The following is a 72,089-nucleotide window of genomic DNA, read 5'->3' as shown; positions in this document are numbered from 1 at the left end:
AAAACAGAGTTTCAGAGCATAGCTGGTCAAGAGACCGCAGGTGTCATACTAAGAAGAATCGGCCACTATGTATAATTTGACATTGTCAATGGAGATGTACCTGTTTTCATTTTGACCAGGAAGTCGAGGTAAAATGACTGTTCTTGTACCCTTCATGCCAAGCACAGGGACTGGAGCACGATATAAGGGGCCAAATTCCTTCTTGTTCTCAATCTTTTCTCGCACCAGTTCACCAACTTGGGGTAGCCAGCCAACTACCAGAATCTGCAACGCAGCATCAGATGTGGAGGGCAAATGTTCCTTTGCAAGACTGTCTCTGGTCTTTTGTAGATTCTGTAAAACAGTAGAGTGTTCATCTACGTCAATGGATGCGGCCGACGCCGCCATGTCTAGACCCTCAAGGTCCGGAACAAAAATTTTGATACCAAAGAGCATTTCATATGAGGTCCGCCCACCCAGAGACCTTCTAGGGAGATTATGAAGTGGACATTGAACGCTATTGTGGTGATGTATCCAGTTCCGGCCTGTACCTAAAACTCTAGCTGTCAAGGATTGCTTTAAGTCACGGTTCATCCGCTCCACAACACTATTGCCGTCAGGCCGATATGGAGATGAAAATTTGACTTGGACCCCCAATGAACGCATGACATCCTTTTATGCCTTAGAGGCAAAAGCTGGACCCTGGTCCGAGTGGAAGGTTCCACACGCAAAATTTCCCACAAAGACACGCAAATCCCTTACGACAGTTCGAGAATCAGCACTCCTTTGCGGCCACAACCACACAAAGTGTGTGCGCGAATCAACTGCCACTAAGATGTACTTATATGCAGTATCTGAAGAGAAAGGACCGCAGTGATCTAAATAAACATACGCACGTGGTTTATTAGATATGTACAACTGCGTCTGGTGCGGGCGTGCAGCAGTTGAAGGTTTAATCTGCTGGCAAATGTCACAATGAAGGAAATAATCACATGTCTGTTTGTGCAATCCCCGCCACCTGTAACGCTGCTGCAAGAGAGATACAGTAGATGACGCGTCGGCATGCGCGGACGCCATACCCTCGTGGGCTGCTATAATCAAAGTCTGCCTGCGGCCCGCGTTGGGAATCAACCTGTCACCAACGTCGTTAATTCTCACATAAGGAACTTTATCAGGACTTAAATGATAACAGTATTTAGAAGGGAAACCTTTCGGGTAATTACCTCCCTTCTCTGTTGCGGCAATAGCTGCCAAGATGTCATCATCAATCTTACTTTTGGAGTGTGTAACTGCTGCTACTGAATATGTTGCAACTGCTGTCTTGGCAGCTTCATCCGCAAGACTTTTACCAACAGCATGAACTCTGAAACGCTGGTGACCAAGAGTATGAATTACAAAGACAAGGGGGAGACTCTCTTTAAGCTCAGCCACTCGAACCCAGATCATATTATATTTTATTGTGCGACCTTTAGAATCACAATACTCATTTTGAGTGCAAAAGGTTAATTGTCATTGTATGATTGAACACAGTAGTAAGAGTCACTTACGATAAGAGTCGTCACACTAGGATCTGCGTACTCCAATGCAAGCGTCAGAGAAAGAAGCTCTGCCAATTGGGCGATACAGTCCCCTAATGTCTGTATATGTGCGACATCGGACTTGAACTCACCATTCACCATAGTACCAACCACAATCACGCAGGCTGAAACATAGGCGTGTCTTGAATACGTAGCCGGTTGCGCGGAACCATCAGTGGATATGATACAATGGAAATGCTTCAAGGGCCACATGATCAGTGGAACAGGATGAACAAATTCATACTGCAAAAACTACTGAGTCTGCAGAGAGGAATCAAAAATGAATGAGACATCCGGAGACGTCAAGGACGTAGCCCACTGCATCCACCGCTGCTGCAAAGCCTTCGAATTTGGTACACTGGCCTTCATCACTGCCTCCAAGGCAGGTAACAACCAAAATGCGTTTTCCCTGCGACAGTGCACGCTCCTTAAGAATCGCCATTTCCGCTGCTGTCAAAACTTTTTCCACAGTGGAAAACCGCAACACAGCCGAAGTGTACAGGTGTGACTTCTAAGCGATAGGGACCGTGTCACCCTCATTAAAAGTGAGGTACGTGAAACCCACTGCCCAGGTAAGATTCTTATCACCAGGTTGGTGAGTTATCACAAGTCAACAAGAATTTAGATTCTAGAAGATCAGCCTACAAAGATTGCAAGATGGCCGAATGTTCAGGCAGCCATTATGATTTGGAGAAAGTAGGTTGTACCAAAGCATAGAGAGGCTTGAAACACTGGGCATAATCGGGAATATAAGTACGGCCGAAATTCAATAAGCCCAGTAAAGATTGTAGTTTTTTCAGTGCTGTGGGAGCGCACAGCTGGGCGCATTTATTCAAGAAGTGAGGAGCCAAACCTCGACCTTCATTGTTGAGCTCATAACCCAGGAACAACACTGTGTAGTCTGCAATGTGTGATTTTGCAAAGTTGAATTTATAGCCAAAGTCCGGAAAATTACAAATTATGCATTCAACAAAACACAGATGCGGCCACAATTCGTCATCTGTGAGATAAATGTCATCCACATACGAACATGCATCTGCGTCAAGCCCCTCTAAAAGAGAGACAATGTGGGCGGCAAAGATTTCTGGACTGTTTTTAGAGCCCATAGCCAAACGACAGAATTGGCGTTGTTTGCCACCACTGGCTTTTGCGCAGAAGACTATCCACGAGAGCAGAACTGTGAGTATTCTGCACCATGCACGTACGGCAATGAGAGTTTAAGTGGCGGTATTCCAATACCAAACTGTACAAGCCATCTGGCTTGGTCACAGTAAAAAGAGGGTTATTCATCGGAGACACACATGTTTCAATAACACCTTGATATTCCAGTTGTTCAAGGATTTCAGCCACAGGAGCTTTCGCTTCATGTCGCATGGGGTATTGGGGTTGAGGCTGTGGCATTGACCGTAAGGGAATCTCATGTCTGGGGGAAAGTTTGTCCCAACCACAGTGAGTACCGTACAAACCTGGCGCAAGCGCCTTAGCCCATTCTTCTGCAAATTGCATGGCCTGCTCTTTCGGCACTGAGTGCGCGAAAGCAGGGAGGATTACTTCCTCCCCTTGCAGAGCTGCTAAAACAAATGGTAGGGGCCAGTTGACCTCCGCCAACAAAATGTCATAGGTAGTAGTAAGATTTTCCCAAAATACCCCTTTTATGGTACGTGGTATGTCACCTTCAATTAAAAGGGCAATTTCAAATAGTCTTTCAGGAGAAGCCGTTTTAGCGTCAGCCGTCTCAACTACAACAAATTTGTCAGTCGCTGTCACCTTCAGTAGTGGAGGCAGGGCCTCTCGTACAATGGTAATCTCCGTCGCGCTGTCCAACAGCGTCAGCGCCCATGTCAGATTCCGAAGCTGCGTTCTCACTATCCGTGGCATATCTCGCTGTTACAGCAGCAACTTTCTTCTTCTGAAACTGGGGTCTCGGATGTGAAGAGTCGTCCTGCTTGCCTTTACCGTCAGTCTTGCAGGGAGGGTCTTGCCTCGCACCCCTCCCCCAGCCGCCGTCTCCTCCACCGGTGGGTGAGACCGATGAATCCTGCAAAGAGCGAGGAGAACATTGATCAGGAACCTGAAAACAATCAGGTGACTTAATCGTAGCGCGGTTGCGCAATTCATAAGTACGCTCAGTAGATACAGGTACTAGCGAGGAGGAATGGGACCCCCAAGGCGACATTATAGCCTTGCAAATGATCACGGACCGCCATCCTACTATGTTGTGGGATGTCGGCGGCCATAATGACACAGAAAGAAAAAAGAACAATGCAATGTAATATAGCACAACCGGGTAGTAATTCAATAGAAACCGTTTACAAAATATCAAGCTTGAAAAGACCTATTTAACTATAGGTAGGTTTATCCGTCACCACTGTCAACCCGAAACAATAGTGAGGGGGTCGTGGACTGATACAAGAACTACTCGAGAGTCTCACAATAGGACCATGTCGCAAGGATTCTGCACCTACATAGAACTGTGCACAGAGACCCAGGACCTCAGGGAATTGTGGTGTACCAAAAAACTCACCTTAGTGCCTAGAAACACTAACCAGCTAGAATCAGTGTCACATTAGCACATTCGTCCTATAGCAAAGGAACCAATGATTAGACAACCCAGAACATGCAACTTAGATTATATTCAGGAATGGTGGGAAACAAGAACACTCTTTTGTTATACTCTCAAACCAGTCCACAACAGGAGTACAAAGGAGACACAGTAAGGTTAAAATGTTAATTTTAACGACGTGCCATTAGATGCAGTATCTTTGCTAACATAAGCATACATATGATTAGAAATAATATGATCAGCATTGTTACAATTTCATAAAACACAAAAGGAGAAATCATATTACAATGATGGTGAAAAAAAGCCTGTTTGCGCTCGCAAATGCTGAAATTCGCAGAATTTCAGCATTTGTGATCGCAATTAGGGCAGTTTGCTATGTAGCACACAAAAAACCCACATGCAAAATAAGGAATCGCAAAATTTGCGATTCCTTATTTTGCTATTGCATTTAAGGAATCGCAAATTGCGATTCCTTAAATGCAATGTAGGAAGCACCCAAGTTATGCGAATTTTGGCTTAAGGAATCGCAAAATTGGTGGTATTTTGCGATTTCTTTGAAAAATGCACTTTTTGGTATTTTTCAATGTGCCATGTGGGTCACATACATGCCCTTAGGGCATGTATGTGGGCCACATGTGTACACATGTTAATTTCAGGGGTGCAAAAGGGTGTCCTATGGACACCCTTACAACCCTGAAATTGCATTCTCAATTTGCGATTCTCTAATTGTCTTCCTATTCAAAGTCCATAGGAATGAATGAGAAGGTATTCCTTATTTGCGAATCTCAATTTGCGATTCACAAATAAGGAATAAGTGGGATTCTCAAAAACAATTGCTAATCCTACCTACATTTCGTTTTGCGATTCTCTAATTACGATTCCCTAAAAATAGCAATTTGGGAATCGCAAAATGAAAATTACCTACATATGCCCCTATGTTTTATAAACTGAAGAAGGTCTCTTAGGCTTGTGTAGGGGACCCCATACCTCTAAGATCAGCAGGGATGAATCACATCAGGATCGGCAAAAGCTCTTTCTCTCTGGAAATGGAAAATCTTCCAAGTGCCTGAAATCATGCCTACAGTATGATATTAAAGGCGCCAGGATCGCGCTGGCTTGCAGCTGCATATATGTTATGGATAGAACGTTAGCCGATCAGCCTGGATAAACAGCTACCTTGTTATGATAACCTTGATGGCTTTAGCACTCAGTGTGCAGACTAGAGTCACGATGTCAGTCTAGGAATGCTGAAAACAAGCCAGTCTCATGTGAAGCATTTCTCGCAGCCTAACTTACAACAACAGTTATATGCAGTGTTGTGTGCAAAAGCAGCAAAAAGGAAACATGGTGTTTAAACTTCTAATAAGCTTATGCTAACTTAACAGTGTGAATAAAAAGGCCCAGCCCACACTACATGATATTGCTCCTTCTCTTTTGCATGTGCAACTCACTCCCAAACATTCAAAACCTCTCTTGCACGGGTCTTAATGGGAGTTTCATCTCATACAGCACTTGCCTGGGGAAGTCGTTGGAAAATTTAAAGATCCTTGATTCACAGGGATCTTATTCCAGTGTTTAATCCAGATACCAACCTTGGGTGTTATGTAATGCATGGGCATGCCTCGAGAGGGGCCTCCTTATCTCACAGACAGGTATTCTCACTTCATGATTAAAGAGAGTTCCCAATTTTTTATGTGTGGCGCTTCAGAAATTCAGTAAACTTCAGTTGAAATGAGCAACAGTCCTCAGTAAATTACAATACAATATGCAAGAACATCAGTGCCCAATCTCAGTGCGACACCACTTTGCGGACTACTCACATTTACACTAAGGTGCAGAGGTTGTGGCTGTATGATGAATCTTTTGAACAAATCACCTGCAGCAGCTCAGTTCACTTGAGGTACATAAATCTATCCTAAAGTGGAAATGGAACAAATTCGGTATTCGCTCATGCTGGCAAGCCATTATTGCTTCCCTCAGGGGATGTAGCCTAACGGCTAGAGCAGCCTACCTCAAAGCTGGGGAACCAGGTTTGAGTCTCGGCAGAAACAGCCAACATCCTGTGATTCTGGGCAAATCAATGAGGGCTAAATGTAGGTAGCCTAATACCGGTTGATAATGGCTGAAATTACTGAATTTCGTCCGTTACCGACCGGTATTAGGCTTTTCAGATGTAGGAGGCCAAATTGACGGATGAGGTAATTTACCGAATCGGTAATTTAAGGATTCGGTAAATTACCGAATTCTTAAAATACCGATTCCCTCTTAGACACTTCCTTGCACATTACAGTGGACTTTTTCACAATGGACTTTTTTCTTCTTTGACCAACTGTGGTTTAAATATTGGACTTGGGCACGAATTCCTGGACATTCTCTAATGGCCCATTGCTCGCAATCTCAATTTATGAAAAGTTTTTGCTATCATTTCGTTATTGCACTTTGCACCTGCTCGAAAATTCTTCTTTTGAACATGATGTCTGTTTTAAACTGCTTGCAGCTAATAATAATTTCCTTGCTGCTAGGTGCCTGCAAAAACTTCTCTGTGGCTTGCTGTTGCCGACAAAAGTGGAAATATTTTGCACCATGCACTTTGCACTTTGTTTGAAGCAAAAAGCCCACTTATCTTTTTATGTAGAAGTCTATTTAGATATATCTGTAACTTGTAATAATGTCCCTGCTCCTAGGTTTGCGTGATAGTCCTTCTGTGTCTTTAGCTTTAGCTGTCGACAAGTGAGGTAATCTTTCATTTTGTTGCAAAATGCACTTTGTACAGATAGCCAAAGGCCTGCAGTTCAGCCTATTGTTATATGTCAGTGAAATTCAAACATTTTAACTGAACTTATCGTCATGCTGTAAATCGTGTGTCCTTTTTGACCTGATTTGTAATTTATATTATGCCTGTGTTTTTGTTACAATTGTAATGTTTTTTAATTAACCACACTATAAATGAATAATTAACCACTGTTACTACTCACAGCCAAGCACTCTCTGACGTTATGATCAATCCCAGCAATACACTCACAACAACCAACGTATATCAGTGCAGCACACTATGATGCAACTATCAGCACTTCACAGCAGCTCTCATTCAACAGTGATCAGCTTTGCATGAGCAAAATATTACAAACCAGAAACAAAAACAGAACTCTTGCCCATTTCCAATTTTTTATGTATTATGATTTAGAATTCTGCAGAATTCCACATAAAAATACATCTTAAAAACACATTTCAATCCACAAAAACTTCCAATGTAAATTCAAGTTGTCATTTTCATCTAAAAGCACGAATGAGCATAGCAGTAGCAGTCGGTCTTGGAGTTTTCAAATTCAAGAAGGGGTGAACCTTAAATAATCAAATTGTCATACATGAATTCTTACAAATGTATACGAATTTCGAATTTAACACTATCCTAAAACATTCAGTGATAAAATGTATTATAAAATACAACCATTTTAAATTCGCTATACAGTACTAGATCATGGAAATAATAAAACGATAATTTATCTATTTACTAAACTGTACAACCAGCAGCATATTAACAGTGCAGGGTAGTTCAATACCATAAACTCACCTTTTTTAATATAAAGTACACAGTGGTTTAGCAGCAAAACAAAGATTTAATAAGGTGCTTCAGATCCGAAAGGGAAGTAACTAGAAGAGAAAGAAGAATTTATAATAGTGCCCATACTTAATTCTAACCTAATAAATTGGGCAAAAATCGTCTAATACATGATAATTTAGCAGCAGAAAAAAGTTTGTAAAGTGCTTGGAATCCTAAAGATGAGTAACTAGCAGCAGAAAACATTTGAAAAAGTGACATGCTTAATTGTAAACATAATAAATTGGTCATGAGGACTGGAAGGTCAAGATAAAGTGCAAGTGCTTTAAACATACATATTTAAGAAGATCTTTCCGACCTTATTATATTTTTAAAAATTGTTTAAAAAAGTTGAAAATTTTAAAACACATCAGTTCAGATGGGGGGACAGCAGACGATTCCGGGCCTGTTCTGCTGTAGTGATATTATACTTTAAAAAACAATTCCTTAAATATCTACGAAGTATTGATTGTAATGCAGGAAAAACAAATAAAACATGATTCAAATCTTGTATACAGGAATTACATAACTGACAATACCTTTCATGTCTTGGAACACCCTCCCAAGATCCTGTTACAATTCTTAGAGGGAGTAAATTCAATTTCAGTAGCAAAATCACCCTGCACACTCCATGTTTAAGATTCCATAAGACATGAGGTTGGGGATTTTTGACAATACTGCTCCCCACAATACAATCAATGTTTCTGTTCTCTGATCACATTTTAATATCTCTTTCACGAGAAACCCTGTATATTGTTTTCTTAATTATACTTTTCAAGGTCCTTTTGCAAAGAACCACTGCCCCATCCATATCTAAGGGAGGTAAAAATGAGAGGTACCCCTTAACGAGAATCAAGGGAAGTAGGGTTAACCAACCAATGAAAAGGAAGAGATTCCCTTGAGCAAGACTAAATTAACTGAGCCAGAAGGTCAAAAACAATAACAAGATTCGCGAATGTAAAAAGAATTTTGCAATTTATTGGTAATACAAATATTTAAAAAGTGGGCAATAAGGGGGCCACTTGACACAAATAGTTATAAGAAGGGGGAGGAGGTACAATAAAAATAATTGACATTCAATATTGGCCAGCAAAATTGAGACATGGAGACAGAAAACGGTAAGACATTAAACTCGTACAGTACTAGGTGTATATTCAAACTCTATTTCTGACACCTAAGTTATGCACACCACAATACAGTATATCAACTGAGATGTCCGAGTCGTGAATTATACTAAATGGTGCGTCAACGCGTTTCGGTGGTTTTCCACAATTTTGTCCACCTTTATCAAGACTATATTTGATATCTGTCGTAGTACAGGGGTCAATATAATCTCCCTTAGTATCTGCTTTTCGAGGTAGTCAGATTTCCATTATTTTTCATACCGGAGTACGATGTGAGAAGTGATGCTGACTTTATATGTCCATTTAAAATCTCTAGTCTTAGTCGAGCTTCAGGTAAGAAACTCCTGGTGCTTGAGCATTTAAACGTGGGGTGTAGTCAATCAGAGATGGTTGAGCCTCATAAAACCTTTTTTCTTTGCTTGTTTAAAAAACCAGGGGCGCCTATGTCATGTCCTTGCGGTGTGAACTCGTGTTTCACAATTCGAACGCAAAGGACTGCTTGCTTCTCTGGTTGCGTGAAGCCTTTTTATAAAAAAAACAGGGGCGCTTCCGTCATGTCCTTGCGATGTGAAGACGTATTTTTCAGATAAAACGCGAAGGACTGCCTGCTTCTCTGGTTGCATGGAGTGCATATCTAAACCAAACATTGATAATGCTTTTAAATTATTCCTAAAAATAGCACTTTTTCCTTCATATTTACAAATATTTCACTGTACAGTGCTACGCTTGGCAAATTCTCAGAGCTATTTATCAGTGCATTATACCATCTTAAGCACATGACCATTGATAGCACATATGTAGAAAGAAGACCAAATTCGAGCCTAAGCGCTGCAATCGGTGCCGCGTGATTCAAATTACTAATTTGCCGCCAGATTTTTCCTTCCACTTTCTCAAATTTGGCCCAATCTTGTGCATCTATTGTTTCGCTGGCGTAGCTCAGGGTTGGTGGGATCTTTATTTTATAGACCAAAATAATATGTTAATATGTTAGAAATGTCTTTTCCCACAGTGTGTGTCCTGCCGATTAATTGCAAAGGGTTGTAAAATCGCTTTACCTTTGCAATAGTCCATATGTCTATTAGCTGAGCACCTATTTGTAAATATTTTTCTTAAGTATGGATAAAATTTTACTACTTCCAACTTTTCTTTTCCCAGGGATCAGTTCAACTTTTTTCTGACCTTACAACCTTGATAACTAAAAATCTTAACTTTGCTTTTTAAAATAACTCTTGCCTGTTTCACTAAAACACTAAAACATATTAAAAGTCACTGATTACTCTAAGGGAAGAATAGGGAATAACACCCTCCTGCCACTATAACACATACAAAGTGAATTCTCGACCAGCCAGAAATCACCCTGGCTCCCAACGAATCTCAGTTAGTACACCTTCACAAAAGAAGTTTGATGGGTTGTTATCTTATGAGCGGCCGATGGTACCTCACGGTTTGACACTGCAATCCTGAAGATACCAGCCACATCTTATAATATGACTCAGTATCTATGCCAGGGTCTTTGTGGAGAAGAAGCAGCCCTTACCTCCTCGGGGCCGCGTCCGAGCCTGGGGTCCCTGACCTCCGCGACCAGTCATGCAGCGCCCCCATCAAACAGGACTCCTCCTCTCTCTTTTCCCCTACAGTAACCGGCAACTACATCCGAGCCCGAAGGACCGGAAGCGATCTTCCTTGACCCCGGAAGTGAGGCGCCATTTGAGGAAGCGGAAACGACCGCCTCTGACCCCGGAAGTGCTTTACCTAGAACCTGCCCGGAACACAGAAAAGCCGTCGGGAAGGAAGGAGAGGCGTTCCAAGCAGCGGACTCGTGGCAGGAGGCAGCGACAAGCGAAGAACCACTGACAGTGAGCGGAGTGAAGCAGAAGAACCGAGACGAGGACGAGGAGGAGGAAGTCTGGACCAAAGACTGGTGGCGTCCTCAGGAGGTCGCTGGAGAGCGGCCGCAACTCACAGGAGAGCTGCAGCGGGGCACGTGAGTACACTCTATCCTTTCTCCGTGTTCCCCCTGTATTTAGATGTAAATACTGTAAATAGAACCTCACGAGCACGAAAGCACTGTACATTAAATATTATCACTGGCACTGTAGAGAAGACCCGAGCACCGTTGTCCCGCCACACGCAACACCCCCTTCCCGTACCCTCTCTTACTTGCCTTTTCCATCCCACCCTGCCGTCCCTTCCTCACATTCGGTTTCCGATTCTCTCACTCCCCGGTGTAGGTGGCAGTACTCAGAAGTCCTTTCTGCCCAGGACTAACAGCCCTGCACTCTTCTCTCCCTTGTATACCTCTGAGGAGTACCAGTGCCCTACCGTGGAAGAGACAACATCGGCCCAGCAGAAGACCCCATCCAGACGACCCCGCCGCGCCAGACCCTCATCCCAGCTACCCCAGTCCTGCACATCCACCCAAGACTCATCCATCAACACTTCGACCCACAAAGACTTTTGTCCTGAACTTTCAATAAAAGCCGCTGACCATAGCACACTATATCCGGCCTCCCCGCCTGTTATTCCGGTCCGCCCACACCCATACTCCGCAGTTTGTGTCAGAAGTGGGATACCCCGGAAGCATGGAGGCCGCAGTCAAACAGCTGGCGGAAAGCCAGGAGCAGCTAGAGAAAATGATGGAACGGTTCCTCAAGACGGCCGAAGACGATCGCGGACAGTTGCATGATGTCCTGAAGGGCCAGGGCACCGCGCAGGATCAAGCCCTTGAGAAACTTACCAACGTCATGGGGCAACAAAGACCGGTTACCTCCCTACCATCCGTAGTCTTGCAGAAATATGTGTCGGGGGAAGATCCCGATTACTTCTTCACGAATTTCGAGCGCCTAGCCCAGGCCGCTGCCTGGTCTCCCGACAGATGGGGCCACTACCTTGGTCCTCTTTTGACGGGTGAGCTGCAGGCAGCCTACCAGCAGGCCAACATCCAAGGACAAACCCCTTACAATGACATAAAAGCCTGCATCCTGGAGCGCCTGGGGATTGACGACGAGACGTACAGGGTTCGTCTGCGTCAGGCACGGGAAGGACCCCAGGAAACGCCTCGGGCTTTGTCGTTCCGTATACAGGACTTGGCCAATCGGTGGTTGAAGCCCGCCACGGCCACCAATCCTATCAAAAGTTTACCTGGAGCAGTACCTAGCATCCTTACATCCGGCCACCCAGAAATGGGTGCGCCAACACGCTCGCCTGACGCTCGACAGTGCAGTGGAAATTGCTAGTGCCTACAGCAGAGCCCAGGAATCCCAGCGAACCTAAAATGAACTTCCTCCTCATATACCACATGGCAGTCATCCCCGGGCCCAAAGGCCTCCTCCCGTGGCCAGAAAACCAGAACCTGTTCCCTTGTTACCCTACTCTGTCATGCCTCGGCCAACCCCACCCGGTCCTCAATGTTACCATTGCGGTGGGTACGGACATATAACTCGCATATGCCCACAAAAGGAAGAACCCATGGACATAGGACTGGCCAGGAACTATGTTTGTCTCACCGCGGAAGCCACCCCTCCGCCTTTTCGTTGTCCGGTACGGATTGATGGGCACCGAATGATGGCACTTGCCGACACGGGATGTCGGCATAGCGTTCTACGACCACAGGAACTGCCACATCCTGTCAGACCAGTGACAGGTACAGTGGCCATCAAATGTGTCCATGGTGATACTAGGAGTTATCCGACAACCAGAGTGCGTGTGCAACACCCCACAGACGAAGGAAGCCTGCTAACGGTTGGTCTGGTACCCAATCTCCCAGAACAAGCTATCCTGGGTAGCGACTACAGTGGTCTTCCTCACCTTCTTCAGGACACTACAGACTCCCTGAAGAAATGGTGGGCGGAAGCCCCTTTCCCCCATGTCTCTCCTTCTTTGGGCTCCCCGTCCAAACCGATCAAATCTAAAAATCAGAAGAAGAAAGAAAAAAGGGACTTTTCCATTGCCTACCCCGCTCAGGTGGACAACCATCCGTGGGAAACTGATAGGGAATTCCGCGCCACCCAACAAGAAGACCCTGTGTTACAAGAAGCCTGGGGCCGTGCCCTGGACAACGAGGACCCACTACAAGTAGGTCCTTACTTCTTCCGAAAGAACGGACTCCTGTACAGGAAGGGAGGGCCTCAGCAATCCCCCCAGTTGGTTATCCCTGGACTATTTTGAGACAAAGTACTGTTTCTGGCCCACAGCCACTTACTAGGAGGGCATTTCAGTGACGAAAAAATGGGACAAACGATCCTGGAGAAGTTTTATTGGCCTGGCGTGCACGGGCAGATAAAACGGTATTGCCGGGAATGCCCGTTCTGCCAGAGAAATAGCCGGTATCTTCCCCCGAGGGTTCCTCTCCAACCCCTCCCCCTCATTGACGTCCCTTTTACCAGAGTAGGGATGGACCTTATAGGACCCCTGCTACCCTCTAGGAGTGGGTGTAGGTATGCTCTTGTGTTGGTAGACTATGCCACCCGTTTCCCAGAAGCAGTCCCCTTGCGCCAACCCAGCACCCAAAACATAGCCAAGGACCTCATCTCCATCTTCTCTAGAGTGGGTTTTCCCAGCGAGATCCTGACCGATCAAGGGACGCCTTTTGTCTCCTCCCTCATGCGTCAAGTATGTTCCAATCTGGGTATTAAGAAAATAAGAACCTTGGCTTACCACCCCCAGACAGACGGGTTGGTGGAACGCTATAACGCCACCTTAAAAACCACCCTTAAGAAACTCTTAGGCCTGGAGAGCAAAAGGTGGGAGGAGATGATTCCCCTTGCTCTTTTCGCCATCGGGTGTAAGGTTCAAAGCAGTACCGGATACTCACCGTATGAGTTGTTGTATGGCCGAGCACCCCGGACCCTGTTAGACATGGCTCGGGAGGCCTGGGAAGCCGAACCGGACCGAACCCGGCCTTTACCCGAATATGTAGACAATCTCAGGACCCACGTAGGACAGATAAGGGAGATCGTGAGGCAGAACCTGGTGGCCGCACAAATCACGCAGAAACATCAGTATGACAAAGGAACCAAGGCCTGTTCTTTTGCCCCTGGGGACCTTGTGTTGTTACTCTTGCCATCCTCTGACCATAAACTGCTAGGGCAGTGGCAGGGCCCGTTCCCCGTCCTAAGACAAGTGACTCCTGTCACCTACGAAGTCGAGATGGACTCCACCCGAGGGATCACCCAAATCTACCATGTGAACCTCCTAAAAAAGTGGGAGGGGCCCCGTCCTGCCCTGTCCGATATGCAAACCCTTCCTTTTGAAGGTTGCCTTGACTCAGATCTGCCTGAAAGAAACAAACAGGACCTCAGACGGTCCTTGTCCTCTGTGCAAACAGTGTTCTCGTCCCTATCGGGACACACCACCGTAGTGGAACATGCCATCCACACGGAACCGGGAAAAACAGTGAGACAAAGTCCCTACCGTATCCCTGAAGCACGCAGAGCCAATATTAAAGAAGAGACTAACCAGATGCTGAGAATGGGCATTATAGAGCCCTCCAGCAGCAGCTGGAACTCCCCCATCATCCTAGTCCCTAAACCCGATGGCTCTACTAGATTCTGTATCGATTTCAGAGAGGTGAATAAGATCTCTGCCTTCGACTCCTATCCCCTGCCCCGCGTAGATGAGATGGTGGAGCGCATAGGCAAGGCCAAGTATATAAGCACCCTTGACCTGTGCAAGGGATATTGGCAGATCCCCCTGAAAGAAGAAGACAAACCAAAGACTGCGTTCTCAACCCCTGAGGGCTTGTTTCAGCTCAAGGTAATGCCCTTCGGGCTTCACGGAGCCCCGGCTACGTTTCAGAGGGCTATGAACTTGGTGTTACAACCCCATTCACAATACGCCGGGGCTTACCTAGACGACATCGTCATATATAGCGACAATTGGGAACAACATCTACACCATTTGCAATCCGTTATAGCCTCCCTTGGGAATCATGGCTTCACCATCAATCCCTCCAAGACCACGTTAGCGGCACAGAGTGTGAAATACCTGGGATACCTGTTGGGAGAAGGGGTCATCCGTCCGCAGGACAACAAGATCAAAGCCATTCAAGCCATACCCTTCCCTCAAACCCGGAAAGAACTCCGTGCCTTTCTTGGTTTGCTGGGGTATTATAAGAGATTCATCCCCAATTTCTCCCAAACCACGGCCCCCTTGACCGACCTGTTAAAGAAGGCCACAAGAAAAGAAGAGAAACTACAACATCCCTCTCCCCTGCTGTTACACGCCTTCAACCTACTCAAACAATCCCTGATTTCCGAACCAGTGCTAATCAGTCCTGATTATACACAGCCCTTCATCCTGCAGACTGATGCCTCCGATCAGGGTTTGGGGGCTGTCCTATCACAGAAGGATCCGAAAGGGGTCGAAAAACCGATCCTATACCTCAGTAGGAAACTCTTCCCACGAGAATTGAACTATGCAGTTGTCGAAAAAGAGGCACTAGCTATAACATGGGCAGTAGAAAGCCTTCGGTATTACCTGGAGGGGCGTGAGTTTCTCTTATATACTGACCACGCCCCGCTAGAATGGATGGCCCGCAACAGGGGCCACAACGACCGAGTCCTCCGGTGGTTTCTCTCTCTACAGCCATTTCGGTTCAAAATGTTACACCGAAAGGGGCTGGAACAGGGTAACGCGGATAATCTCTCCTGTTACCTACCTCCAACAAACCCTACAAGAAGGACTGCTAGGGAAAGGGGATGTGGAGAAGAAGCAGCCCTTACCTCCCCGGGGCGGCGTCCGAGCCTGGGGTCCCTGACCTCCGCGATCAGTCATGCAGCGCCCCCATCAAACAGGACTCCTCCTCTCTCTTTTCCCCTACAGGAACCGGCAACAACATCCGAGCCCAAAGGACCGGAATCGATCTTCCTTGACCCCGGAAGTGAGGCGCCATTTGAGGAACCGGAAACGACCGCCTCTGACCCTGGAAGTGCTTTACCTAGAACCTTCCCGGAACACAGAAAAGCCGTCGGGAAGGAAGGAGAGGTGTTCCAAGCAGCGGACTCGTGGCAGGAGGCAGCGACAAGCGAAGAACCACTGACAGTGAGTGGAGCGAAGCAGAAGAACCGAGACGAGGACGTCTGGACCGAAGACTGGTGGCGTCCTCAGGAGGTGGCTGGAGAGTGGCCGCAACTCACAGGAGAGTTGCGGCGGGGCACGTGAGTACACTCTATCCTTTCTCCGTGTTCCCCCTGTATTTAGATGTAAATACTGTAAATAGAACCTCACGAGCACGAAAGCACTGTACATTAAATTCTATAACTGGCACTGTAGAGAAGACCAGAGCACCGTTGTCCCGCCACACGCAACACCCTCTTCCCGTACCCTCTCTTACTTGCCTTTTCCATCCCACCCTGCCATCCCTTCCTCACGTTCGGTTTCCGATTCCCTCACACCCCGGTGTAGGTGGCAGTACTCAGAAGTCCTTTCTGCCCAGGACTAACAGCCCTGTACTCTTCTCTCCCTTGTATACCTCCGAGGAGTACCAGTGCCCTACCGTGGAAGAGACAACATCGGCCCAGCAGAAGACCCCATCCAGACTACCCCGCCGCGCCAGACCCTCATCCCAGCTACCCCAGCCCTGCACATCCACCCAAGACTCATCCATCAACACTTCGACCCACAAAGACTTTTGTCCTGAACTTTCAATAAAAGCCGCTGACCATAGCACACTATATCCGGCCTCCCCGCCTGTTATTCCGGTCCGCCCACACCCATACTCCACAGTCTTATACTAGGATGAGTTTGATAACCAAAACCAAACTTCAACTCTTTGCAATAAGTGTGTTTATTTTCATATGCACAAGCAATATTCATGATACAGCATTTCAGATTACCACTTCAACACAGAACTTATCTGGATCCAAATGGACACCACATTGCGAAACACACTATCTCATCATAACCGTACACACTGAAATGCTTAGCAACAATCAAATATGCATAATCCTGCTTACATTCACACACCGAGGACACTGCAACTGCTTAAGGAATGCCAGAACATCGCCGATATTCTGAAATGGACCATGGACACTCTGGGATGTCGAATGGGCTAGCGCAGATTCTAACTCACTCCGGGACAAATTCTAACTCTTTAAACCTCAGCAGGAACCATCCTTTGCTACCAGATTGTTGTAGTGAGGATGGGATTTGCAATGTCCAGATTGTTGATGTAAACTCATGTACAACCTCTATTTGAGTGAATGGATCTTTAGTCCTGGGCTGAGGTTTAACATCAACAAATCAATAATGCATCAATGACTGAGAAGCACATTAGGCCCCACAGGAATGACAGAGAGTAGTAGATCTGCAAACTATGAAAGTTTATTAGCAGATTAGAAAAGTTACAAACTCTAATCATCAAAACCATCAGAGATAAATGGTGTTGGACCTGGTCCTTCATGCGGGCCATCCCCAATCCTTTTGCCTTACTCCTCTATTTTTCTGACCTCCTTTTTGTTATCTTTAGGATTCTGGGTACTTTACCACTGCTAACCGGTGCAAAAGTGCGTATGCTCCATACTCTAAACATGGTAACATTGGCTTATCCTCATTTGGCATATTTAATTTACTTGTGCCTAGGGCCTGTACATTAAATGCTACTAATGGGCCTGCGATAAAACTGGGGGGTTTTGTCCAAACTAAGACGCCAGGTAGGACATTACATTACGCGCAAAAGCCCTGTTTAAAAAAAACCTTTGTAAAAAGTCTCTGCAAAAATTGCCCTTTGTAACACTATAATGTTCATATGTCTAGAAACATGCATTTTTTTAAGAAGCAAAATCCATTTATCTTACAGGAGAGGGTACTTAATACTGTGTTCACATGTATCATAAACCACTAAAATATCTATTTACAGTAAATATAACTGTGCTCTTAATGTCGTATAACTCTTTAAGAGCACCCAGAGTAAATATGTAAACTTCAACCCCCATAATGCATTTCAAGCATACCACTTCAACTTCCTGTCTACATTTCATACCGTCATACTTCCTTTTCCATTCACCGAATCACACCACAAGACGAACGTTTTTTGAACTTCTGATGAAACAAACCTCCAGTAAGTGATCCAACGAGCGCTAATTTCATACTGGAGGAGGCCTGTTCTCACAAATAAATTAAATGAGGGTTTCACATTCTTACCCTTTTAGCTCTCGTGGCGCGAGGCTGCGATTAAAACAATACCAGCACAGAAATGACTCTACTTTCAGCAAGCGCGCCTCGACTTCAGTGGTCACAATGTATTTACACATGTGTTACATGTGTCATTCTTTTGCCGTTTAACTTGAAATGCTAAGAACTGCTTGATTCCCCTATCCTTAGACAAAGTGAGTTGAATACATGACGAACTAGAGGGCTTTCAAAAATGAAAAGCAAATGAACGCATTCAAGTAAATCACCCACATATAAGATTAGCTTTACCACAACCTTTCAAAGAAGGTGAATTTTCCAAGCATTACACTGAAGTGGTTCCCTCTGCTTTTCTTCAGATTACGTAAACTATAAAAAAACAGAAAGCCAGACATCCATCTGTACAAACGTTTAACCCCCTCCGTGCCCTTCACAAAAAAAAAACATAAGTCACAATCTTCTTTTGACTTTGGAATATCAAATGTGCAGCACACATGACGGAATATTGAAACTAGATGTTTGTGATCTTTCAGGTCTTAAAATCAATAATGAAGCGTCAATAAGAAGCTCTAAAGTTGTTGTTTGCATCTTGAGGTACACTTTAAATTTAACATGCATGATTATCATGTAAAATACGAGAAAGCACTGCAATTTTAGGTAATTATTTTTTCATTCATTTTGTTTGCAGCTTGAGGTTACTCTGTGGCCCATCAACAACGGGATTGGAAACGCGCCAGCTTTTCCTCTTTAATCCGCAAAGGGTCCTTCTAAAAATCACAGGCACAAATATGGTGACAATCACACAGAGATGCTGAGGAGGTTCCACTTTCATAAACTAACCCCACAGAGAAATATGTGACCCTTGTGGCAGCAATCCCTTAACTAGCGCCAAGGCATAGGGCCATTGAGATTGCTTAATGTAAACTATTGCTGCTGGTGTAATTCTTGAAAAATTCCCGTTATTTGAAAATTTCTCATTATTTGCGCATTTGTGAATTTATTGTTTTGTTCTCACAATTGTTTGTTTAACTGATCATGTTAACTGGTTGTGTATCCTATTCAGACATGAGCATATGTTTGTAAAAATACAGAAAATATAAATAATTTGGGAATATACCTCATTAAGCCTATGAACTAATGAGTCTAGGTCAATAGTCTGCTTAAATAAACAGCAGCAACACAAAATTTCACTAATGGGCCTGCAGCGCAGATTGTGCCACTCACTCAGTAGCCCTTTAACCATGGTTCAGGCCTGCCATTGCAGAGCCTGTGGGTACAGTTTTAAACTGCCATTTTGACCTGGCAATTTAAACTACTTGCCCGACCCAAACCTTCCCTTTTATTACAAGTAAGTCACCCCTAAGGTAGGCTCTAGGCAGCCCCAGTGGCAGGCTGTAGTGTATTTAAAAGGTAGGCCATGGGAGGAGCCACGCGCGACACCAAGATGGCCGCATGAGCTCTTAGCTCCCAAAACCTGAGCCGCCTCCAGACTAATCCTGGCTTTTATCCTGTGCCCCTTTCTGAGAATTCAGCGGCTGAGGGGAAGCGACGGCTGACGCTGCGATCCGCGTCTCACTCCGGTGCGGCATTTTGAAGAAACGTCACCTTCCAGCTGTGAGGCCTGCTGTCTGTCGAGCAGGGGTCTCGGGTGATTCACGACACCGGCCGCAATTGAACAACAATGGGGCCGGCAACCGGAAGTTGCCGGTCCGACCCAGCGAGTGGTCCACGCCCCCCATTGATAGGGCGGGGCTTTGATCGCGGCGAGATCCACCTGGCAATGAGTGACGCCAGTAAATGCCCCTGAATTTGCCGGGAATTGAAGCAACAGCTGTGGGACTTCCGGGAGTGGAGGGTCGCGGTGATTCGCCGCGGCCCGATCTCAGCGGGCGGCGACTGGCGCGCTGTCCTCAGGGACCAGATGAGTTGGAAACCCTGCGGTGAGTACTGAGGACTGCATTCTCTACTCGTGGGGGCCCTGCTTGGTGCAGTAAGTGTGGCACATATCCGGGGCATGGAGAAGTGGTGCCCGGTGGGAACCTGAAAAGGCTCTTGCTGAGGAGAGGCATTTTGACAAACACACGGCTATGACATTAGCAGTAGTAGGCAACATCAGAGGTGGTCTTGGACTCTACCCAGGGCATATGACCTATTGAGGGGCGTGGTCTGTGTCGCCTGCTGCCCGGACTACGAATTTTTATTGTGGAGTGCGGTGAGGTGACGGGCACAGCAGACTTTTGTGGATATACCCGGTTAGAAAATGTATGCGCGATTCTGAGCATGGAGGAAAGGCCACTGATTAAGATAACTGTGGTGACCGGGTACTTCACTCTGGTGCCTACGACACTGGATTATTGCTAATCTCTGTTGCAGGGTACCCAGTTGAGACTAGCAGCCTTCCTTGCAAGAGAGGAGAGCGAGGCGATGGCGACGAAGCCTGACTCAGACAAGCCAGCGCCCAGGTCCTCAAAAGGGATGAAACATGTGCAATCTAACAAACTAGATTGCTACGCGATGCCCAGGGGATCCCCAGCGGAGCCCAGGCAGACTCAGTCCGTAGGGGGAGACGCACCGGACGCTCTAACTGAGCCAACCCTGACGGACGTCATGGCGGCAATAAATGGAGTTTAGTCTTCACTTGGTGGTAAAACGGAATCCTTGGACAATAAGCTGGATGCAGTCACTATAGAGGTGAATCTGATACGGGCAGATCTTACGAAGGCTAACGAGAAGGTCAAGTCGTTAGACATCAAGACGGCAAGCCTGATAGATGATGTAGCGGAACTGCAGTAGCAGGGGCGCCCCTTGAACACGTCACGAGAAGCCACGGATCAGAAGCTGGACGATTATGAAGGGAGAGCCAGGCGCAACAACGTTCGCATTCTGGGAGTGCCGAGAAATCGGAGGGTCAGACGCCGGATCTATTTGTAGAGGGCAACATCCTAAACCATCTCAAGCCGAAGGGTCTTAGCAACTATTTCACTATAGAGAGCAGGGGCGGTGGGTGACATTTGAAAGTGGTGGTGTGCAAATTGATTTGCATACAGCACCGTAGCGAGCGAGCGCAGCGAGCGAGCCCGAATCCCAAAAGGGGGCTTTCGGGGGATGACACCCCCCAAGAAAATTTTGAAAAAAAAGAAGAAAAATCGTGCATTTTCAAGCAAATTTGAGAAAGCAGGAAGGTTAATAAAGCAATTGTGAAAGTGCAGTTATTACATTAATAGATGGCATAACATAGGTAGCTGCTTATTCAGTATAACCACAGAGCTTCATACATTCACACTTGTAAAAGCCTCTAATGTGAGCCATGATGTCTTGCCTAAGGCGCAAACTGGACTGATTAAGGTAATGCATTTTAAATATAAAATGGAAATGTGAAAGGAGTGTGTAGGAAGACTTCATGGACATTGTTGGTAATTTAAACACCATTATTCAGCTCATGGATATCTTCTAATAGTTATGCGCGGCAGCTTGCCTCTCTAAAGGCATAGAAAATCCTCTGAAACATCACACATGATGCATTCTAAAATGTTAACAGTCATGCACTAGGCTGCCTTTTTAAGTACATTAAGCACGTACAGGGATATTATTACAGAGTAAAAATATTTGATGTAAACAAGGGAGTAGCCAGAAAAAGAAAATATGCGCCAGACAGGCTTAGAGGGAGAGCTCCCCCTGAGGGAGTTCTAAAACATATTTCCTGCCCCATCACCCTTTGCATAACTTCAACACTCTGAAACACGTCGCTTCATAAACATGGGCAGGAAACTTGATGGAGCTGTGAGGTCCTGCGACAAAGGCAGTGTTACTCTTCCTACAAGCCGGGAAGCTTAGTGTTTCTGAATGACATGCATACATGTGTACCTAAAGTTGTGATGTACCCGTCAATAAAACAAGGTATATAACGGATGCTTAGGTAAAACATACTTTCGCCGATGGCTATCTTAACGCGGAAAAGCGGATGCTATTGTTATCCAACTCAACGGTATTTATTTTATCGACCTTAGACAAATGAAACAACAGACGCGTTGCGGGATGACCTACCCACGTTGACGCAAACACTCAGCAACGTGTTACTCTTCACTCCTGTGCATGATGCGCCCAATGCAGAGTCCCTCCTACCGACCCCCGCACACCCTTCCTCCCCAAAACCGAGTATCCTCAGAGGAAACCTGTTACTTCCATCACTTATGACACCAAAAGCACAGCTCCCCCGTCCCCAACAGATCAGGGCATCCTGCATCAGGCCCAGTTACAGTTAGGTGTCTGAGTGGGTTGCGTGCCTGCTGCACACATCAGTGTGATGCATACAGGTTGCCGCCATAAAAAAACAGTAATGGCCTAGGGCCAATAAATGGGTATCATCTGAGGGATGCAGGGTCTGTAAAAAAGATTATGTTTTATTTGCCTTTAAAACGACCTAAAGTGTTTCCTGATCACAGTAGGCCCCCACACCCGCAGGCCTTTCTTCCACTGCCACTTTTCTTTATCACTGCGATCAGCCCTACAGGAATAGTGGCTGGAGCGTTAATGTCAGACCATATGCCCCCCAACTAATGTGCCACTTGAGAGCTGTAGGTTCAGATGTGTGGCTTTATAGATAGATCATATCACGGGGAACCACAAAGTCACTATACAAATAACATTCTTTTGCAGAAGTATATTTGACAGGGCTTTTGTGCTGTGATACTTATTTGGGGGATTTAATGTTTGAAATAATGAACATGAGATCTGTCTTAGCTTCTTTACAACCACGGTGAATGAGCGGTGACTGCCAGTCACCGCTCATACCGAGTGTTGCCTTCTTTAGAATTGTGCAATAATTAAAAATACAGTGCCCCTCGTACTTTATGCAGAGGAATAGTATTGCTATTTCGTTTTTTATGGGATTTGTGCATATATGTGTCTGATTTATGCCAGCAAAATTTTGATAACACTGATTTTTGTTGTTGTTGCATTTGGCATATGAAACGATCAGATCCGAAATGTTGCCTTGCAGGTGGATCAAGGAAGGTGCTAAATGTCAGATATGTGGTTAAAGCACGTTTTCATAGACTACCCAGGAGCACCCCACCGCACGGACAGCGCAGTAAGGAAATATCGCTTGGAGCATCTTGTTCTTGGAAAGGGAATTGTGTTTTTTTTCCTCTGAGAAGGCCACCTTGTTTGCTAGAAAGACGCGTTATTGGAAGTGGAATGACCTGAAGTGGGGGCCGCCTTTCATGTTGGAATGTGAGGCAGTCTTTAGGGGAAGCGTGTTGCTAGCTGCCCTCCATCAGCAGGCTCTCTATATATAGGCCTCGAGGGGCGCTCGAGTGCTTTTCATACCCTGGAAGGGCGCATCGCTTCACTTAAATGTCCGCATCTTTCATCTGCCGTTGTGTTCCCCCTCACTGTTTGATTTTGAAGCGCATTCAACCCTGTTGCATCAGATTCAGAGCCTTGAGTCTCGCGTGTTGATTGCATGTGCGCCCGTCTTAAGGAGGGCGTGTGTGTGTCGAGTGATCCGTGATGACGTACGGGCTCTGAAGGGGGGCGCTCTCCGCCTTCCCGTTGGGGCCCTGCCAGGTGCTCTCTGCTGGTGATTAGAAGACGGGTCACGTGCGTTTCTTCGTGCACTTGCCCTCGAGACGTGTGCTGAAGAGATGATGTGCTTGGCATTTGACAGCAAAAAAGCAATGAATCTCGTCTGGTTTTCTAGGAAGAACATTAGAACTTCACTGCGCCGACTCTCATTTCAGCCATCTTTATGAAAGTTATGGGGTGGTCTCGGTCAGGCCGCTCATTTTGCTAGAGAAGAGTATTAATGTAAAAAACACGTATAGTGCAAAGGTTCACGACCATGGCCCTCAAAGCACCTTGAAGCGCTCAAGCCTAGGTCTCAAAAAATGGAGCGAAAAGCACCCTTTGTGCCAAAATGTATCCGGAACAGAAAAAAGGTGCAGTGTTTGGAGTGACCCTATCATGCACTAGGAACGTTAACTGTAGTGTTGGATTCCAACAAGATGCTTTTTGTAGTTGAAGGGTATGGGGATTGGTGGATGGGTGGTTTCATTTGGGTGGGGGAGGGGTACGTTGAATGCGGCTGCTACCCATAGACTAGGCTTCCTACATATACTTGCTTCATATTGCTTTCGGAAACTCAGCATGGGGTTTCGTATTGGGTGCGTGGAGCCTCATTTTGACATCTAAAGTCTGACGGAAAAGTTAAAAGTACTTTGCGGGTTCAAGCAGCAGAAAGGCTCAAAAAAGAAAGACCCGCTAAACTAGAATTCCATAATTCAAAGTATGATGGGTAAAAGGGCTGCATTGCTAGATGTGGCACATCTGGACACGGATGGGACACAGCTTCGTGCAAGGCATGTGTGAGCCGGGCCTGTCGGTTGTCTTCTTGGCCATATTGTCTATCCTCTGATATGATTATTATTGAATGATAAAAAGAGCAACGCCATCACACTTAGGGACATTGCCAACACCCTTCCACCAACCCCCAGAACCACCACTGTAAAGCTAAACGCCATGATAAGATTTGGATTTGTATGTGACCAGTCAAGCAAGTGTTGTTTAAATCGATCTGTACCTGTGCATCGTGTCGGCCATACCGCTGTCCACTGCCGGTGTCTGTGCTGTCTGAGGACTGCCTTCCTTTCTCGACCCCGAACACCTCTGGCTTCCCCCTTCCTTGGACTTCCCGCCGATAAGATGAAACCTTGCATCCACTCAGCAACGAATGCCGGGCCACCCCCACGCGCGGCATCCAATGGGATGCTGCGCCGGTGGACCAGCCAATCCTGGCGCAGGGGGGGCACATTTCACCCTCGCCCTGTCGCCCTTTGGAAACCCGGGCTGTGGCACTGTGGCAGGCGAACAAGCACCCCTGGGTCCCGCTGGGGAACTTACAGTGCGCATGCTTGAGAAAGTTGCCAACTTTCCCAAGCATGCGCACTGTAAGTTCCCCAGACTGCGCACTACGTCTGCTGCAGTCTTAGTGTGTGGACTGTCACTCAAGCTGCAGCAGGCCACCCCCCCTGGCAATTCCCGGCGGCTGATTGTTCAGCGTGTATTTTATTTAATTACGGCCGGCAGCCGCGATGCGTCCATGGTGGCTGGTGGGGCTCCGCCCCTACGCCCCAATGGACGCACCGCTGCTGATAGAGAGGGCTCACAGACACTGGCGGAGAGGTTCAAATGTTGCGGCAAGAACGTAACCATTTTCCTTGTTTTGAATAGAAGTAATTGCAAACCTGGGCACATGAGATTACCCTGGAGGTGGAGGGGAGGAGCGGGGCTTTGGTTTCCTCCCAGTTACTACTTTTAGTTAATTGATATGGGGAGATATGGGGCGACAGGCACACTGCGAGTTGGGGATGGGCATTTGCCATATGCAGGGGTGCAGGGAGGAGGGGGGACACCGGGATGGGTTTAGTGGTTTAGTTTTTTGATCCTATCATATGTATAAATAACTGCATTGTTTGGTTTTTCTTTGCATTCTTTTGTTATTGTTTTCTTTTCACATCAGGTGACCATGTCGCAGCAGGACGCTAGTGGTGTTGGTTGAATGTCGCATGTTAGTCAGGTATCGGGGATAAAGGTGCTGAGCTGGAATATAAATGGCCTGGGTGACAGGATTAAGAGAGGGATGATGAGTCAGCTTGTTAGAAGACACTCCCCGGATCTCGTATTATTGCAGGAGACACATCACATCAGGAACCGCTACATGGCCCTCCATAAAGAGGGATATAAATTGGGTTTACATCGGGGTCCATGGGAGTCGGCATTCTGACAAAGAACTCCTTTCCCTTGGCTATTCAGGCTACATGGTCGGATCAGAGAGGCAGATAAGTCGGAGTCTCGGGCAGTTTGGGGGGAGGACGGTTACCTTTTTGTCAATATATGTACCACCGGGCCTTCAGTCTGACACTTTTCAAGACTTAAGTGCCGTTTTTCTAACCTTGCCCTTGGGCCTCTTGTGTTGGGGGGTGATTGATAGGTATCCGGCACGAACACTCAGGCCATCGCAGAGGTGGCTCCCAGACTTCCTTGAAACGTTAGGACTGATGGATAGCTGGTGGGTACGTAATCCGACGCAGACACAAATTTAACACACGTATCCGCCGCGCATAATAGTGTGTCCAGGTTAGATTACATATTGATACTGGCGGCTATGGTTGCTACAGTTAGAGAGGCACGGTACCTTGGCTGGGGCGTCTATGACCATTCCCCAAAGTGGTTATTGGTTGAGTTTGGACAGCCAGCGGTTGGCAGGGTAGTTCCGATTAGTGCGTGTCATTTGAAAGATCCCGCTACTAAAAAAGTCGTGATCCGGGTTTCGGAACGTTAGTTCCAGGAAAATGTGGGTACTGTTGCTTCAGCGCAGTCTTTGTGGGAGGCATATAAAGTCGTGGTGAGGTCCTATCCTTGGTGGCGCGCAGGAAGAGGAAACACCAGGCGGAGGTGGTCAGGGTGGAGGCCGATGTGATAAGGTTGGAGGAAAGGGTGGCTAGGTCTGCTGCTCAGGACGACCTTCACCTATTGAAGTTAATACAAGATGAATAAAAATGCCTTGCCAGGGAGAGAGCAATTGTCCAGAATAACATCATACAGAGTCGAATATATGAACACGTGGACAAGGCTGGTAAATTGATCGCTTGGCTGGAGAGTGAGGGATGGGCATCTAGGCTGGTGCCTGAGCTAGAGGAACTAGGATCTGGCAGAATTACAGAACCACAGACAGTGGCAGATGAATTTTCTGAATACTACAAAGCGGTTTACAAAGGCGGAGAATAGTGAAATGATTAAGGATTTGACTGCCGGGATTATCTGAAGATGATAGGAAATATTTAGACTCCCCTTTCACTGACGACGAAGTCGCGCAGGTGATTAGAGGTATAAAATCTGGGAAGGCAACGGGCCCCAATGGGATACCAATAGAATTGTACAAATTGAATGCTCATAAAATTGCTCCGTATATCCGGGCTATGTTCCTGGTGAGTAAGGAGAAGGATCAGCTTTCATACGACCAGCGGGTGGCAAATATTGCGGTTATCCACAAGCAGGCAAGCCTAAGACATTATGCTCCTCATACAGGCCCATTTCGCTGCTTAATGCCGAGCCTAAGATCTTAGCGAAGTTGCTCGCCACCACGTTGGTCAACGTAGTCACAACCTTGATACACCCCGATCAGTCCGGCTTCATGCCGTGTCGGAACACGGCTCTAAACCTGTGGAGGCTACAAGGAGGCTACACGGGATCCTGTGTGGTTCCCCGAAGATACTGGAGCCAGCGGTCTTGGTGTCCTTAGATGCCACTATGGCATTTGACGGGGTCGAATGGACCTATTTGTTTGCGGTGTTGGCGAAGTTGGGCTTTGGTGCGGAGTTCACCGGATGGGTGCGATTATTGTATGCCAATCCTTTGGCCAGGGTGGTTGTAAATAACTGTAAATCGGTTGATTTTTCTCTTGGGAGAGGCACGAGGCAGGGATGCCCTCTGTCTCTGCTTCTCTTGGCTCTGGCACTGGAGCCTCTGGCGGCGTTGGTCAGATGGGATCGATCTATACGTGGCTTGCGGTGGACGCAGGAGTCGGAGGATTACATTTCGCTATATGCGGATGATATCCTGCTCTACCTCACCAACCCTAGGGCGTCCTTGATTAGTTTCCTGGATGTGCTGGCCATATTTGGCAGGTACTCCGGGTTTGCTATCAACTGGTTGAAGTCGGTGCTATTCGTTGTAGCGGGAGAACCGCCTGTGATCCCGCAGTAATGCCCTATAAAGGTTGAGCAGGTGGGATTGAAATACCTAGGGATATACATAGCACTAGGCCCGAAGTTGAGATATGGTAACAATTTTGGCCCCCCCTTGAGCCGGTTTAAAAATGACGTGGAGCGCTGGAGAGCTCTTCCACTATCATTGCTTGAGAGGGCGCTGCTATTTAAGATGATGGCCTTGCCTCTGTTTTTATACGTACTCCAGAATACAATGGACCCTGTACCAGCATCCTATTTTAAAGAGAGAGAGACACTTCAGAGGCAGCTTCTTTGGGATGGTAGACCCCGTATAGCTTTTGTTAAATTAACCCTCCCATGGTACGATGGGGGCATTTGACTCCAGATTTAAGAAAATACTATTGGGCCTCACAACTTGCAGTGGTGAACCATGTTGTTTATGGTCCCCCTGGGGACCCAGGCTATGCTATGGACCGCGGAAAGGCGCCGGGTGGAGATATCGTCAGGGCTTTGTATGCCAGGCCCGGGAGGTTCTCGCTGGCAGGCCTGACAGCGCATGCAGTGCATGTGTGGCATGCTGCTAATAGATGTTTGGGCTGGGAGGGAAGGTTGACGTTGGCAACCCCCCTGTTCAGTTCCGAGAGACTCTGGAGCTTTTGGAAGTCTAAAGGATTTGACAAATGGGATCTCATTGGGATCAGCCGGATCAAGGATGTGTGGGGAGGAGACAAAGTACATACATTTGACTTTCTCAAACAAAAGTACAGTTTACATGATAATGAGCATTATCGGTATTGACAGATTAGACATGCCCTCCTCACTCACATACCTGGGGACACCACGCTTCCAAAGGCCTCTCCTCTTGAGGATCGAGTGCTAGATGCACACCTCCCTAAGAAAACTATCTCCTTAATATATAAAAAGCTTGTAAATAATATGTAAGACCCGCTGGGACGTATTAGAGCATTGTGGGGGGCAGATGGGTTGGAGTTGGACGACGAAGATTGGGTAAAGGCAGTTTCCTCCCCTCAAGTGGTTGCGATTCAGATGAGGCTTAGACTGGTGCAGCTAAAGATCCTACACAGATCGTATATTACAGGACCTCGATTAGTGCATATGGGGCAAACGGTGAGTGGAGAGTGTAGAAGGGGTTGTGGAGAACTTGGCACTTTTATGCATATTCTTTGGCACTTTGTGGAAATACAAGACTTCTGGACAAGGGTTCATCACGAGATGAAAGACGTTTTGGGGGAGGAAATCCGACCAGAAACCCAGACACGTATACTGAATGTGTGGGAACACACAGATTTGAACGTGTGTCAGAAACAATGGGTGACACTGGCGTGCATGGTGGTGAAACGATATATTGCTCAGTTGTGGGGAGCTAGCCAGCCACCCCGAATTTCCTAGTGGGCGGAGGATTTGGACTGGTGTATGTTTAGAGAGAGAGCTGTATATGTGGCCTGGGGTTGCCCGGAGAGATGGGGGAAGATCTGGTGGGCATGGAATAGTTATCGTGGTGAGATATGTACGCCCTCGGTGCAGCAAGTGGAAGCAAAAGCGCAGGAATTCCTGTGATCCTAACCATGTATATACTGTTTTATGTGATTCTGTACAAACGACAACTTGACCTTCGAAATGAGGACAATTGTTATTTCACCTGATGTTATTTTTCTTTTTGTTCATTTATCAATAAAAAGAATTTAAAAAAAAAGAAAAAAGGTAGGCCATATACTGTTGAGTTTTACATGTCCTAGTAGTGAAAAGCTGCTAAATTCATTTTTCCCTTTTGCAAGGCCTATCTCTCCTATCGGTTAACCTAGGGACTGCCTGAAAACAACTTTCAAGTGTAATTTTCCATTGGTAGCAGATAGAAACCTGGAGTTTGGTGTCTCTGGACCTGCACTTTAAAAGCATAGGTATAAGTAAAGTTGATTTTTAAATTGCAGGTCTGATATGCCACTCTAGAAAGTTAGCATTTTCTTAATTTAACCATTCTGTGCTTCTACTGGTCTCTGAATACACCTCTGGGTTAGTGCAACAGCTGGTCTTTGTGCATTCCCTCTAGACAGTCAAACAAAGGGAGATGAGGTGTGACATTTGCATCCTGATGGCCCATCAGTAGGCTGACTAAGCTTCCTGCAGTAGATTAGGTGGGAGGGGCTGACACCTGCACCTGAATAGGGCTGTGCCTGTTCCCACACAAAGAGCTGCATACTACCCTGTAGTGCATCTGGAGCCAGAGAAAGAAGGTCAGGGACCTTGTTAGGGTCAAGGAGTAGTTTTTGTCCCTCCCCACTTCAAAATTACATTTTGGTAAAGGTACTGGACCTCTGACACCCCCAAAACAGTTCACTTTGGGGTCCGTGACGGGGACTCTGCATCTAAGAACAGCTGTGCTGCCAGGAGGGGCTGCCACTTTGCCACTTGCTTTGCTGTGTTGGCCTGCTGCCTTCTGATTGCTATGTTGCCAGGAGGGACTGCCACTTTGCACTGTGCTCAGCTATGTTGTCCTGCGGCCTTCTACCTTTGCAGTGGGTTTATACTGAATCTGACCTCTTCATCTTCTATTTACCCCTGAAGCTCCAAGGGTTATTGGCTTTCTGGAGAAATCTTAGGGCCATACAAGACTTCACTGTCTTCAGATTTGTAATTTGACTCAATCAGTTCTCTCTATGGTGCAACGGTGACTGCTGCTCAACGTACAGAATCTTTTCACCCCGAGCCATGCCCACTGCAGTAAGATTGGCCGTACTGTATATGGCAGCACTGAGGAAAACCAGAGAAAACGGATCAATTATGTTGCATAGGAGACTCGGAAGCACAGGCTGACATCACCGCATTTGAAAGCCCTGGGGTCCCACCGCAGTCGTTGTCCTGGCACGAGTGTTGCAGGCTGCCTTCCAGCCCGGGAGAACTGCACTGGAGTAGGGCATGCACGAAGGCATAGACAACCAGACTGTGAGACCAGGTATGGGGGACAGTAGGGCCTAGAGTATTTAATGGGCTTCCTGGTCCTGAGCGATGTTCCCTCTAATTTTTTTCCTCTGTGTGCGGCAGTGTGGGGTCTCTGTGCGCTGCAGCCATGGTTATGTGCGCCAGGAACCAGACCGTGCGTGTGGGTGCAGCGCCAAATATCACTCGAAACTCATGCTTAAACAAGTGAAAAGACTGCATTTTCACACATAAATCGCCACGTTAAGGGTCTTATGGCAGGTTTACAATTTAGAAACACACCATTAAATGAATTGGTTATACAGGCAAGTACACTTCGGGTTTAGAAAAGCACAAGACTCCAATGATAGTACCATTATAAGATTTTACTGCTGTAGATGTAATGTTAATTGTTGTCTTGTATATCTGGATGCACAGACGAAAAGAAGCAACAAAATACCAGCCAGGCGGCACACTAGGCTAAGCAGAGAGATTTCTAACTTGCGTGATATCTAAAAGAAATGCAGCAAGTCCAAAAGAACGACGAGTGCTTTGCAGGTTGTTCAATTGGACTTTGGTCAGCCAACTTCAACTAGGCACAAGCCAGGCGCCTTTAACACTGGTGGAGCACTGTGCGACAATGTTTGTTGGCGCCCCCCCAATGGCCACCTCTACCATGGATTCCCTCACTAGCACCCTTTAACAGCAGCCCTCAAGTCTCCAGAACCACTGGCTCTCTGATTCATTTAGTATTATAGCACCACTCATACCAGCATAGGGTGTCAGAGCACTTTACATAATACACACATTGCACAGAGACAATCATAGGTGTGTAAATCAGTGTATTGGAAGTGTTACATCAGACAAGATTACAAGGTGTAGTGTAGGAGTCATCGATACTAGTAGGCAATATAGTTTAACAATGCTTATTCTGGAAAAGTAGGAATTCAGAATTCAAAATGTGACCCCATTGTTAGAGGTTCTCTTAAAAACAAGAATTTTTTTTACCCAAATGAACCCTTTTGGAAAGATTAGAATAATAAAAGACTGGGCAATGAGACATATTGCTCTAACATAATACTTGCAGTTAACACTCAGCTGTTTGATGACAGTTAATCAGGGGTGTGGAATTTTCCAAATAATCTAGTTGTCCAAGGGACAAAATGCCACTGAGATCTACATGTCCTTTAAAAACCACTTGTCCCACCTACTCCAATCCCACATCAAACATAAGGGCTCCGGCTGACAGAGAAACATTAACCCAATTTCCGTTTTTATCCACATTTAAAAATAAATACAGATAAGAAAATAAATGGTTTCCTGTCTGTATTTATCTGTAAAAATGCGTAAAAACGGAAAAAAGGGCGCCTTAAATATGAAGAAAAAGTTAGCTTTGGTGAAATAAAATATTTGCCAAAGATCACACAATTTAAGCATGGAAGCCCTTTTTTTTAATTAATCAAGCAAGGTTCTCTCTCACAAAGAGTATGTAAATAGTTCTGGACCGTCAAGAATTCTGCAACATCACAAATAGCAGATAACTACTGTAAATAAACTCTGCACTCAAGAAGGATATTGCACAATGTCACAACTCTGCACAACTAATTGCAACCAGTACTTACTTAACTCACTGCTTAAAAAAAAAATCATGATCACTAATAAGGAACATCTGTCGCCAACAAGCCACACCTATTCAGAATACTGGACTATCCCAGAGCATGCAGCCATATCACAAATAACGGACAGACAAACAATATCCACCTGCTTCAAGTAAAACTGTAGATACAAAGACCAAAAGAATCCCGGACTATGATTAAATAATATAACGTCAACGTACATTTGCAGACCTATTAGAGGGAGAACTGTAGTGCATTGCAGTGCTATTTATAGAGGCCTGGCTCCCCTGTTTCACACAAGTCAGAGTGGTCCACTTGTGTGTTCATTGGCAGAGGCTCTGCATATGTGTATAAAGTAGCGCATACCAAATTAACACACCAGATTTGATGTACTGCTGCCAAGTGAAATCAGCATTGTCTCTTTTTTTAATGGTAGTAACCTTCATATCTTCCTGACCACCTCCCAATTTCAGTTGTTTCTAAATATCCTAGCCCGAGTTATTTGAACACTTGACTACACTTGCATATGACCTTGAGACTGAGAGTGCATTTACAGTCAAAGAATTACAATTTTTTTGCAGTTTAATAGCGCGAATAGCGTTCTCGACCTGAGCGTATTAGAGCGCTGTACATGAGTGCCAGTTACATTACGCAACTTGGACACGTTTATTTATTTCTAACTGTAGCACTTATTTGCAGCTGCACGAGAAATCATATTAAATGATATGTTAACTAATGCAGCGGCGCCAATACAATAATAAGGCGATCATTGTAGTTTTCAGAATGAAAACCAAGGTTTCTGCTAGAGGTAAATCTGGTGCCTCCCTGTGACCCCGTCACTCGCCTTAGGCATTCTCTGCTCTGCTCGGAGCGCGGCGCGGCTGAAGTTGCAAAGTAAAACAATATGTGGCTCACTGTGACAGTGCTCCTTGTACTCTGTCAGAAAGCGCCCTTCCATACCACATAAGCACACGCCTGCAGTTAACTTTATGCCAATGTCGATCACAGGATTTCACTACATATGCTTTCCTTTCCTTGCACCTCCACCTTCGCTTTCTATGTCTGAGGTTTTTAAACAGCTGCTGTAGGCGCTCTTCCTTCTCCCTCCAGTGCAGCGCTGCCTCACTTTATTGCGCCAGTACATACAAAGCTGATTGCAGCCAAAACACAACTACCCCTAGAGATACCTCCTTGGTGGTGGAATTGGCGAGCCTTTCGTGACCATCATCAGCAAAAATACGGACTTCTAGCGTGACTTCTAATCCCGGTCACAAAGAGCTTTATGGCTTCAGCATCAGCACAGTGAGGCGGTGAATTTCACTTTCGCTTGGCAGCTATGGCCTCTGTCTCGCCCGAGCTGTCAGCTGAGCAGAGCGCCCATGCATATGCCCGAGCCAGCCACAACAGAGACCTACCTGTATGGTACCACTAGCGAGAAGGGGCTGGTGACATGGTTGAAAGTGGCGGCAAAATAGAGGCGGGAGACACCGCCTAATCCCGTCTTTTCCTTAGCTGAATTTGTGTTATAATGGGTTGTGGCTGCGGGCTGTTTGTGGCCCTTTGTGAAAACATTTGTTAATTGCAGCACCGTCATGCGCTGCAATTAACAAACATTTTCACAATGGCTCACAATCAGCCCCCAACCAGGGAGCGCGGTTGGGGGCTGATTGTGAGCCATTGTGAAAATGTTTGTTAATTGCAGCGCATGACGGTGCTGCAATTAACAAATGTTTTCACAAAGGGCCACAAACAGCCCGCAGCCACAGCCCTTTACTGCGGAGCAATTTATGTTCTTAATATTTCCCCCAAACATGGAATTACCGTTTTCGCGCCGCTCGCGTTTTAAACGCGGCGGTGCGAAAGCACTCACAGGATGTGTGCGCGCTTTCCTCGGGACTCTGCGCGCTCGGGGTCAGCAAGATGCGCGCGAGCGCACGCGCGCGTTACAGGGAACACTGGTCCTGAGTGCTCCATATTTGCTTCCTGTGGTGATTTCAGACCTTGTTTGTGCGTGCCATCCCTCACCGAGAAACATTTTCCTGGTCTGCACTAGCGCTGCTAGCACTAGACCTGTTGTGGCGGGGGAGTGGTTGGATGACCCTGTGAGATAGTGTACCAAACTGAGTTATCTTCCGCAGTTGGCATGTGCTAGCCCTGCTAGTCATTGGATTATTGCTCTCTCTACTGATGATGTGCTCCCTTCATGAGGAAGTGCTTGACTTCCTATTGCTTCCTTTGTGGAACACATACTAGTACTGCTAGCATTGGGCCCGCTGTTCTTTTATCTTTACCAATGTGTTACTCATTTTGAGGAATCCAAAATCTGCCCATTCTACACCTTTGACCTGCGATAGCCCTGATAGCATCAATGATTGATTGAATTGACAACCTATTCACTTTTGGGAGAAAGGACTAAATAATAAGCATTCTAGCATTCATTAATCGTATTCGTCAACATTTAACTAGGTTAAACTTTATCTATTTTTCTAAATTAGTGTGGAGTCTTTTTGTGGTGTTTTCTCTGTGTTTCTGTACCTAGTGAGCAATACAAATACTTTACACATTGCCTCTTTTTACACCTGCCTGCTCTGCGCCAAGCTACCAGAGGGCGAGCACAGGTTATCTTATGTGAGTATGGGCTAGATGTAGGTAAATCGTATTTACCGATTCATAAATACCGAATTTTACCGATTCGGTATTTATGAATCGGTAAATATGAAGGGGGAGATGTAGGTATTTCTAGAAATTGAAATACCGAATCTTCAATATTCGGTATTTACCGATTCGGTAAATACCGAATCGGTATTTCCTTTTGATTCCTATGGGCTGTGAAGCCGATAGGAATCAATGGGAAATACCGATTTGGTAAATACCGATTCCTGCCAGGGTGCAGGGGGTGTCACTTTGACACCCTCTAGCACCCCAAATACAAGCATGTGTGCCATGTGGCACACAGACATGCCCTAAGGGCATGTCTGTCTGTCACATGGCATAGGTGTGCATGCACACATGTGCATGCACACCTGGATTCGGTATTTTACCACCCAATTGAATTGGGTGGTAAAATACCGAATCTGTATGGCTTTTAGGACTCAGAAGAGTCCCACCTACATTTGGATTTACCGAATTGGTAAAATTACCGATTCGGTATTTTACAGAATCAGTAAATTTACCGATTCGGTAAATTTACCGAATCTGCCCTACATGCCAATTCTTAAATACCGGTCGGTAACGGCCGAAATCGGCCGTTACCGACCGGTATTTAGGCTCCTACATCTGGCCCAATATGACTTACGCTAACTAGAGTGGTGGGTTCTGCCTGGCTTTGTTATATACACTAGCCAACCATTAACCCAATTTCTAATGAATAGTCAGCATGAAATTGTCATTGTCATATACTTCAAACCAATTTAAAATCAGCAAATGCAAAGCAGAACGCTGAGGAGGGAATATTGCCTAATATGCTAGGCTGAGGAAATCGGGTGATTCATGACAAGGGTTGAGTAGAAGATGTCAGTAATCGCAGCCTGTAAAAGGCAGGATCAAATAAATATTTAGTCAGGCTGCGGTGGCAATTTGGGCCTTTGCACTGGATCCAATGCACCCAGTAATGGCCATGTGTTGGTTCCGCTTGGGTTTCAGCCGCACAGCAGTGGAGATATGTCAATTCCGCTGGATCCACAAAGGCTGGCAGAGCACCGTAAGCCCTCTTACAAGAGTTCAGAACTGGGGTGGCAACACTTGGAATGGTATACTCACAGTCCAAGTCCAAAGTTGTTGGAAGTTTGTTGTGTCAATGAGGGTTAAGATTAGGATGTCAGCCAACTAGCCCTTATAATCACTCTGGGTTCTGGGTGCAAGAGATGCAGGACCAGTCCTTCTCACCCAGATAAGCAGCAGAGTGCAGCAGGTCAGCACAGCAGGGCAGCAGTCTAGCAGAGTGGCAGTCCTTTCAGAAGCATAGCATTCCTTCTTCCTGGCAGAGTATCCACAGGTCCGGCAGTGTACTGAGGAGTTGGTGTCTGAGGTCCATTATTTATACCTAGATGTGCCTCTGAAGTGGGTAGAAGCTTCAAGGGGAATGCCTTTGATGTGCAGAGGTGCCCAGCCTTCCTGACCTCGGCTCCAGATTAAATACAGGGGGTATGCAGCCCTTTGTGTCAACACAGGACACAGCCCATTCAAGTCTAAGTGGGTTAGGGTCCAGCTCCTCTCTCCCATTCTGACAGTGATGGTCCATCCGGTCACACCTAAGCTCTCCATTATTTGTTGTAGTCTTGCAAGAATACACAAAGCTGTCAACTACACCAGGTCATGTGACCCAGAGACAGACTGCAGGCACCAAATGGCTGAGGCACATAAGTGCCAACTTTATTAAAGGGTTAATATAAATGTAGATGAATGTCGCACACTTTCGTACACTTAATCAATGTTCTCCGGTATGTGTGCTGCTCTGCATTAGTGCCTGCTAAGCACTATTGTGTAAACTGAAAATTGTGGCCTAACACCACGCGGGCTGCTAGGACTGCAGTGCGCACTACTTAAATCAAAATTAAAAATGTTCAAACAACTTATCCAATTAACCAAATTGTATGCAATATTATAGCATTTATTTAGATCATCATTAAATCATAATCATAAACACTTTTCATGAAGTTCCTTCATATATCAATATACATCATTATTTGCAAATTTTCTGAACCACCACCCAATGCATTTCGGGACGTCCTTGTCCCTTCGTCAGGGGTTCCAGTAGTCAACTACAAAAGCAACAAGGAAACAATATAAGACGATGCCAAATCACAAATTGTCAGTAGAATTACAGATATACATCAACATGAAATATCAACTTTAAAAGATGTAAAAAAGGATACTATCTGCAATATCACAACTACATAGGTCACAAATGCAATCTCACACATAACATATAAAAGCATGTGAAAACAGACATTTATTAACATGGCTCAATCAACTGCTGGCGAAAAATAGAAGCAGGCGTACCTTGCACTGTATGAGAAACTCTTATCTGGAAAAAATAGAATAAAATCCAAACCATCACTACGAGTTGTCAGGGAGAAATGCTTGAACTGCACAGTTGATGGTGTAAACTAAACCTGCTCACCTTATTAAACAATCGAAAATCCTGGGTCAAACAAACCAATAACGTTGTCTAATGCCGACTCTGCAAATGAATGAAGAGTCTTTAATCAGTCATTCCGTCTTTAAACAAGAAACCATGCGTAGCGTTGTTATATATATCAAACGCTCACCTCATATGCCACTAGATGTTTCAAAATCGAAAGTCAGAACAAACGATCGCCGTGCCTAAAGAAAATAAAAGGTAACATCAGTACCTTTCAAATATTGCCCAAAAGTCAAGTTATCCCGCGCTAGACGCCATCAGCGCTTACCTCAGAAACACGCCGAGTAGTTTCAACCTGACCCGCCTGGCTATGTGATGCACTTCCGTGTCAACACATACAGCCTTAAAACACACCTCCCGGGCGAGTAACCACCATAGAAAGCAGACTACATCGTGTCCAAAAACAAAAAGGTGTAACGACCTCCGATTATAGCGCGTCACTGCATTAGTATTTATTTAAATGCGCACGTAAGGATTAGTGACAGATTATTCAAGCTCACGCAACGTCTTTGTGAAAAGCGATCGTCACTCCCAAGTTAATCAACTATAAACATATAAAGCGTCCTATTCAAAACTAAACAACTTTATGCAAATAAACACCGGACAATACTCCCTTGTGGCTAAGTGATGGTGAAAAAAATGAATACCATGAATAAACTTGTATACAAAACCTGTACGACAGGGCATCATAAAACCCTACCTGCTATTTACACCTAATGATCATGGCAGCCACATGCTGCTTAACATACCTGCTATTTATAACCAGTAAGTTCACAATATATACGTTTACAAGCTTTAATTGAGCCCATCTGTTATGATTGCCATATGTTGTGTTGCTACATCTTTTAGTGTGTGTGTTTATAGGATTCGTGGAGAAATTTTGAGGCTGTCATCCTGCCAGTAATTCAAAGAAAACAGCTAAATTCAAATTTGTCATTGAGCCCCATCGGGGTCAAGGTCTGTAATTTTTTGATCCAGAATGCCTCCCTCTGGAGGAGTGCCTGATCATTGTCTCTGCCTGTGTAACGTGCAACTGCTTCGATAATCTGACATTTGATCTGTGCAATGGTGTGTCTTTTTTCAATCCAGTGTACAGCCAGTGGTGATGTACGGTTCACATTCCGTATACGGCTCTTATGTTCTGATACACGTGTTTTGAATTTACGTGTGGTTTTACCAACATATAACAGTCCACATGGGCATTTAATTGAGTAAACCACAAATTCAGTGTTACAATCAGACGTATGATATAGTGGTATCTTTTCACCAGTCCTGGGATGTAGTAGTATATTCCCTAGTATCAAATTATTGCAGTTGTTGCAATTCCAACATTTAGTAGTCCCACGGAATGAGCCACTTTTCAGTTTTGCTTTGGCTGGTTTTGTGAGAAATTCTTTTAGATTTTGGGCCCTTGAATATGCACATAATGGTTTTTCGATGAACAGATTACCAAAATCAGGTTCCACTTCCAACAATTCCCATCTGTGTAAGATGATCTTTTTTATATCTCTGGATGCTGAAGAAAATTTAGAGACAAAAATCATTCTGTTAGTCTTAGTTTTTTCTTTTTTGGTCAGCAAATTACTCCTTGTCATGTTGTTGACCTTTGTGAGTTGTCTGTCAAGTATAGACTCTGGGTATCCTCTTTGGATATACCTTGCCTTTTGTTTGAGTAGTGATTCTGCGCAATCTGTTTCGTTAGAAGAGATCCGTTTAATCCGCATGAATTGTGATATGGGCAAATTGTCAATCAAATTTTTAGGATGAAAACTACTATACAGAAGTGCGTTGTTTCTGTCAGTTGGTTTTTTGAATAACTTGGTTTCAATGGATTGCTCATTCAATTTTACGACAACATCCAAAAAAGAAATTTCATCATGACTGATTGTAAAGGTAAATTGTATCCTTGGATCAACTTGGTTCAGACGGGTGATGTTCTTCACAAGTGAGTCTTCTGAAAGTCGCCAAATTACAAAGATGTCATCAATATAACGTCGGAAAAACACCAGACCTTCCTGCCATAGTGCATCTGTCAGTATATGGTCATGTTCAAATTTCGCCATGAATGTATTGGCATACATGGGTGCCCCTGGAAAACCCATGGATGTACCGTTCATTTGGTTGTGGAATACACCTTGCCACTCAAAATAGCTATTCATTAAACAAAATTCCAGTAGTTGTAGCACAAAACATTTTTGACTGTCTGTTCCTTCTTCTTGGAGCAATGCCCATTCGACTGCTTCCAGTCCTGACTGATGTGGAATTGATGTATATAATGCCACGACATCTATCGTGCATAATATCCAGTCTTCATGAATGTTTAGAATTGCTGTTAAACTCCTTAAAAAATCCGAAGTGTCCTCAATGTAGGTGGACCATTTCCGAACAAAAGATTGGAGAAAGTGATCTATAAATCTTCCTGGAGTCTCGAAAATTGATCCACAACCGGATACGATTGGTCGGAACGGTGGATTATTTAGATGTTTATGAATCTTTGGCAAAAAGTAAATCCTTGGGCGTCTTGGATGAGTTTGGTATAGATATTTCCTAGTCTTCTCGTCAATCCAATGAAGTTTTTCTGCTTGTTCCAGGATTTTATCAAGGGTTTGAGAAATTTCAAAGGTTGGATCTTGGTCTAACTTGAGATAAGTGTTTTCATCCATGACATGTTCAGTCCCTTTTTTTATGTAGAAATCAACATCCATCATGACAAGCCCTCCTCCTTTGTCAGCCTTCTGGAAAGTGATAGTTGTGTCTTGTGATAATTTTTGTAACGTGCTGTATTCTGCACGAGTCATGTTTCTCAACTGTCTTTTATACTTCAATTTATTCAAATCTGTTTTAACCAAGGTCTCGAAATTATCCAAAGTCTTGTGAGACACTGGTGCTTGAAATTTACTTTTGGGTTTGAACATAACGCTGAATTCTTGTGGTACTTTTGGGTTTGAACATAACGCTGGATTCTTGTGGTACACAAGAATCCAGCGTTATGTTCAAACCCAAAAGTAAATTTCAAGCACCAGTGTCTCACAAGACTTTGGATAATTTCGAGACCTTGGTTAAAACAGATTTGAATAAATTGAAGTATAAAAGACAGTTGAGAAACATGACTCGTGCAGAATACAGCACGTTACAAAAATTATCACAAGACACAACTATCACTTTCCAGAAGGCTGACAAAGGAGGAGGGCTTGTCATGATGGATGTTGATTTCTACATAAAAAAAGGGACTGAACATGTCATGGATGAAAACACTTATCTCAAGTTAGACCAAGATCCAACCTTTGAAATTTCTCAAACCCTTGATAAAATCCTGGAACAAGCAGAAAAACTTCATTGGATTGACGAGAAGACTAGGAAATATCTATACCAAACTCATCCAAGACGCCCAAGGATTTACTTTTTGCCAAAGATTCATAAACATCTAAATAATCCACCGTTCCGACCAATCGTATCCGGTTGTGGATCAATTTTCGAGACTCCAGGAAGATTTATAGATCACTTTCTCCTATCTTTTGTTCGGAAATGGTCCACCTACATTGAGGACACTTCGGATTTTTTAAGGAGTTTAACAGCAATTCTAAACATTCATGAAGACTGGATATTATGCACGATAGATGTCGTGGCATTATATACATCAATTCCACATCAGTCAGGACTGGAAGCAGTCGAATGGGCATTGCTCCAAGAAGAAGGAACAGACAGTCAAAAATGTTTAGTGCTACAACTACTGGAATTTTGTTTAATGAATAGCTATTTTGAGTGGCAAGGTGTATTCCACAACCAAATGAACGGTACATCCATGGGTTTTCCAGGGGCACCCATGTATGCCAATACATTCATGGCGAAATTTGAACATGACCATATACTGACAGATGCACTATGGCAGGAAGGTCTGGTGTTTTTCCGACGTTATATTGATGACATCTTTGTAATTTGGCGACTTTCAGAAGACTCACTTGTGAAGAACATCACCCGTCTGAACCAAGTTGATCCAAGGATACAATTTACCTTTACAATCAGTCATGATGAAATTTCTTTTTTGGATGTTGTCGTAAAATTGAATGAGCAATCCATTGAAACCAAGTTATTCAAAAAACCAACTGACAGAAACAACGCACTTCTGTATAGTAGTTTTCATCCTAAAAATTTGATTGACAATTTGCCCATATCACAATTCATGCGGATTAAACGGATCTCTTCTAACGAAACAGATTGCGCAGAATCACTACTCAAACAAAAGGCAAGGTATATCCAAAGAGGATACCCAGAGTCTATACTTGACAGACAACTCACAAAGGTCAACAACATGACAAGGAGTAATTTGCTGACCAAAAAAGAAAAAACTAAGACTAACAGAATGATTTTTGTCTCTAAATTTTCTTCAGCATCCAGAGATATAAAAAAGATCATCTTACACAGATGGGAATTGTTGGAAGTGGAACCTGATTTTGGTAATCTGTTCATCGAAAAACCATTATGTGCATATTCAAGGGCCCAAAATCTAAAAGAATTTCTCACAAAACCAGCCAAAGCAAAACTGAAAAGTGGCTCATTCCGTGGGACTACTAAATGTTGGAATTGCAACAACTGCAATAATTTGATACTAGGGAATATACTACTACATCCCAGGACTGGTGAAAAGATACCACTATATCATACGTCTGATTGTAACACTGAATTTGTGGTTTACTCAATTAAATGCCCATGTGGACTGTTATATGTTGGTAAAACCACACGTAAATTCAAAACACGTGTATCAGAACATAAGAGCCGTATACGGAATGTGAACCGTACATCACCACTGGCTGTACACTGGATTGAAAAAAGACACACCATTGCACAGATCAAATGTCAGATTATCGAAGCAGTTGCACGTTACACAGGCAGAGACAATGATCAGGCACTCCTCCAGAGGGAGGCATTCTGGATCAAAAAATTACAGACCTTGACCCCGATGGGGCTCAATGACAAATTTGAATTTAGCTGTTTTCTTTGAATTACTGGCAGGATGACAGCCTCAAAATTCCTCCACGAATCCTATAAACACACACACTAAAAGATGTAGCAACACAACATATGGCAATCATAACAGATGGGCTCAATTAAAGCTTGTAAACGTATATATTGTGAACTTACTGGTTATAAATAGCAGGTATGTTAAGCAGCATGTGGCTGCCATGATCATTAGGTGTAAATAGCAGGTAGGGTTTTATGATGCCCTGTCGTACAGGTTTTGTATACAAGTTTATTCATGGTATTCATTTTTTTCACCATCACTTAGCCACAAGGGAGTATTGTCCGGTGTTTATTTGCATAAAGTTGTTTAGTTTTGAATAGGACGCTTTATATGTTTATAGTTGATTAACTTGGGAGTGACGATCGCTTTTCACAAAGACGTTGCGTGAGCTTGAATAATCTGTCACTAATCGTTACGTGCGCATTTAAATAAATACTAATGCAGTGACGCGCTATAATCGGAGGTCGTTACACCTTTTTGTTTTTGGACACGATGTAGTCTGCTTTCTATGGTGGTTACTCGCCCGGGAGGTGTGTTTTAAGGCTGTATGTGTTGACACGGAAGTGCATCACATAGCCAGGCGGGTCAGGTTGAAACTACTCGGCGTGTTTCTGAGGTAAGCGCTGATGGCGTCTAGCGCGGGATAACTTGACTTTTGGGCAATATTTGAAAGGTACTGATGTTACCTTTTATTTTCTTTAGGCACGGGCGATCGTTTGTTCTGACTTTCGATTTTGAAACATCTAGTGGCATATGAGGTGAGCGTTTGATATATATAACAACGCTACGCATGGTTTCTTGTTTAAAGACGGAATGACTGATTAAAGACTCTTCATTCATTTGCAGAGTCGGCATTAGACAACGTTATTGGTTTGTTTGACCCAGGATTTTCGATTGTTTAATAAGGTGAGCAGGTTTAGTTTACACCATCAACTGTGCAGTTGAAGCATTTCTCCCTGACAACTCGTAGTGATGGTTTGGATTTTATTCTATTTTTTCCAGATAAGAGTTTCTCATACAGTGCAAGGTACGCCTGCTTCTATTTTTCGCCAGCAGTTGATTGAGCCATGTTAATAAATGTCTGTTTTCACATGCTTTTATATGTTATGTGTGAGATTGCATTTGTGACCTATGTAGTTGTGATATTGCAGATAGTATCCTTTTTTACATCTTTTAAAGTTGATATTTCATGTTGATGTATATCTGTAATTCTACTGACAATTTGTGATTTGGCATCGTCTTATATTGTTTCCTTGTTGCTTTTGTAGTTGACTACTGGAACCCCTGACGAAGGGACAAGGACGTCCCGAAATGCATTGGGTGGTGGTTCAGAAAATTTGCAAATAATGATGTATATTGATATATGAAGGAACTTCATGAAAAGTGTTTATGATTATGATTTAATGATGATCTAAATAAATGCTATAATATTGCATACAATTTGGTTAATTGGATAAGTTGTTTGAACATTTTTAATTTTGATTTAAGTAGTGCGCACTGCAGTCCTAGCAGCCCGCGTGGTGTTAGGCCACAATTTTCAACTTTATTAAAGGGCCATTTTCAAAATTGTATTTTAAAATTTAACTTCACCATAAGTTAGGATTTTTCATTATATTTCCAGAGCAACAAAACATGAAGTGTTTACTTGTTCCCATTGGAAATTACACTTATAAAATGTAATATGGTAACTCCAAAGTTATCATATGGGAGAGGAAGGCCTTGCAGTAGTGAAAAAAAATGTAAGAGTTTGTCACTACCAGGACATGTAAAACTTAAAAGTAGATGTCCAACTTTTCAAATGCTCTGCAACCTGCCCTCTGGCTGTACAGGGACTAACCTAGGGGTAACTTACTTGTATTGAAAAGAAAGGTTTGGGCCTGGCATGAGATTTATTTTGCCAGGTCAACGTGGCTGTTTACACTGCACACACACAGGCTGCAATAGCTGGCCTGGGACATGTTTAAAGTGCTACATAGGTGGGTGGTACAATCAATTCTGTAGGCCCACTCGTAGCATTTATTTTATAGGCCCTTGGCATAGATGGCACTTTACTAGGGACTTACAAGTAAATTAAATATACTAATTGGGTATAAGCTAATCGAACCAGGGCCTGACTGGCCATAGCGGGCACCGGGCATTTTCTCGGTGGGCCAGAAGGGTGGGGCCCGGTTTTGGAGCAGTGATGGTGTTTTTGGTACTGGGAGCTGGTTTTGCAGTGGTGCTGCAATATCAGCCCCCTGTAACCAAAGCAGCAGCAGTATTACCCACTAGCACACCCCCGTGCCCTCCTCCCCCCGGGCCAGCCGGAATGGATATCCAGGGCTTGTTTGCATCCTCAGTCTGGCCCTGAATCCATCATCTTTTTAGGAGGAAGCTGGTTAGCAGTGGTAAAGAGTGCGGAGTCCTAAGGCCAACAAAAATGAAATCAGCAAAAATGGGGGGAGGTCTAAAGGCAAACCGTTAGGGGAAAATCATTCCACGTATGCCAGGTCTACCAGCATATAGATAAAATTATTCACAGAAACCAAAACATTGCAACATTTAATTAACTTAAACTACTATAGCTTGGCCCCTGAATTGATAGAAAAAGAAGAAAAAAACACAGCAGAAAAAAAATGCATTTTCAGGTTTGCATGAAATATTTAAACTGAGGCCTACATTAACTATGGCTAACTTAACATGAACAGAACAGCTACTAACTATAGCCAGTCTCAACATCAATATATGTCTATATGATATGCAGGTTAATATGTGTTATGCAGGTTAATATGTGTTATGCAAATGAAAAATGGTGACAGAGCCTAACCACCATTCTCAACAGAGGACATTAAGTGGGAACTTCCGGAATATCCTTCAGTAACCTAACATTGGAGCCAGACCTACAAGGCAGAGATTGCACCAGTCTCCACCCTAGAATACAATACCTCTGAAAAAGAACTTGAAGAGCTGCCCTGTCATCATATCTCATAACATCACTTGCTGCAGCTGTATCTGATTCTGACACTTTCTCTAGCAGCACAAATAGCTCTAGCTTCTTTCCAGGCAGCCATGTTTGGACTACAGCTTGTACCTAAGGAAGTTCCATCATCCCAATCTCTGGGCAGCTGCTCTTACTCCTTGTGGTGTGACGCCCATAAAGAAGAAAAAGCTGTCTGGCACTCTAGCTGTCCAAGCTGTATCTCTCTGTGAAGCTCCCCTCACTAAGCCAATTTCCACTCTAATTTAAGTAGCATTCTTTCCCCTTTTTTTACATTAAAACAAATGTAGGTTCTACCATCTACCTCTCTGGAGTCCACAGTGTTCTCCAGCTCCTTAACCATTTTATGAGCATCTCGCAGTTGCTTTTGAGCAAGAACAAGCATTTGCAGAGCCAATATAGGTGGCAGGCTGGTGCAATTTTTTTTTTTATTATATATATTTTTTTATTGCATGCATATGCAGCAATAAAACGAAATATGAACACTTGCCACCATCTAAACATGGCCACCAAATGACTGTAAAACAATTTTTTTATTTAAAGACTTTTGGTGGTGTAGGTTATAGTGATGTTTTTAAAAAACAACCAATCCTGCTGCTCCATGTATTTTGTTAATATTATTGTTTGTGAGGGTGTCAACAAATCACAACCTAGCCTAGCACTTAAAACACGGTCAGCTACAATGTTATATTATTACTTAAACACTTTATAACAGTAACTTAAAAAAACAGATGGAAAATAAATCCCATCTAAACCGTCAGCCAAAGTCCAGGCACAATAAATAGTGGATATTTAATGTTAACATAAATTAAAAAAAGCCCACTTTGGTCACTGAAGTGAAAGTAACTATGTTTAGGCGGCAGCAAACAATGTGCACAGCCTTTGCACAGAAAATCAAAGTGAAGGAAGCCAATGGGTAAATTGGGCTGACGCTTTGCTGTTTGCAGGTTCTGGAGCTTCGGTGGGGACTCTGAGCCAGAGAACCCTGTGATTGTGCTTGACGAGAAGGAGCGGCTGAGACCAGTCTTTCCACGCTGCGCATTGATATAGTGTACATCAGTGGTTCCCAAACTTTGGACTCCTGAGGACCCCCACTGAATCACTACTGGAAGCCGGGGACCCCCAAGCAATTTGAACAATTTCAATTTCAAAAAATTAAAATAGTATTCCCAAAAAATACACAAACAAGTACACACCAAACAAATACGTGCATTAATAAAGCTTTTATTATTTTATATTGAAAAATATGCAAAAATCAAAACATTTTAATGGGAAGGATGGTGCTGCATCTCGGCTACTAACTTTTCAATGTTTGGTTTTATTTCAGAAAGTTGAATCCTTAGGTCAGATTCAACATTTTGCAAGCGATTTCTGCACTTATTTTTAAGGTACATAAGATTTGAGAAAGCCTTCTCACATAAATAGGTGGTGGGGAAAGGAAGTAAAACCTTAAGTGCCTTGTACGATAATTCAGGGTAATCTGTCTGTACATGCAGCCAAAAATTTGTCAGACTGAGACCCATTTCCTTGAATTGAAGTTTAAGTGCACTATCTGTAGAGATTTCAATCAAACCATTTTCTTCAGATGCAGTCAGCCCCATTAAATTGTCAATATCTACATTAAAAGGATCTTTAATCCAGTTTTTGCTTTCATCTGGAAGTGGAAAGTACTGACGAAAACTACACCGCATATCTTGGATATGCTGGATAAACATTTCTAACACTTTGTTCGATAATTCATCATCAGCAGATTCCAAGAATGTCTTCAGGTTCTGAAAAGAATCAAAATTTCTTTGTGATAAGCGACGAGTCCATACTTCTAATTTTTTTATCATTGCCTCAATCTTGTCTTCGACATTAAAAATTGTGATACCTACTCCTTGCATACTCAAATTGAGGGCATTTAAATGGGTGAAGATGTCTGCCATATATGCCAGCATAGCTAGCCAAGTATAATCATGTAAGCGCTCATGAAGTGGAAATGGAGATTCCAGTTCAGTGAAGAAAACTCTGATTTCATCTCTTAATTCAAAAAGCCGAGACAAAACTCTACCACGAGACAGCCATCGGACATCCGTATGCAGCAAAAGCTGATGATGATCACTATCCATGGACTGACAAAGCTGTTCAAAAAGCCTTGAATTTAGAGACCTAGCTTTGATAAAATTTACAATTTTAACTGACTCATTCAAGACCTTTTTTAATTCCTCTGGTATCTTCTTAGTGGCTAATGATTCTCGATGAATGCAACAATGATGCCATACAACTGAAGGGTTAATTTCCCTTATTCGTGCTACAAGTCCAGTTAGTCTCCCAGACATGGCACGTGCCCCATCTGTGCTGATTCCTATGCATTTGGACCACTGAATTCCATTTGATGTCAGAAAATCATCGAAACAGTTGAAGACCTCTTCAGCAGTGGTATGTATCAAATAGCGACAGAACAGTAAATCTTCAATAATGTTCCCCTCAAAATCATATCTAACGTAGCACAGGAGATGAGATTTATTTGCTATGTCTGTAGTTTCATCGACTTGCAGGCTATAATGCAGACTCTTACAAATTCTTTCGATCAACTGTTCCTTTATGTTGTCTGAAATGTTGTCAATTCGCTTTTTTACAGTGTTGTTAGATAATGGCACCAAATGTAAATCTTTTGCTGCTTTTTCTCCAACCATTGCTGTCACCATGGCTTTAGCAGCAGGTACTATTAGTTCTTCAGCAATTGTATGAGGTTTTCCAGCTTTTGCTATGAGCATGGACACTTCATATGAAGCTTTCAGAGCATTTTCATTAACAGATCCTGTTGCAGTTTTCCTAATTATCTTTCTACTTTTTAGGAGCTCTTGCTCTTTATTCTTGAAGAAGTCTATGGATTTAGTTGCATGTTCTTTATGCTTAGTTTCCAAGTGTCTTCGTAATTTAGAGGGTTTCATGGCCTCATTTGACAACATTTCATAACATAGCACGCATTGTGGTTGCAGTTCATGTTCTGAACCTGAACATGTGAAACCCATTAGTAAATATTCACCATCGTACCTCCGGCACTTCCTTTTCTTTTCACTTAAATCACTTTGTTTTGACCATGATGGCCCATCATTGATTTCTTCAGTGGCTTTCCGCTTAAGGTTAAGCCAGCGATCCATCTTCCTTATGTTTGGGATACAAATGACAAGTCTATTTCACCGCAGGTAATGGAATCGATTTCTATCCAAGCTTTTTGGTGAGGCACGTAGTAGACCTTCACTACTTTACCTACTACAGGTTGCCCTCATCCGATATTTCCGAACTACATATGCTTTGACGTTTAGAGATGAAGCAGCACCTGTAAGAAGATTTTAACACTGTATCAGCACTCGTTGAAAAGACAGAGGACACTAGCAAATCATATGCATGGATATGAGAATCTTATGTACACTGATTCAAGATAATTCCACTAGCTCAGTTTAATTAAACATAGCTCATTCATTTGGCCCTCATTGTAGAAGCAGTCCATTGTTGATTGCACAGAGAGATTCGCACAATAATATGGGAAAATATGATCAGGGTTTGAGTTAAGCGAGAACACTTCAGAAATTCATTTTGTGCAAGAGATGGCAGTATGGTATCTGCACAGGAGGCATATTGTTTCAGGAAGATCATGGAGCAATGTTATTCCAATGACCATAAACACCTCTTAGGCATAATCTTTAGTCACAGACAGTAGAACAACAGTTTACCACCAATGGGTGAGCAGTGCATGTAAGACATATTTTAGAGAGGCCTCACATGGCACCTGACAAGACCCTCTCCTGTTAAGGTGCCCACTGCCTCCATCCCCTGCCAACAACAAACCACAGAGGCTATTAAGTGGTCCTGCTAAGGGAGCATATTCCACAACCGTTCAGGCATACACAAATAGGATTTTTACACCGGAGCAACTCGTAGCGCCCCGAAGACCCTAGCAACTGGTTCCTCCCTGTTCAGACCTGTGAACCTTCATACATTTTTTTTTTAAGAGTTCTATATAGCGCAAACTAGACCCGAGGATATCAGGTATCAGAGCACTTTACATGACCACCAGTTTCGTTACAGAAGGACACATTCATTTTTGTTAGGCACAGGGAGACAAAGTGATTTGCCCAGAATCACAGGATGTTGAGCGTCCCTGCTGAGACTCGTACCCGGTTCACCAGCTTCGAGGTTGACCTCGCATGACAGGACGGCCCTGTTCAAAGTCAGAGGGGAGTAGGTCTTTGTTAGTGTGCAAACAAATCCCCAAACAGAAATATATTACTTTGTCAACCTTGTGATCAGTGATATGTAATTGATTTCTTTTGTCGAAGCAAAACACTTTTTGAATTCCAGCTCAGTCTCCCCCTGGAGGGTCAGTGGTACAGTCCTCACTTCCGTGAGTCTATCAGATGAGTATTTCCATTACAGTCCTCTTTAAATTTAGAAGCAGGGGCGAGGTGGGGCTGAAAGAACAAGTATTGGCATAGCCAATAGGTCTCGCCTTTGGGACCTTATAAGTGTTTAGCCAGAGATTTTGACTTTGCCTATGTCTTTAAGCTGGGTTGTACAGAAGTCTGCAGCATGCTGGAAAGTTATAATAAAGAGATGGCAGAAGCAAACTCCACCCAGGCTTAATTATGGGTTAGGCACAGGGCCCGGCTGGCCAAAGGCTGTGCACATTGGGAAGGGAACACTTTCAGAAGTTGAGTTTACTTGTTAGTATAGTTTGACAGGGGGAATTTGTTATTCTAAAACGAAGTACTCTTTTAATTAAAAAAATATTTTATTGAATTGAGAAGAAAAGATCTAAAAGTGCAACAACTACAATCCAACGATAACTATAATAAAATAATAAATGACCGCTTGTGAACCCAAAAATAAATGGAGAAGCACGAGGTTAACAGAGGCGAGAGAGCGCTTACTGACAAATGAAAGACTGTGGTACAAATATGGGAAATTTCAAACTACACATTTGGCTAAATAGGCGAGATTATAGTAGGCAGTTTAAAATCTCTACCAAACTGCGGATTACGTCCAGTTCACGTGAGGCAGTCGTGTGAGTCAGGCGCATGCACATCAAACACCATCAGCCTCGGTATCAGACTTCAAAGGAATCTGCTCCCAAGCCGCTCCCCCGCCGCCCCATCAGACTTGAAAGGAATGCCCTACCACTCCCCCGCCCCCCCGCCACAGCATTTCCGACAATGTTTACAGTAACCTTGCTCCTCAAATGCTGTTGCTGTGTTGCCATCTCTCTAGGGACACTCAGCTTGAAAACACTCGACTTGCTAGCTGCAATGATGTCTGCCCTGCCACCATTTACTTCGGATCCTCACCGCCTCACCCACCCTCACACAACCTCACTCACCGTCACTCACCCTCACCCACCCTCACACCTTCACCCCCTCAACCTCTCACCCTCACACACCCACTCACCCTCACACACCCTCACTCACCCACCCTCTCACCCTCACACACCCTCTCACCCTCACACACCCTCTCACCCTCACACACCCTCACACACCCTCACCCCCTCACCCTCACCCCCTCACCCCCCCACACCCTCACCCTCACAAACCCTCACACACCCTCAAACCCTCTCACCCTCACACCCTCTCACCCTCACACACCCTCACACACCCTCACTCACCCACCCTCACACACCCTCTCACCCTCACACACCCTCTCACCCTCACACATCCTCTCACCCTCACACACCCTCACACACCCTCACCCCCTCACCCCCCACACCCTCACCCTCACATACCCTCACCCTCACACACCCTCAAACCCTCTCACCCTCACACCTTCTCACCCTCACCCTCACACCCCCTCACCTCATGCCACACACTGCTGCATGCCTCACACTGCTGCATGCCTCACACTGCTGCATGCCTCACACTGCTGCATTACTCATACTACTGCATGCTGCACACTGCTGCCTGCCTCACACTGCTGCCCGCCTCACACTGCTGCCCGCCTCACACTGCTGCTCGCCTCACACTGCTGCCCGCCTCACACTGCTGCACACTACCGCACAACTCACTGTTGCACGCCACACACTGCTGCATGCCACACACTGCGCACGCCACACACTGCTGCATTACTTACACTGCTGCATGCTGCACACTGCTGCACGCCTCACACTGCTGCACGCCTCACAACACCACCACATCACTCAGGAACACCACCATATCACTCTAGGACACCACCATATCACTCTAGAATACCACCACTTCACTATAGGACACCACCACATCACTCTGAACCAGCACCACATCACTCTGGGACACCACCACATCACTCTGGGACACCACCACATCACTCTGGGACACCACCACATCACTCTGGGACACCACCACATCACTCTGGGACACCACCACATCACTCTGGGACACCACCACCATCACCCCAATACACCACAACATCACTCCAATACACCACCACATCACTCCAATACACCACCACATCACTCCAATACACCACCACATCACTCCAATACACCACCACATCACTCCAATACACCACCACATCACTCTAATACACCACCACATCACTCAGCCCAACCACATCAACACTCAGCACCACAAAAGCATCACTCAGCACAACAACAGAACTGTCCTTGCTTGCTACCAACAAGCATTGCCATAGCCAATAGGACGCGCATTAGGAAAGTGTAAGCTATTGACTTTGTAAATAACAATGCTATTAATTTATATATTTTCAAAGCCAACACATATTTAAAAAAATTGTCATTTACAATACCAATAGCTCACACTTTCCTAATGCGAGACCTATTGCATTGCAAATGCTTGTTTGAAAATACAAGCTTGCCTTTGTCTCCACTCATGGTGTATGGCAGGTACCACTAGTCAGAGTGTCCACTGCTGTGTTAGCACGCTGGATTGTCCAATTCATGATTTCTCTCTTTTATTTAACATCCAGCAGATGCATACTGTGCGGGCATCTTGGTCCAAGCAATGCAGTTCTGTAATGGGCTCACAGCCCATAATGAATGTTAGAAGGGTTATGCATGTAACAAAGGGCACAACCTATGTTAGGGGATTTGTGGGGCGGGGGGCAACAGGAAGAAGTTGAGAGACTAAAGCAAACCTTTCTGCTACAGTAGAAATGCTATTTCAAAGTGGTAGGTGATCATCGAAATGAAAACTGTGGCAATATTCACACAATCCTTTTCAAAGTTGTAAGTCAGCAAAAACAAATCGCAACAGTGCCCTGTGTTAAAACGTTTCCTTCCTAAACTTCAATGGTGGGGGCTAGCATGTAATGTTGGTGAGACAGAGGCTGTGGTCAAAGCAACAGGCTTAAGTATTGCGCCTTCTGATAAGACTGGAAAAACCACTGCAAAGAACTCGAGTGGAACACTTTTTTTGTAAAGGTCAACTGGAAAATAAAGACTAGTCTCTATGTAACTGCTCCACCTCCTAACAAACATCACTGGGAAGTAATTCCACAGGGGAAGTATTTTCAGACAAGATGGGCTCTGGTCAGTGATTTTTGTTTAGTATGTTAGTTTCTTGTATAATGTGTTGTAGCGCCTGAAGACCGCAATAAAAAGCGGTTTATTTAAAAAAAAAAACCTTGAGACTGAAATTATACCCAAAACTCTGTTGTCCACCGGACAGAGCAACAGTGCATATAGGATTGCCCTTCTTGAGCATTAGAAAGTACGTGACAGTGTGGATACATTATTGTACATATGTAAATGTAGAATACTGGGGCAAGCCAAAGAGGCCTGATGGGCACGTTTTGCAGGTTGTTGATACTGCTGCAACAATAAAAAAGAAAGCCCTCCTTGCACTAGGGGGCGGCAAAACCACGGACATTAATCTTCATTTATTTATCACTGGTTGCCTGGAATTCTTTTATTTTCTCACATGGTCTTTAATCCGGGAATGCCTGCTCGTTCAGAAGCTACACTTATGTTCGTGTTCAGTGAAAGGAAAGAAAAAGATTAAAACCCATGAATCATTTTAACTAAAGGGCAGTTGTGACAAGCGCACTTATTTCTAAATATAATCACTCATCTGGTATGTTGTAGTCCGGAGTGAATGCGTGACAGATTTTAGACTGCTTTCTTAAATGAAAGTACAAAACAAAACAAACAACAAATCTACACACAAACACGCACACACAATTAAATACTTACATGCAGTTCCAGAAGAAGAGCCCTCCTGCCCGTTCGACGTGCTCCAGCGCTCTTCAAACTCGCCACGCAGCTGCTTTCAGGGCAAAGGGGGACAGATAGCAAAATGCCCAGGGCCTGGTCAAACAGAACAGGAACCACACGCACTGCCGTGCGAGCTCGAGGTCGGGTGGTGGGCAGATTGATTAACACAATATAAGGGCAATCACCCTTCAGCTTGCACCTTTAGCTGAAGGGTGATTGGCCCGATTTCATCGCAGTCATGCCGCCCCTGGCGCCAAGGACATTCACACCTCACTTGTGTGGGGAGCCTGAGGGGCAGCTTGTATGACAGTGTTGGCGCCCGGGCGCCAAGTATATTCACACCTCCTTATGTGCTGCGAGGGCTCGTGAGTGTTTAGATTTTATTCCGACGTTAGGCACTCAGGTCCTGCGGACCCCCTGGGAATGTGTCACGGACCCCTGGGGGTCCGCGGACCACAGTTTGGGAAACGCTGGTGTACATCATCTACTGCAGCACGAGACGCTCGCGGGTTAACCCCTTTGCCGCGGGCCTAATTTCCCTGTGGTGCGGGGGGAGGGGGGCCGCGGTGCTCATGACGAGCTTGGCTCGTCATGCATCATGGTGGCGCTGTGCTCATGACAAGCTGAGCTCGCCATGACCGCACCCGTTTTCGTAGAACGCTCAGCACAGCAGGGGAATGATCCCCGCGTGGGAGCGCCGCGGCGGTTATGACGAGCTCAGTTCATCATGAGCACAGCAACACTGTGCCTCATGATGAGCTGAGCTTGTCATGAGCACCGAATTTGTTAAGCCTGGGGCAAGGTTGGGCCTGTCCGCACTCATCTGAGACTGGAGGAGGCTGGGCAACCACTCTTGGTTCTCTGTCACTCATCCCGGAGGTGGTTCTCATTCATATCTTCTCATGCGGCTGCAAGCAAAGGTATAGCAAAGAGTGGTTACCCACCTAGGAGATCCTGGTTTGAGCAGGAAGAGCAGGTAGGGTCATCTTTTACCCTTTTGTCAGATTGTTTAATGACGCTTACCTACCAGTACACAGCTTTAATCTTTTCATTGTCAACACGGAGGGCTGCCACACAACCTGGACACAGGTTTAAATGTGTTGCTCTTTCTTGGCACATGTTAGTTGGACATAACGCTGTGCTAGTTAGTCATCAGTGCTCTAGTGACAGCAGTGTGCTCATAAGTGTTTATTCACCATCTTGTGATCTTGTTTGGACTTTTGTGTTACCTTACCTCCATGCTGTATTACAAGGAAACGTAAACTAACGTCTGCTGCCCCTAAGGTCCCTGCAAATTCAGTAACCACTATGCATTTTTACAACGAGCTGCTGGTGTTTTATACAAGGAGATGGAACTAGTTATCCGTTGCCTCTCTCGTTCTCCTTCATCTCATCTATCCTCTGGGACCTCAAGCACACTTCTCTTAACACATGTAACCATCCTGTCTGCAGACAAGGAGAAAAGCTGGGACAATTGTATATCTGTTCCTTCTTATGGCGCGACTTTGGTAGATTCATTACATACCTGTCTGCAGGGTCATGGTACGGATCTGTCAACACAATTGAACAGCCCAGTAGCCCCGGTTGCCCCAATAGTTTTGGTTGAGTGTCTGAGAGTGGGAACAGGAGCCAAAGGAAGAGCCCTTTGACAGTTAGCAAACCCAAGCACTTCAAGGGTTTACGTTCAGCAATCTAGTTTTCATGACTAGCAGGGTTTGGTCAAATCTGACCTGGTGACCATGCTGGATCTGCTTAAGGACTCTCTACTAGCTGCCTGGATGCTAAATTGGATCCTATTAAGAAATGCCAAACAGCAATAGAAAATGAACTCATTAATCTCAACCAGAGTAATATTGCCAGTGCTACAGCAGTTTACACTCATACACCTGTGCCAACTCGTTTTTCTATTGTCAACAGTCATATTGAATGTAAACGTAGTATAAGGAGCAAGGACCCACTGTTACTACGAAAGTCAGAGGATATTATCCCCTTGGCATGTCTAACTGCACAGTCCTCTTGTGCCTCCACATTGGGGAATGAGTGGATATCTTTAAAAGGGAAACCCAGGCCTCATTATAGTCCTAGAATTGTTAACAGAAATATGGCTAGGATGAACAGAGGAGGAACAGGCTCCAGCAAGGTTCACCCACTAAATTCACCCAGATATCAATCACCTTACATTTACCAACTGAATCAACTCCGTATGTAGTGGTGCTGCGGAATGCACCCCACTCTTACCGGGAGTAACGATGGACTTTGACCAAATCAAGAACAAAGTCTTGCACTGGCTGAGTCGTAATATGGTCTTAGGCATGTCGGGGGAAAGACATATTAATATGGTGCATAGAGTCAACTGGATAGGGTGAGCCAAGAAGGGCTGTGAGGGTGGCTGTGTTAATATTAATTTTAATAGACTTCATGTGGCAGAGAGAAATTTAGCAGCTACCACCCTGTCTATCCCCGACGGCTTTACCTCCACCATTGTGAATTTTGAATTTTTGAATTTTTGAATGCGGATTTGTAGAGCGCGTAGCTACCCTAGGGCGTCCCAGCGCTGGTGATCAACCTAAAGCAACAGAGGGGGTGAGAAAGGGAGGAGTTATGGGAAGAGCCATGTTTTTAGTTGCTTGCGGAAGGCTGGTAGGTTGTGTTCACTTCGGATGGCGAGCGGAAGGGAGTTCCACAGCTTTGGAGCGTTGTAGGAAAACAGTCGGCTCCCTGCGTGGGCTTTTTTTATTCTGGGGACGCTGGCCAGCGAGAGGGAGTTCGATCTGAGTTGCCTATTTGCGTGATGCGGTTTAAGGAGAGATCTTAAGATAGGCGGACCTCTGCTGTGCAGTATTTTGTAGGAAATGCAGAGGGTCTTGAAAGTGATCCTTTCTCTGATCGGGAGCCAGTGTAGAGATCTGAGGGCTGGTTTAGTCGAGCATCTGGGTTTGGTCCCGGTCAGGAGTCTTGCGGCGGCGTTTTGCGCACATTGCAGCTTGTTGATAACCGCTGCGGGAGCCCCTAAATAGAGGGCGTTTCCGTAGTCCAGTCTGGAATTAACCAGTCCCTGCATGAGCAGTTTCCTGGATTGGAACGGGATCAGATGCAGGATTTTTCGTGCGGACTTAATAAGGCCGAGGCATGTGCCGGCGGTTTTTCTGGCATGGACTTTAAAATTGAGGTCTTTGTCCAGCCAGATACCTAGGCTTTTGACTTCTGATTTGGGGGAGGGGGGTGACCCCATGCAGGGTGGCCAAGAGAGGGATGTGGGGAGTTTGCGGGGATTTCCTAGGAGGAGAATCTCGGATTTATCTCCGTTTAGTTTCAGCCGCGATTCACGCATCCAATGGGAGATATCCTGGAGGCATGCTGACAAGTTGTTAAGAGTGTTGGGTGACTGGTTGATGGAAACTACCAGCTGGGTGTCATCGGCATACATGACTGTTTTTATGCCGAATGGAGTTACAATGTCTTCCAGGGGAGACATGTATATGTTAAAAAGTGTGGGGCTCAGGGAGGAGCCCTGGGGGACCCCACACTTGAGGGGATGGGCACTTGAGGTGACTCTGCCGTCAGCCACCTGGAAGGTTCTGTCTTCCAGGAAGGATTTTATCCAGGACAGGGCAGTGCCAGCAATTCCTGCCATGCTGAGACAGTGGATAAGGATGGCATGGTCCACCGTGTCGAAGGCGGCACTCAAGTCAAGGAGGATCACTGCCACTGATCCTCCCGAGTCGATGATTGATCTTGCCTCCTCGACCACGGCTAGAAGAGCGGTATCTGTTCCCTGTCCAGGTCTAAACCCCGTCTGGGATTGGCGCAGGAGACTGTTGGATTCCAGGAAGAGGGAAAGTTGATGGTTGACGATTTTCTCGGCCACTTTGCTAATGGCCGGAAGAAGAGAGATGGGTCTAAAGTTTGACAAGTCGGTGGGATCTAATTGCGGTTTTTTGAGCAGTGCCCGGACAATGGCTTTTTTCCAGTGAATTGCCACGGTTCCAAAGGAAAAGGATGAGTTAATAGAAGGGGGGCTACAGTTTGCTCATGGGTGCTGGGTCTGAGGGGGCCCCACTCTTTACTGACTGTGAGGGTACAAGATCAGTGGTCACCTGGGAGAACGCTATGAGGCAAGGGGTGTCTGGACCGGGCGGAGGGATCGAGGGGAGCTTGGAAATGGTGCTGGGAAGGGAGTTGATGATATTATTAATTTTTGTTGAGAAGAACTCAGCTAGCTGGTTACATCTCGTGCCCAAAGGGTCCAGTCTGGGTAGTGGTTCTGGCGTTTTTGTAAGGAGGCGAACAATCCGGTAGGTTTCTTTGGCAGAGTTCGCGGCGGCTTGTATTTTCCCCTCGAAGAAGGTTGCCTGGGTGGTTTTTATACAGGATTTGTATTGCTTCAGGGAGGATCTGTATTTGTTTTTGCTTTCAACAGCCCAGTCCTTCCTCCAGAGGCGCTCGAGCTTTTTGCACTTTTTCCTGAGGATACATATTTCCTGGGTGAACCACGGGGTTTTAAAAGATTTCCTTTTAGTGGGTAGGGATTTGACGGGAAGGATGGCGTCAAGAGATTGCTCAATCCAGGAGCAGAGTTGGACGTCTGCTCTGGAGGGATCTGGGTCAAGCACCGGAGTGGTTGAGGCAAGTGCTTGGGTCCATGAAGCCGTGTCCAGTTTTTGCCACGGACGAGATAGTACTTGGGGAGGGGGTCTGACCGGCGCTTCGTGCGAGAGTTGGAGCTGGAAGGGGATTAAATGGTGGTCTGACCATGGGATGGGGAGGGGGTTATTCACTACCAGGCTCGGCAGGTTGGTGAGTATGGGGTCTAACAGATGACCCTTGCAGTGGGTGGGCTGATTACATTTCAAATGGATGTCCAGGGAGGCCAGGTCTTCCTTTAGGTCATCGGCAACCTTGTTTGTGGGGTCATCCAGATGGAGATTTAAGTCTCCCAAGACCGTGAAGTTAGGAGATAAACAGGCAAGAGAGGAGATGGACTCAACTAGGGATTTGCGGGCCTGGGGGCCGATAGACAAGCACCCCAGAGAGGGTTGTGGATGGGGATAAGTGAATGGAGAATTGGACATTTTCGCAGGCCTGAATTGGGCTGTCCTTAAATTGGCAAGACAGGTTGTTTTGATAGATGATCGTGATTCCGCCCCCGATCCCGGAGGGTCTATCATGATGTTTGATTAGATACCCGGGGGGGAGTGATTGGACTATGTCAGGGTCTGAGTTGGAATTAATCCATGTTTCAGTGAGGAAAAGGATATCGATCCCGGAGTCTTGCAGGAGCATGTATATTTCTGCCTGATGTTTCGGGAGGGATCTGCAGTTGAATAGAGCCATCTTGATCACACATGGTCTCAGGGGTAGTTTGGGTGTGAGCCTGAATGCGCAGTTTGGGCAGCAGGATTGTCCTTCCTCTAGGGAAATGGTGCCGTGGCAGAGAGAGGGAGAGGAGTCCTGGAGTTTAAGAATGGTTTCAGGGGTATACCTCCGTGGGGAAGGTGAAGGAGGTGCAGGGGTCCTGGGCTCATGGCTCGGTCTGGCGCGGACGGGCGCAGATGGGCTTGCCTTAGGCGCGCCTTCAGCGCACTGACGGCGCCTGCAGCGCGCGTCCGCTGCGCGTCCGGCTCAGGCACATCCTTAAGTAGTGGAGAGGCTGGGGGGAAAGAGGGCGTGGCCTCTGGCAAGTGGGCGTGTCCTTGGTAAGTGGGCGTGGTCTCGGGCAAGTGGGCGTGGCCTCATTAGCAGGCTGAGGGCGGCGAAAATGAGGAAGATTCCGCGGCAGCGTTGAAATCGGCTGCACGGAGTGAATGCTGTAGCTTCAAGGGAGGGGGAGAGCCCAGAGCAAAGTGCAATAGTACAGGTAAAAAACGATTGTGACACAGTAACAAGTTATTTTTTAAAAGAAACGCTAAACAAACCTCCCGGCTTCCGCCTCAGGAGCTATTAGGTTCAACAATGCGAGCTTTTGTGGCAAAGTGCGCCTTAAATGTTGTCGGTGGGCGTGGCCTCGGGCAAGTGGGCGTGGCCTCATTAGCAGGCTGAGGGTGGCGAAAATGAGGAAGATTCCGCGGCAGCGTTGAAATCGGCTGCACGGAGTGAATACTGTAGCTTCAAGGGAGGGGGAGTGCCCAGAGCAAAGTGCAATAGAACAGGTAAAAAACGATTGTGACACAGTAACAAGTTATTTTTTAAAAGAAACGCTAAATAAACCTCCCGGCTTCCGCCTCAGGAGCTATTAGGTTCAACAATGCCAGCTTTTGGGCAAAGTGCGCCTTAAATGTTGTCGGTGGGCGTGGCCTTGGGCAAGTGGGCGTGGCCTCGTTAGCAGGCTGAGGGCGGCGAAAATGAGGAAGATTCCGCAGCAGCGTTGAAATCGGCTGCACGGAGTGAATGCTGTAGCTTCAAGGGAGGGGGAGTGCCCAGAGCAAAGTGCAATAGAACAGGTAAAAAACGATTGTGACACAGTAACAAGTTATTTTTTAAAAGAAACGCTAAACAAACCTCCCGGCTTCCGCCTCAGGAGCTATTGTGGCTCTTCCATTGGGATTTCTTTGTAGACCCCCTCATTATCCACCTCATTCTGATGAATGGAATCATATGAGACTGTTTGACACTGTTCAGAGTGACTGGCAGGACCACTCTCCAATAGTTATTCACCATTAGCAGCTTTGGATGGTTGCAACTGATTACCGGATATAGTTCATTCGGAGCCAATGATCTCCACAATGCAAAACCTTTCTGTCCTCTCTTTCACTTGTCCATGAGGACTGTGATTTTATTCATTGGAGTTTACTGATTCTGTATGGTTGTCTTTTATTAGAAGTTTGATGTGATTTGTCTACAGGAAACTTGGGCCACTTAGAATTGTTTTTTCTTGGAGAGATATCAAACATTTTTTGTGCTCCCTATAGCTTTGAGGGTGGATAGCTCGAAGGGGGATTTGATTGTTTTTGTTTCTTTAATAGTTCTTTAATAGTTGTTGTGTTTTCCACAGAAATTCCTACTTTGCAGGCTTTGTTATTCTCCAATGGGTTGTGTAAGCTGCTGCCCTTGAATTTTTATAATGCCATATCATCTTTGCTGGACACTTGTAATGTCAGCCTATTGGGTACTTTTTTTAAGAAACTTGGGAGCTCGCAATTTGTACTGTACTAACATTATGATTGTAAGAGATTTTACCATTAACTCATGTGTGGACCCCAGGTGCGATGGTTTTAGGAGTTTGGGTTTCCCTCGCTCGAAAGGCATACATTTGGAACATACACATCAGCAGGTTAATCTTAACTCTATTGTGAGTGAATTTGATTTAACCTCAGCTATGAATAAGTTGCCCCTGATAAGAAGGATATTAATCTCATCTTTATATCAATTTTATCTTCATCTCCACATGTTTCCTTTATCATTTCATGGATTATTCTATTTTATCGAGTATTTTTAGCGATCATCATCCATTATGTGTAACTACCCGCTGGACTATTTTAGTAAAAACAATGGGGAGCGGATGTAGAGAGTCTGTGAAGCTGTGGATAGGAGACTCAAGTGGGCACAGCTTACCCCAGATTCCTTTTATGAGTCTCTGTTTGTATAGTGCTTTGGGGAGTTTTCCACCTGTTTAGACAAGCAGGCTGATCCTTCAGACAAAATAAAGATTTATGCTGTTTTCTCAAGAACTATAGCAACCTTACTAAAGGTTCCGGTAGCGTGGCATCATGAATGTGTCCCAAAATGGTTTGACACTGATTGCTCTGGTGCATCTAGAAAAGTGAAGGAAGCTCTAGGTGCTAAACGAAGCAACACTTGCTTAATTAAGGATTGTCGTAGGCGGTACATGGCTGAACTGGCAAGACCCAAGGCTGTCTTAAAAGATGAAGCCTGGTCTGACCTTATTGAAGTTTGCACTGAGAAGAGCAGCTGAAAGTTTTGGAGCATTGTAAATAGTATCTTTCTGGCAGCGAATTCCGCCAACTTACTGATGCACATTTTATTGAGGATGACTGGGTAAGTCATTTTGAGAAAATGTTTTAGTCTTCTCCCATCGTGAGTGAAGATCAGTTCTTGGGAGAAAGGACTATTGTGTTCTCTACTGAGGAAGTATGAAAGGGCATAATGGGGCGGTCCAAAACGTATGCCCCAGGTCCAGATGGAATTCTACCCCATCTTCATACCTCTAATATGGACATCTGGGTACCAGCTCTTACTGTTGTTATTAATGCAGCAGTTGTAACTGGTCCCCCGGGTAACTGGGCGACACCCACCATTGTCCCTGTTTTTAAAAAGGAGAGATAGAAATAGTTCCCATTTTTACAGGTCAATCTCCTGATCAACTTGGTGGTAAAGGTTGTTGGATGCATTCTATTAAACAGGCTTTCTGGATGGTCAGTTGAAAACAATATTTTATCTGATGTTCAATATGGCTTTCACCCAGGATGGTAAACATTGATCAATGTTTGATCTTCACATAATTCTCAGCAAATGTACCATTGCCCATTCCTGCTACATCAACTTGGCCTTGGTGGATCTGTCTTCTGTGTTCAAGCTGTCCATCGGAATAGATAGAGATATTGTTCTTTTTTTTAGGGATATCCATAGACATACCGAGGTGGCGGCAATTTTAAATACAGAGAGGGGTCCGGCAGTGTTGTATCTTGCCTCCGGTTCTTTTTAATTTATATGTTAATAACCCTGAGCAGGCACTCTTGAAGTCAAAAGTGGATTGCTCTCAGGTGGGTCGATGAAGTCTGCCTGTACTATTGTACATAGCCAATGCTGTCCTTATGGCTCAGACATCCAGGGACTGCAAATGTTATTGAGTTTGTTTGTTCACTTTATGGAGGAATTGGACCTGTTGGTTCACAATAATAAATCCTATGAGATGGTGGTGGGACTGCATTAAAAAAAAATTCACTTATATGGTGGGGTCCACCCCATTTAGCACGATTAGTGTTTTCTGATACCTGGAGGTCTTGTTCTCTGCTTTGAATTGACGGTCCTTAATTAGTAGATAGAAAGACAAATGAGGGCCAATGCTGCTGTTTTTAATTTTGCTTCTCGAGTGGGCAAAAGACCCATTGGGGCCCTATTACAGATATATAGAGGGCCAAGTGCATTTCTGAGGCAACATATCGTAGTGAAATAAGGGCCATACTGCTTATGAAGAATTGTAGAATTGTGGAAAACAACTTTTTGAGATGGCTATTATGAGTGCCACAGTGTACTTCCACTTTTGTAGTAAACAAAGCCATAGAAATGGCCTACCTCTCAGACATTCTAGCCTATCATCCCCTTTCTTTACGGATGAAAACTTGGCTCAGGAAGGGGGTACTTGGCTTAGTACAGTGATCTTAAAGGACTGTCGGACTATTGATCATTTTTATTATATCCTCTGGCTCAGATATATTGGGGAGTGTTTTATGAGTTTGGGAAGGGTAGACTTATTTAACAACCCAGAAACATTCTGGACGAAGGATCTTAGTTGGGTGAAGGAGTTAATATTAAGAAAGCCCATGCTGGATAGAGAAGAAGTAGCACTAAGAAAGTCCAGTGCCCATAGGCACATCTTATTGACAACTGTGCAGTCAACTGAGCCAAATCTTTTATGGATCAAAAGTAGCTATGATCGTTTTTTACTGACTAGGTTTCGCTTGGACTATTTCTTTTTTAATCTCCTCCTTGCACATCCTCTTGGGAAGGTGGGGTACAAGGGCTAGAGTATTTTGCCCTGTGGTCGTTGCTGAAAGTCTCCACAGAACAGTTAATGTTTTTAATGCTTTGTAGTTTTTATTAGGTGCCCAGGAAGTAATATATAAACCCCATTTAAAAAAAGGCAAATTCTAGGCAGGTTTGACCTGCTTTTATCTTTTTACAAATGCCTCTAGGTAATAGTGTACTCTATGTCCTTAGTTTTTTCACGTCTGCTCTTAGATTTAGATCCAGTTGTGACAAGATGGCGTGGGTGTCACAGTTGAATGAGTTGTGGAGAGATCCTTTCTATTTATGTCTTTTGCATTTTTATACTTTTCTGGACTTTTGAATAGTTTTTACTAATTTAGTATTAATTTTATTTTATTCATATTGAGGTGTGTGCGGTATATGTAAAGTATATGTACAGTTTTATTGATTTGTAGGTCGAGGATAGCGTTGCAGCTCGTGACCTGCTCATTTTGCAAGGCATGCTGTATTAGGGTACATTTTAGAAGTGGATTGGAAGCCCTGCCCAGATTTTTCATTGGTTGGCATCGTTATCCATGGTAAATGCTGGCTTCCGATTGATAATGAGGCTTCTAAGTCCCTCCTTGTTACCGTCCTGTCTCCTTTTCGGACCGCCCATCAGGACTGGATCTTTTACTTGCGGCGTTAGACTGTCTCCTTTATCAGTCGGTATACACTAATTTTCTTGTTCATTCGGCTTTGGCTTCACCGGCTGCCATGTACATCAGTAAGAATGGGCGCCGCGCTATAGCACAGCGCTCGCTCTTTTTATTGTCTACTGCTTTTTTTCTATTTATTTACTTTTTTTCACTTTGGCGGCATACACCCTTTACCTTTAGCCATGTTAAGCTAAAGCGCGAGTTCCCCAATTGTTGAAAAAGTAAAGAAATATATATTTTTTCTATTTCTTTACTTTTGCAGCAATCACAGAAACCACAAATACTTTTACATGTTTAAAGCTAAAGCGCGGGCGCCGCGATTGTTGAAAATGTAAACAAATAAAAATAAAGAGTGGCCCAACATGTTTTTCTATTTGTTAACTCTTGTTTACAATGCCATAGGTTACAAACTCGTAATTGCGACGCCCTATAGCATTGTAAATCCTTGTTTATCCAAATACTGAGGCTGATGGCGATGCCTCTTGCAGAATGATGGTTTATACTTTACTTTACTGGAAAATGAGGATGCCAGGCCAGGGTGCTCGCATGATCTGGTTGGAAATAATCTGCATTTCAGCCTTCGGTGACAAGTCAAGCGTTTTGGTGCTGCGGACAAGGGCCTTTTGAAGAATCTAATATGAAAGGAAATTAATGTATGCCCTAAGTGGCATTAAATAGACAAATTCCAAGGTACAGTGATTCCTCAGAACAAATTTAAAATAGACACTTACAATAAGTTAAAGGAATACAAAAGTGCCGTCTTTTGGAACAGTTAGCCATAGTTCATGCTCCCAAGATCCCTCCAGCACCAAGTATATAAAAAAATCCACTGTGGTTGGTAATGCTACTACCTACATTGCATCAATGCGGCCTTATTTTTCTTTTAATCACACCCGATATGACTAGAAAATAGAATTCTTGCGTTTTCACCCATTGTATAAGCCAATATTCTAATTTTTTGGACCTTGGTTTGGAATAATCAAAATTAAACAGATGATATATTTATTTTTTATTTATTTAAAGAGTTTTATATAGCGCTGGCTAGACCCGAAGGTATCAGAGCGCTTTACATTTGGTTCACAATGTAACAGAAAAGTATAACAATTACACATTATGTCAAACAATAATCAATACAATGAGAGAGGAGAGAAGGAGAGACATAAACAGTCGAGGGGGAAAGGGGAGTGTGAAGAGGGAGGATGAGGGAAGATACAACAGGAGAGACGAAAGGAAGTCTGTCTAAAGACTGACTGGGTAGGTGACGTCCAAGGAGGGAATCCACGGCCCATCTCCCCTTTAGCTAAATAAGGTAGCTCCATAGGGCACCAGTCAAAATAGCTAGGTCTCAATTGAAGAGGGAAAGTTCACAGATAAACAGGGTGGGGACTAAGGGCAAGGACAGGTGAAGGCAAAGGTCAGTAGCTGGAAAATAGAGCGGAGAGGGGTAAGGGGTAGGGGGTAGGGGAGGAGGGAGATAAGGTCAGAAGAGACGCAGGAGGGTTTGCCCAGAGACCGGCTGGATAGGTGATGGTCAAGGAGGGAATCCATAGGCCAGCTCCCCTTTAGATCGCGAGGTAGCTCCACCGGGCATCAGTCATAATGGCTAGGTCTCAGTGTAGTGTAGTGTAGTTCCTATATCCCTAATAGGCTCTGCACATTGGAATAATATACACTATAGATTTGACATGGGACTGAGGTCAGTATGTCTCTATCGAGTACATTAAACTTAATTGTGTGTGCCAGCTAACTCAGAGGTCACTAGAAACTTTCTCGAATGCCCAAGAAGGAATTAGTCTCTGGCAACCGCATAAACATGAAAACTTTGTTTCCCTTGGAGTTGGAACAATATCTTCAGAGTCGTGGAAACAATAGATAACTATTTCACTCAGTCAATCGTGCATGCTTCGTTTCTACAGAGTTGCACAGAAATAGAGAGACGGGCGTTTCAATTAAAAGGGTTTATTGAACAGTCTTGTTTTTCATGCAAGAGATATGTACTACTACACTCATAAGACAGAATGCGAAGTATAATGCATACAGCGTAAACAGTAATATAAAATAATAATGTAATAGCATGGTCTGTTGCTATGACATATTTAAAAAAGTACATGCATAAATAATACAGGCTAAAATACTCAACTGTTGCTTCTAAAATACGCCTACCCTTTTCTCTAGGTTCTAATCAGCTCCATACCTTGGAATGAGAGAGGTTGGTATCTCTTTCCTGGACTCGATTTCCCAACACCCCGCAAGGAGAGTCAGAAACACTGGAGCTGGATTCTCAGCAGGAGGATGACAGCTTCTGGTCACTGACGGGAGTTGGCTTCCTTTGGTACTTGCTGTGACGAGCTGCGTCATGCAAGTAGGTAGTCGAACTGCACCGAACCACACCGTGCTTTGCCATAGCAAGTGAAGGTATATTTATACCTTAAAGGTGTTTAGGAATGCCAGTATTGACGTAAGAGTCGGGCATATGAACGGCATGAATGAACCGCTAAGGAATAGATGTTCATGCATAATAATGTGTTTCTTGGAGAAATCAATATTCAAGCAAGGGGATGTCCCTAACAGCTTAAGAGTCTAGTTTTCCAAGAAATCATGGTGACGTAGATGAACAGATGTAAGTAGCCATGCCTGTATTTGGGTAGCTTGGGCTGTGCCTAAATATGGACTGGATTTTGATGCCTATATAAGGGCAATGTGGATTGTACCTATATAAGGGCATGAATCAGGAAATAATTCATAGGGAATCTAAATCGATACACAACATCAGCTGTCAAGGGAAAGTTCTCAGAGTAAAGGTCCTGGTGGGTGAGCGGGAACAGGGTCGAGTGAAGGCTGGTTGAGGTCTGAATGATTGCCAATGATTTTAGACCAGCAGTGGAAAGTGTATCACAGAGGGTCTCACTGGGGAGGCCATCTTGAAGTCCGGCAAGGGGGACAAGTCATTGAAAGTTCAAATTCAGTTGGCCCTCATGACTCTCTAAAGCCAAGAAGAAAAGTGGGAGGGTGGCCATCTTGAGATCAGGACTATGATGATGTTGAGAACAACATCTTTTATATCTTTGATTCATAACGGGAAATGCAAAAACATTATGGCAACAAGAAGGGGTTTGGAGCAGTCAAACATCGGACAAACATTACTCCCGGGTTCAGCCAGTTAAGCTTGTTCCAGAATGGTGAGGTTTATTAAATGACAGTTCTATGACCTAACTTAGCGGAGTTGCTGGGGATGGAGCGGAAACAAGAGGCCAAAATTGGGCAGTATGTGCTTGAAGTAGGAATCGTCAGCAGAGGTTGGAAGTTCTTTGATTGGCAATGTAAAAGCCCTGCCAAGTCACCTCTTATTGTTTATAGAACCGTAGGTTCTCCAAGCTTACTGTGAGCCTAGAATAACTTTTCTGGGTCTTGAGGCACACAGCCACAGGCATCAGATTGTGGGGGGGGAAGTTTGACACAATGTTCAGTTAATCTAATTTGCACTGTACCTTGCAAGTAGTGCTCCTTGATGGGGCAAATCTGGGCTTTATTAGTTTGATTCCTCGTATACTTGTTTCTGGTTGTATGCAATCTTTACTGTGGAGGTTGCAGCTAAGACTGATTTATTTTTTTATTCTCTGTAAAAGCAGGCGCTGGCTGAAATAACACTGTAATGAATTGATGAAAATTAAAGTTGATAGGTCTTATTCCTCTTCGAGTATACAAATTGTTTTCTTGCGTGAAATATTGTTGTGTCACTGAAGGTATTTTTTAACCTATGCATTTATGTTGCTGCTTGCCACTGCTAATGTGGCCCCTGCAAAATGGGACCTGTACCAAAATCGGCCGATAACCGGCCCGGCAAAGAGAAGAGCTCGGTTGCACCTCCAACCCCCCCCCCCCCCGAGTGGGGAGGTGGGGGGCGACTGAGCACTTTGCCAGGGCCGGTTGTGGTTCCCGGTCCAGCCCTGATTCTTGCTAGTACAGAACCTAGTCCTAGACCATCGTGTGTAGAGAGTGAAGAAAATAATAAGTGTTTTCATATTTACACTGTATGCTGAAGATATGGTTGGTGCACTTTCTGGGCCAGATGCAGGATCAAATCCAGTTTTTGCCACTGCAGGCAAAAGTCACATTTTGCCGCCTCCACTGACCTCCATCTCCGAGTGATCTATGCTGTTTTTAAGCGTCGTATCGCAGTCTCATGCTGGGAAACTTAATTTTGCTTTGCCCTGGAAACGACCTTGGAAGGAGCCTGGTGAGGACATCATACCTCTCTGTTCCTGCTGGTGATTGCATCAGTAGTCGTTAAACAATAGCAGCGTAATAGCCTGACTTTTACATCTTCATGAGGGATTAGACGGTGCCCCATGTTTACTGTGCAGCACCCCTCATAAGGTACATGCCTCAATGGTGCTTGCACATTTTAACCAAATTCATAAACAATCCCTGACATGGCTGCACCCTTGTCACGATAGGGAGATGCACCACTTCCCAATGTGTGAAAGTGGGAGCAAAGAGTGGGTAACTCTGCTACAGGAAAGAAAAGGGAAGAAGAGGAGGAGATGCTAGGAGATAGCATTGGCCACAAAAAAGGTGTAGGCCAAACTGAGAGCAAAGGTTATAAACATACGGTTGACCTTGTTTCTTGCTTGCGCTTAATCCTTGCCAATTGTCCAGTAAAACATTCTGTCTGTTCAGTGAGTTGATGAGGTTGTCTTTATTTTGTTGCCTCTAGCTGCACAGGCTCATCTCATGGTGGCTGAGGTTCTGCCCTAAGTAGGACCTCATTAGTTAGGATCGTGGGATGGCAATTTGTCTGGGTGGTTGTTAGAGCTGTCGGATTGTCTAAAGTGGGAGAAGCATCCCATCTCTAAACACTCGTCTTAGGCATTGTAAGCTGCGCACTATCTCAGTCCTGGTACTTGCATCAGAAAGCTATCAGAACATGGTATCTGCTTTCCTGGCAGATCCCTTGAGTACAAAACACGGTCCACGGGTGACATACTGGAGGTTGAAGGACATCTACTGTTGTCTGTGTGCTCTTTCATCTTTTTCTTTGCCTCATAACCCGACTTTATAGTAGTGTTGTGTATGTCTGGTGGCTTTGAGACTTACTTCTAATGACAGCTTTATTTAACAGCCACTACTAAATATCTGAGGGCTGCTGAAATGTATGTTTAGCCATACAGCGGTTGTGAATGTGATATTGCTTCACACCTCTCTTTACACCACTCTTTCTGACAAGAGGGAGACAATGGGGCCCTAAGGATAGGGAAATATATATTCATGCACAGTGTATGCCAATGTTTTCAGCCTGAGAAAAACAAACAGCCTAGTCCCCAAATGCATCACAGCCTGATAAGTAAATTGCAGGCACCATCGTAGAACCTGGTTAGAAACTGAGGAGATACCAACAACCCATGTTGAGGTTCTGTTGATTCGGACTCTGCTAATGTTTACCAATGTCTTATGCAGACAGTCGGCTCCTTAGACTTAGCCTGAGACAGGTTACTTCTGTGTTCTAGGTTAGTGGCAATGGTGGGAACAGACCTGAATGAGGTTCAATATTATGAGATGGGACCTACTGCCAGGGTTGATCCTCTGAGAGTGTGTTTCATGGACGGTGCCATCCACGTCTATCAGGAGAGGATATTTTATGTATTTCCTAACTATTTCGCGAAGGTTAGACTTCAAAAGGAATGTGAGTGGTGTAAGGGGGGATTTACATTTGCAATGATTCGAAACCAATGAAACAACAAGCATCACAGCATATTATACTTAATGAAGATGTGGAATAAAAAGAGCTCATAGTGCTGAAGGGAGCTTACATCTACCAGAAAAGCCTACTGTGGCTAAAGGTTAGTGCAAGAAAATGGAAAGCCTTGCTGTGTTAGTGTTTTTTACTGCTCACAATTCCAAGCCGTTGTAGCTCCTGTGAGCGTACTTTCTTCGCAGAGCAGGCCCCCTTCCAATATCCACAATATGTCATTATTATGATCATATACAAATGCCTACAACTCATAGGTGTCATTGTAGCTTTCCTGGAAGGCACTAGAAAGACAAAAAGATAAACAAGATGTGATCTGATGAACCGGGCAAGATTGCTTTTTATTTCTGGCTTGCTACGGAACAAATAATTGTTTCTAAAAGCTGTTCTGCAATTTTCCATCAGAGTGAAAATGTAACAGAAAGTTGGAGTTCAGAGTAAGTTAATAGATGTTATATGTAATAGGTAGTTATAGGTTGCTATAAAATATGTTGTGTTTCTACTCAAAAGAGAATAGGAAGTGTAATAGAGAACTGCAGTGGATTTCTTTGCTAATTTCTTGGTGATGGCAGACATCTCTTCTCACCCATTCTATCTGGGTGATAACCATTGTGTAGAAAGCATTATTTCAATAGAGGCATGATATTCCCTTGCTGCCTCCCGGGTAATTTGTGTGGAGATCTCCCACCTTTATTAATGACAGTATGGGTGAGTGTTGCTCCCAGTGCGAAGAAATAAAAACCTGGGAGTAGTGGCCCCATGGGCAAAGAACACCAGTATGCCAGTTATTCTTTTACATTTTTAGCTTCTTAAATGTTTCATATTTCATGTCCTTTTAAAATGATTTTTATGTCAGAAATAAATCTGTTTTCAGATGATGATGATACACTGATGCTGATCCAGCTGCGTACCATCAACAGATACTCTACTACCAAATACTGACCTGGGCCAATTAACACACGCAATTGAGTAACCCGCTGGAGTCAAAGTTTATATGGGGTGCTCATAATATCAAGATTAATTATTCACCATTCCTAACTAACCTCTCACTGATCAAAAAGTTCTTTCCTCTGGTCGATGGACCATTATTCGAACTAATTGATGGTGATAATGAACATAATTGTAACTTTTTATACCTTGAAGTAAATAACCACAGACTCAGGTAAGTTTTAAGTCTTTAACTAAATAAATTACATGTGAACCACTTCTAAGTACAGTACAGTCACTGTCACTCATAGGAGAGAAGATTCAATGAATCTAACCGTCAAAACATACTTCAAATCTGTAATGACTTGTCCTCAGAAAGGAGAGGACAGAGAGAAAAGAAGATCTGCAAATGCATGAAATTATAGTTACCAAGGATGGTGTGAAGACCAACCCCCTGGCCAAAGGGCTGGTAACGGTCCCCCGGGATAGTTCAGGAGACAAAGACTTCAGGCAGGATTCAGGACAGGATAGATGACCTCTCTAACACCGACGGTTGCGTCGCACCCCTCTCTGACACTCTCTTCCTCAGTGAGATTCTTCCACGATCTTCTTTCTAACCCAATTACATTTGGATAGAGGACTCTGCTTTCAGATTCTCCATCAGCATCTCTCGCTACTCCGACAACACCCATGGCTCACAGCATCTCAGCATCAACGTCTCTCTTGACATTATTCCGAGCTCTACTAATTAACTAACTAAAGCTACCTCAGTTATACCTTTTATTTCTTCCTGTAGCACCCACTAAAGTTTCAATATAAGAAAAAATACTAATTCTGCTTGGTCAGGCAAGATGGCGAAGATCATCACACCATGCTTACATATCACTCTTTTCAGTTAGCCCTTTGTTAACAAACCCATCCCCTTAATGTTATTCATATTTTATTTTCCAACCTGCATTCACATTACATCTGCAACAAATGTTTAACTTGAACATGTGGTCTCATTCATTTAGGTTTTTTTTCATTGCCGGTTCTCAGGCTTCAGGCAGACTGTGACCTTGTCCTCTTCTCGACCCACACATCGTTCTTCCAGGCTGACTTTCAGTTGTCATGCGTAAAAACCACATGACTCAGTTCACTTCGGACATACATGAGGCCCAAATGCACACTAGTGATAAAGTCAGAAAAGACAAATGTTACTTTCACAAAGAAATGGTTTCACTGTATACCACCCATTTCTACTCTAACCTCCCTTTACTTATTAATACTTTCCCTGCATTAGCATTAGTTAAATAGCTCAATTTCGTTTCAGCTAAGCAGGTGCCGTACATGCAAGTCTTCAAGACTCCATGTTAGTGCCTTTTGCTCATTTGCAAGAATTTCCCTCCAAGCTTTAGTAAGTCATATTACGTAGATGCAGTTGATGCATGCACAGTAAAGATTTCCCTGTTTGAGCGGTTTTAGTAATTCGTTCGA

The 72,089-nt window shown here is 44.6% G+C and overlaps 1 protein-coding gene across 1 annotated transcript; it reads right to left on the bottom strand.

The window, feature by feature from the left end:
* Positions 1-30,361: 30,361 nt before the first annotated feature.
* Positions 30,362-48,534, bottom strand: LOC144752663 (zinc finger BED domain-containing protein 5-like). Its single transcript, XM_078640533.1, has 2 exons — positions 46,853-48,534; positions 30,362-30,467 (listed from the first exon to the last, which is right to left on the bottom strand). The coding sequence occupies exons 1-2, from the start codon at positions 48,532-48,534 to the stop codon at positions 30,362-30,364; spliced, it is 1,788 nt and encodes a 595-aa protein (XP_078496659.1).
* Positions 48,535-72,089: the final 23,555 nt, after the last annotated feature.

The sequence above is a fragment of the Lissotriton helveticus genome, chromosome 5_1 (assembly GCF_964261635.1).
Source record: "Lissotriton helveticus chromosome 5_1, aLisHel1.1, whole genome shotgun sequence".
In the NCBI taxonomy this organism is placed as follows: domain Eukaryota; kingdom Metazoa; phylum Chordata; class Amphibia; order Caudata; family Salamandridae; genus Lissotriton; species Lissotriton helveticus.
This window is presented reverse-complemented; position numbering and strand designations above follow the sequence as displayed.

Coding starts and splice junctions, on each gene's coding strand:
- LOC144752663 (XM_078640533.1), bottom strand. CDS start 48,534: ATGGATCGCTGGCTTAACCTTAAGCGGAAAGCCACTGAAGAAATCAAT. Junction 30,468..46,852: donor ACAGATTACCCTGAATTATC/GTACAAGGCACT, acceptor GGTTTTCCTCAG/TGCTGCCATATACAGTACGG.